Source organism: Acomys russatus, chromosome 22 (genome assembly GCF_903995435.1).
Source record: "Acomys russatus chromosome 22, mAcoRus1.1, whole genome shotgun sequence".
Lineage (NCBI taxonomy): Eukaryota > Metazoa > Chordata > Mammalia > Rodentia > Muridae > Acomys > Acomys russatus.
In genome coordinates this window covers 24,942,940-25,007,172 of record NC_067158.1, presented here as the reverse complement: position 1 = coordinate 25,007,172, position 64,233 = coordinate 24,942,940, and the positions used below count along the sequence as shown (strand labels likewise).

Genomic DNA, 64,233 nt, shown 5'->3' with positions numbered 1-64,233 from the left:
TACCTAATGCCACAGCAGACTTTTAAATCCTATGTTAGCATTCTATGTGGCATTCTACGATCACATAACAGTGATCCATTTCTCAGAACCTACCCCTCCCATCAAGAGAACCCCTAAAGTAACAAAATGAATTAGACACAGCAAGGCTGGGAGTTTGGCTTACTGACCAAGCATTTACTCAGTATGTATGAGGCCCTAGATTTGATTCCATGGGGGGAAAAAAAGTGGGGCATGACTCAAGTCTGCAAAGACAAGATGGAATTATTAAACAAAATGGATACAGGTGGCATGGAAAAGAGAACAAAGCTCTGAGGAGACAAAGCCCATGTTATACGAGGGGCTTCATTAGCCCCCAAGCCAACAAGTCACAGGGAGGTGGCACTGAGATTCTTCCTGGCTCTGAGATTTTCTCTCAATAACCTGTTTGTTCTTGGACTAGCTGACACAACCTTCATTCAAAGTCTTTAAAAGCTGCTTTTGCTCTTCTTCCAGATGCTTTGCCAAACTTGAAAGACATTTTGAGGCTAGTGGTACATAATGGGACCTTTATACAAAGGGCGGGCAGGATCTCTGAAGGTTCGCTGCCTTCCACTCAAAGCAAGTGAGAATTGTTCTTGGGGCTATGAGGAAACCAAACAAGCCAACAAGGTCTAATATAATACTAATAATAGTCATCATCATCATCATCATCATCATTATATGAATGCTGATGCGAGATCCCATCATCTGTCCCTCCATGATCCATCTAGCCTCTTCAATCACACTTTCATGTCAAAAGGCCTAGGGGAGGGGGATGGCTGGAGAGACCGCTGAGCAGTTAAGCGCATTTGCTTCTCTTATGGAGAACCTGGCTTCAATTTGAACCCAACACCCACATGGGAGTTTCGCTCACAAGTGTCTAACTCCAGTTCCAAGGGATCTGATCCTCTCCCCAACCCCCGCCTCATCCTCTGTGGCCACTGTATACATGCGGCACACACACATCTATATACACATATATAGGCAAACGCTCATATACATTTTTTTTTTCTAAAAAGGTCTTGGGGTGACACAGTAATCTACCAACTTTATAAGCTCCAATTTACCCAAGCATCCCTCACGTATAATTCTCCAAATGTTGTATGTATGGTGTATTCCAGCAGTACACCCCTCCCTGTTTTAAAAAAATTTTAAAATATCTATGCATCTTGTTACATGCAAGTATGTATAATGTTCATGTGTTAGAAGGCATCGAATTCCCTGGAACTGGTATCACGGATGGTTATAAATGATCATGTGGGTGCTGGGAATCAAACTTGGGTGCTCTGCAGGAAGTGCTCTTAATCACCGAGCCATCTCTTCAGCCCCCAACCCCACATTATATTTTCTTATAGGGAGAAATATACAGTGTACTAATGGAGGTGTGTGTGTGTGGGGGTGACTCACCCATAGAATAAGCTGTCTTTTGCTGGCACTGCTCTACCTGCATGCCCATCTGCTGCTGACCCCCGTCCCTGGTGCTTTGGGGTGTTACCATGAACTAAAAGTACAGTTGGCCACATATTTACTTAAGCCCAAGCTTTGCTTATTAGAAGGGAGTGACAAACATGTAAGTCAGTGTGGAGCCTCTGAGTGCCCTGTGAAGTCCTCAGTTGCAGGCACCACACTACGGATGCAGGTGAGATTTCCATCTCAAGAGAGCTCCCACCTCCACAGTAGTGGGAATACACCTGAGGAGTGATGCCCAAAGTTAGCCTGTAACCTCCCTGAGTGTGCACACACCCATACAGACACAAAACTAGTGGTCCGAATGAGAACGGCCCTCATGTGCTCATGCTTGAATGCTTGGTCCCCACTCGGTGGAACTGTTTAGGAAAGATGAAGAGGTGTGGTGTACCGGACAGGTGTGGTACCTGCCCTTAATCCCAGCACTGGGGAGGCAGAGGTAGGCGGATCGCTGTGAGTTCGAGGCCAGCCTGGTCTACAAAGTGAGTCCAGGACAGCCAAGGCTACACACACACACACACACACACACACACACAAACACTGCCTGGTGGTGGTGGAGTGAAGGGGGCTGGGAAAGAGGTGTGGCTTTCCTGGAAGGGGTGTATCACTTGGGGGTGGGATTTGTTTTAAAAGCCCACATCATCCTGGTTCCCTCTCTTCTCCCTCTCCCCCTCAGTTGTTACCTCAATGCCATGCCTTCCACCATGATAGTTATGGACTCTAATGCTCTGGATCCGTGAGCCCTCAGATTAAATGCTTTCTTCTATAGGTTACATCTTATCGTGGCAATAAAAAGGCAACCAAGACTAAAGCCTTCCAAGACAGTGTCTTATCTATTTCTTGCTAAATCAGAAGCGACTCTGGAAAAATGGCACCTGCATGTCCTTTCTGCCACTTGTGCAGGCAGCTTCCCTCAAGGCAGAGCTCAACTCCAGCTGTATGTTTTATCACCCAAAGCAGAAACCCTGCAAGTGCTACTGCAGCAGAGGGGCATGCCAGCTCACACCATAGAGCCAAAGCACCAGCAGACCAGAGAAAGGGTTCCATTCAAGTCCAGCTTGATGAACCCATGAGTGTATTTGGATTACTTACAGGAGCACAGGAGAATTGAAGGCAGCTACAGTACTAAGAAGTTCCCCTGTAATCTTTTTTGTTGTTTTGTTTTTTGCTGTTTGAGACAGGGTTTCTCTGTGTCGCCTTGGATGTCCTGGACTCACTTTGCAGGCAAGACTGGCCTCAAATTCACAAAGATCTGCTTGCCTCTGCCTCCCAAGTGCTGGCATTAATGGCATATACTACTACCGCTTGGCCCCATGTAATTTATAAACAGCTACAACACTCCCATTCCCTTATCTGTTTACCTTGTATAGTCTCGGTGAGCAGAGAAGCCTCCTGGCCCTTCCCTAGCCCCAAGAGAACACGAATCTCCTTAATCACATGAGGCTCACGCGCAGGCGATTGCAGCTACTGACTTGAGATGGTAATAGTCATATCCAACCAAAGGACAGCCACACTGCGAGAAGGCCAGCAAAGAAGTTGCGATCACTCTGCTGCCCCCCTCTCACTGGTACCATGGGTAGAAGAGGAAGGACCCAGAGAGGCTGTGGCTACAGCAGTGTCAACTGGTGCTAGGCCAGAGTCCCCAAAATAGAGCATAAGGTGGCTCCAGAGAGCCTGGGAAGCAGGGGGTACCATAGGCAAAGGCTACCCCCACCAGCTTAAACTGTGGAACAAGTACTTGGTTTCACTGGCAGAACTGGGTGGTGTGGCCAATGCAGCTGCCACAGAGCAAGAGTCAGACCACAGAGTCCAACAACAGAAGAGCAGAGAGTGAGCGAGTGGGTGTGATGAAGTGAACATCTGCTTGCCAGTGTCTACAGCTTGAGTCCTGGCTCCTGAGAGTGGCTCCTCAGATCCCAAGAGCAGCTATCAACATCCATTTGGTCCTCCAACAAACCTGCAATGTTCCAGCTCCAAGTGGGCACTGGCTAGCCAGCAGGAGCCAAGTGCCACCTTAGGATTCTATATACTTATGTCCTCTTCCTTCAGAAGAGCGCCTTGGAGGTGAGCAGGCTATGCTGTGTATACCGGGCCAAAACAGGTGGGCTGAGTCCCCTTCACTGTAGTGACAGGACAAACCCAGGTCCCATGTAGGTGCTGCATGGCCTACTGGTTGGCAGGGTGAACAGAAGAGACCTGATGAGGTCTTAGAAAACACCTCACACAAAAATGAGAAATAGAAAGCTATTTTATTAACACGCTTTACATTTACAGTTCATTAGCTAATCAACATCAACATGCAAAAATAAGCGCTAAATACAAACCTCTACAATATGGTCTTGTGTGAATTACAATGGTTCATTTGCTTTGAAAACCCGTCAGTACTTATTTTAGCTGAACTATCAGTTTCTGTAATGAAAAGCATTTACACTCTAGACTACGGAACCACCTGGCAAGGCCTCTGCACAAACTCAGTCCAGTGGCTTTCCCGTGAATACATTCTCAAAGCAGGAGATAAGGCGGTGCTGGAAGGTGAGATACGGAACCTGTGCACAGACACAGCCCCAGACACCCTGGCCACATGGGCAGAGCCTCCTCAAGCAGCAGCCCAGGCGCGGCGGTGCATGGTGCTTTGGCAGCAGCTAGACAGTGAAGTCAGGAAAGGCCTCGGCACCACGTCACAAGTCACTGCAGCCAACCTGGTGTGGCCAGCACCTTGCCCAGGCTGTGGCCAACAGGAGTTGGCAAAGGACCAGCCTGCTCCTCAAGCTCCCCTGAGTCCCATCACTAGCAAAAGGAAGGAAACGGAGAAACACAGGGACATAACCGATGAACCAATTCCTACTTCTGAGATGCTCTGGATTTCCTTGGTGTTCAGGTCACACTGTAGAGAAAGTTTCCTTTGAGAGGTGCAAGAACTTGCAGAGGCATCAGTCGACTTATGTTACAAAACCCTACCAATCAAACGCTGTTCTCAAGCACAGACTTGTTAAATCTCACTTCCTCTTTTCTAAGAGTGTTGTTGCTCACTGATCTTTGGTCGCAAGAAACAAATGCCGAGGCAGGCTGGGGTCTGGGGCAGGGGTCAGGGCAGGAGGGTACGGCTCCCACCCAGCACACAGCCTCTGGCCGAGGGCATGCTCACGGCAACGCAGGGCCTACATGATGTATACTTTCTCAGCTTGGGAGAAGTGGAAGACTTCTTTGGTTCTTGGGCAAACAACTTTATCATCTTGACGAATAGAAAGCAGAGACTGAAAAACAAGACCAGAGTTATGCATTAAACGAGAAAATCCCACAAAGCAAAGATCTGAATTAAGGTTCATTCCACAAAACATGCTATCATAGAATACACTATCCAATATTATTTTTTACATTTTTTAGATTTATGTGTATGTGCATTTCACCTGTATGTATGTACGTATGTGTGCCTGATACATGTGAGAGTCAGAAGATGATGTTAGATCCCATGGAACTCAAGTTACAGATGGTTGTGAGCCACAATGTAGACGTTTGAAACCAAACCCAGGTGCTCTGCAAGAGCAACAAATGCTCTTAACTATGGAGCCATCTCTTCAGTCCCAAGGCATTTAAGCTTATGAAGTCACTCCCTGAAGGCACACCTAGCAAAGAAGCCTGAGGTTGTCCAAATGTGGCACTACCCCGCCTGGTACCCCTTTACCCTCCTGCAGCTGCCCTGCCCAGCCCACAGCCCTGAGCGTCTGGGCCCTCACATTGTAGCCGTAGACGTAGCCATTAGGCAGCATCATGGGTGGGTTGTTCTCATTCATCACGTCACCAGAGATCTTGCAGACCAGGCGGGAGTTGGCACAGTGAGCCATGGGCAGGGGCTGCGCCAGTTTGTTCAGAGAGCGGCTGCACACAGGGCAGTCAGGGCTCTTGGAGCTGCCATCCTCCTTGTAGCACTGTCTGTACACAGGATTAAGGAAAGGCTGTGCCAACAGGATCAGCAACAAGGCAGGCACGCTGTGACCATTATAGTCTAGACACAGGGCATCCTTATGGCCACAACGATGACACGCAGAAAACAAACAGGGCTAACATGCAAGGTTAAAAGAATGCTACAGCTGTTCAGTAACAATGGCCACAGCGGCCTGACTCTAGACCAGCATTGCCACCCAGTGGGACAACAGCACCCCTGCAGGCACCTTCAACTCAAATGTCTAGGTAGAACAGGCAAAAGTGTGAGACAGGGGTGTTCTGGCGGACTGTCAGAAGACAGGGGGCCAGCACATGCTTACTCTGCCATGTCCACTAGAGATGGTGACGAGGGTGGGCCTTGAGTCCCAGCTTAGAGGACAGCACAACAGGTGCCAGTTGTGATCCCAGAACAGTCACTACCTTGTAGGGCAGCCAGTCCCACACAGAATGGGGCTGGCTACACACAGCAATCAAGGCCAGGCACAGACGGGACAGGTTCAGCCAGAGAGGTAGGGTTTAGCCACACAGTGGATATAATGGATACACACGGGAGAGACATCCACGGGAAGGGGGGGGGTGTGTCAGACCCACAAGAGATGAGGTCAGCCTGACTTCTCACTATAGGAACTACACAAGGGATGAGAGTCAAACATGGGAGGGAAGAGCAACCACAGAAGGAACAAGATCAGCCACACCAAAGATGAAAATCTACCATGGGGGAAGAGGGTGTCCATCACAGGAAGGAACAGGTCAGCCATCCAAGGGGGATGGGTCAGTTATCTTCAGGATGCCAAATATAAACAAGAAAGGATCAGCCTTTCTTGTCTTTCCTGAGAAGGGAGGCTGCCTTCTTGCTAGAGCCATGACCATTATGAGTCAAGCTGAGAAGTCAAACTGGCTAGACAGTTAGGGCTCAAGTCTCAAGGACTCTTCAGAAGGTAGTATTATCAGATGCATGACAACGTTTGAAATGGGAAAGCCACACAGACCAAGGAACGCCCAAGCTGCTGGTCCCAGGCCCTCTCAGCCTTCACTTGGAGGGCAACGTAGAGCAAGGAGGATACGGTGTCTTTATTGCCGAAAGCCCAGCCTGCAGGGTAAGGGTAAAGACGGAGCTGTTTCCCAGCTGGTGCAGTCGGTAGTTGTCATATCGGAACTGTTGGATCAGCATTCGCCACCGGGCTGGGTCCAGGAGGTCCTGAAAGACAGTGCAGAGGAGCTGGGACCCTCCCCTGGTAGTTACCGCAAGGCCCAGCCAGTAGAGATGTCCCAGCAGCCATTACAAGACACGTGCTGCCTTAATGTTCCAGAACACTCCCTGCTGTGTATCCTATGTTCTTGCAACAATGAAACAATTGCAGAGAATTAAAGCTGAAAGGGAGGACACTCCAGAGAAGAATGCGACAGCCAGTAACAGATGACCTCAGCTCAGAGCTATCCTGGTTATGTTGTGACTTAGAGGTAAGGAATGCACAGGTACAAGAGCAAAAGAGGCGGAACCTCAGCATCATTAGGGCAGCAACACACTTCGCCCCACCTCTGTATAAACACACTCTTCAGTATGACTTCTACAGAAGCAGTCTTAGGAGGACTGCCCAGTCTGGGAGGCTCACATAGAAGGGGCAGCACCAGTCTTCAGGGTCCTTCCTCTGAGGCCAGGCCTCTTTCCTCTGAAGGAAGCTTCCTCTCTGCCTTCCTCACCAGTGCCCGGGTTCTTTCCTCCTTATTTACAAAAGCCATTCTTTCAGTTCTCCTTTTTAGCTCTTTGGACCCTAAATTGCATGTTTGCCCCTAAAAGGGTTTCTGTGCAATCCTGGTCTTTCTCTTTCAGGTCATCAAATATCCATCACTGACAGGACTTGACAGATATGCCTGTTACCCTGCTGACCTTGACCCCATGAGTAGGCTTCTCCCTGTGCTAACTAACTGGTTTGTCCCATTTCTCTCTGTACTAATGAGACCTTGCAACTGAGAGATGATTCATCTTCTAACTCAATGCCTCAGGCCCAAACCAAACCTTCTCAAACGCAGTGAAGAGGAATTTAAGACATTAGTTTAAAATATAAATTTAGACATTCCTGACACTCTCTGGCTTGATGGCATTTCAATACAAGATGTCCCACACTTCAAAGTTGTATGGGTTTACTAGGGCCCAGTAAATCCAGGAGCTTTAAAAAGGTACTAACTGGCTCTACTCAGGCATGCTGGCACTGTGGATGGGGCCACAGGGCAGACACAAAAGCTTTTCAGAGACCAGTCTCAGGGCTCAGGGAACAAAGTATATAACTCTATGAGCAAAGCCTGTACCTAATGCCTCTGAGGTTTTGGCTTGGTGAGGCTATACTGGGCAAGGGCTAAAAGCTTTTGGCTGCTCATTCAGGGCCAGGAACAGATACTGCAAAGTGGGCCTGAGGTTTGTACAAAGTTGTCTGAGCAGTGGAGCATGACCACATCCTTTCCCAGAATCTCTCCCACCACAGGCCAGAGAACAGGGAGCTGAAAGCAATAAGCCTAAACCAAGGAAAGAGACCAGGAACAGCCAAAGAAGGGCAAGATCACCACCATGACCATACAGTGCCCTTTAGAGCGCAAACTCTGGCCTTATAAAAAAAGCAAGGAGGCCAGGGAAAGTGGTGAAGGGGACCAACTGCTGACATGACAAGAGAATGCCAGGGAGGGAGGGCAGGGTGTGGAGACCCAGAGCCTTCCAGGTTGAAGTCTCCTGACCTTTGCCTCAATCTTCTCATCAGCTAGATGGGAATCCAGCAGCTAAGCACAGCTGAGTAGAACAAGCTGGGAGGGTTGAGGAAGTGTCAGCACAAGGGCCCTCAGGAGCTGGCAGCACCCTCTAACTCCACCCCACAAGACCCCTGACTCCAAGGACCAGCAGGCACCTAGGTAAATAGCAACATGAACATTACCTTGTATGGGGAGATGTGTGTGTCTGGCGGGAAGGCCAGCATACCCATGACCTGGCGGACCTCATCCAGCTGGCTCCCCTCAGCCTGACTGAAGTGCTTTCTTGCATGTCTGAAAAATGACATTTTGGCACATTTAAATCTGTATGCCCAACTTTTCAGTAACTGATTACTTAAACAATTCAGAGATCAGAAGATGACTTAGATCTCTCTTCTTACCATGTGGGCCCCAAAGGTTAAATTTAGGTTGCCAGGCCCGAATCTCCAATTTTAAGGACTAACACCTTCAGAATCTGGCACAAAGGAATTCCATCCCAGAAGATACACTGGGTGGGGCCTGAGGGGTCAAGATACCAGCAAATGGGTTCAGCCAGGGCTAGAAGAACTACTGCCCAAGCCCTTGAGAAACTCCAACTGCCCTGGGTGCTTACCCTTCAGGCTCATCAGGGACTTTTAGTCCTGCATTTTCAACAGAAAGCTGTTGGGTGCAACTCAGGCCCACAGATGGACTCCAGGGCTTGTCTGACCCACCATGCGTGCGCTCTCTCTCTCTCTCTCTCTCTCTCTCTCTCTCTCTCTCTCTCTCTCTCTCTCTCTCTCTCTCTCTCTCTCTCTAAGTCTTTCACGCAATACATACAGCTAGCTCCCGGCCAGTTCCCAAGCAGTTCCTTACCGAGAAGGGCTGGGCAGCTGGAAGGAGGAACACGGAACTCTCTGCTGGCCACTAGCCATGAGTTCCTTAGGCTTCACAGCTTCCCACAGGCCTCATCCACTATCATGCTCTAAACCAGTCCACTTAACCAGCTCCCAGGGACGCAGCAGAGCTCACAGAACCAACTCTCAGTGTAGTTCAGCTCTGTGCTGGCTAAGTCAGGAAAAAAGAGCTAAAAGGTCCTAGAAGCCTGAGGCTGCTGTGAGGTAAGTAATGGGTATGTATGCTTTGATAGAGAATAAGGCTGGTGGTAGAAGATATTCCCCAGGGAATAGCAAGATGGGCACAAAGCCAGAGGAAGTGGGAGGTGGCAGTGAGAATTCTGGAATTTTGATTTCTTGAAAAATATAGAACTAGGCTGGGTGTGGTGGCACACGTCTTTAATCCCAGCACTCAGGCGGTATAAGCAGGCAGATCACTGTGAGTTCGAGGCCAGCCTGGTCTACAAAGAGAGTCCAGGACAGCCAAAGCAACACAGAGAAACCCTGTCTCGGGGAAAACAAAACAAAACCCAGAACTATTATAAGAATATGCTTTCGTTTTAACACCAGGTGTGGCGACATAGAGCTGCTTTGAGGAGCTATGATTTGCCTCATGCTCTAGCAGAGGTGTGGTTTTGTCAGGGGCAGATAGTTTCTGTGATTCTGTGACATCTGGAATTCTGGGAATTTTTCAGACGGTCTATAAAAGATAGAGCACCAATAGGTGGGTGGGTAGTTGTTGGTTGTTCAGGGGAGGTTGGCTGCAGTTTGTTAGTAGTTGTGCTCAAAGAAGAAATAGGAAGAAAGAAATTAGAATCAGAGATCCCCTCCATCCTCCTAGTGTTAGGGGGTGAAACCAGGGGGGGGGGGGAAAGAACCCACAAGTAGTAAAGACAAGCTACCAGGTAAATTCTGGCTTAGGACACACCAGCTGGTTTACACAGCTTCCCACCCAACAGAAAGAGCAAGCAGAGACTCGTACCAGGCCTTGGACTCTGATATCATAGTTCAAGGGTAAAAGAACTGATCTTGTTTTAAGGATCATCACAGACAGTATAAAATAAAAACAAAAGAAAACATACTGTTTGGCTCTTCACTGTCTCTCAGGGGCTATAGGTTGAAGGCCTGGTTGCCCACCTATGGCATGATTCAAGGTAGCAGAAAGTTTAGTAGGCAGAGCCTACTGCAGTTAAGTTAGGCCACTTGGGTGTGCTCTTGAAGGGATGGTGGTACCCTGGCCTCTTCCCCTCTGTTTCCTGCCCACTGTGAACTGAGCAGCTGTGCTTCACATGTGCTTCTGCCTTCATGTTCTTTCTCATCATAGGTGCCATGCAATGGGACCAAGAGGCCATGGACAGAACACACAAACCAAAATGAGCCTGTTTGCCTATGAAGTTGTGTGCCTCAGGTAAGCACCACAGTGGTAAAACTGACAACTGACATACAGTGATGTCAAACTTTTCTTTGAAATCCAAAGTGTGAGACACCCAGAGACTGATATGCCTGAACCAACTAGCCAGGCAGCCCCCATAGCTCTGAGGAGAGTGGTGATTCCCTCTAAGACTGTAGAGCCATGGTCAGGTCTCAGGCATCACGCACAGTGCCCCTTCCAAAACTCCTTGTTGTTCAGGAGACTGAGGAAAGGGCAGCTCAGGAGTTTGAAGACTGGGCACAACAATGTGACTCCCACCCCTTTTTTTGGAGGACTGGAACTTGCTATGTAGCCCAGGCTGTCCCCAAATTCACAATGATCCACTTGCCTCTGCCGTCTAAGTGCTGGGATTAGAGGCATATACCACCACTCCAGGTATAACCAAGTCTCTTAAAAAAAGAAATGAGAGAGTAGAAATCAACTCAGTGCTGGAGCCCTTGTGTGCCATGTGCAAAGCCTAGAGAGAAGGGTGGTCAAGGGAGGACATACGCTTGCACAGGCAGCTCATGCTCTTCCATTCACAAATGCATGAGGCTCGGTGAAGTGATGGCAGCCAGTGAGGCCCACACACAGCTCTAGCATGTCCTCCCCTCCCCTCCCATGTTCCTAGGAAAGAGCAGTACTGGGGTCACTAAAAGCTATGTCTGGGCCGGGTCTGCTCTGCTCCCCTCCTAGGCTCCTCTGGTGGGACATGTCACTGCTGAGTCTCAGCCATCGCAGACAGACACCATCTGGAAGATACATTCCTTCAGTGCCTGTGCTGGGCGATGCCACCAGCTCAGCACATGTGCAGAGAGCAGCAGGTCATGTTTTCACTGGTCTACCACATGACCCTGGCCACAATGCTCTTTACCACTCACACTCCAGGACTAACGGCAGGAGCCCTGGCCAAGCTGGAAGTGGAGAACCCCCTACAGAAGCCACTGCTCCAGCTTTGGCCTGCAGACCAGACCATAGCAGGCAGACGTCATACAGCTGACTGTAGGCAAGCGGTCAGGTGAAGGAGTGGAAGCTAATGCATGGTACCCTGGGACATTCCAGAAAACAAGGGTGAGCGGGTATGATAGCTGGCCTTTCTACTCTTATGCTTGACGGCTAGAGGCCCCCTGTCAGGAAGAGGCCACATGGCCAGTCAGTTCCTTGGATCCTTAGGGCAAAAACAGACCTTAGAAGCCCAGCTAAGCCTGCAGAAAGCCCTCAAGTATTCTTCCTCAAGTAAGCATGATCTCAGATGTCATGAAAAAAACGTTAGACCAAGAAACTTTGAACTGATCAGTTCAGTTTCCCGTGGAGCATACCTGTTACTTAAAGCTGATGACTATTTCCCAAGTGGCAAAGATGGCGCCCAGAGCCCTAATCACAGGCTTACTTGGGTGGCTGGAATGCCAGCCTAGCTCACCTGACAGCTATGAGGGTCTGGACTGCCATATCAAACTGTCCAATGAGCAGGGGACCTCCATCTCTGGCCTGGGAGCGCAGAGAGACAGTGGGCATGTAGGATTGAGGCCATCAGACCGGAAGCACCCCATGCACCCTGTCATGTGTGTTTTCCTCTCCAGCACTCCAACCACAAGGAGGCAAAGGGCAATGGCAGCCAAGTGTCCTACCTTAACATAGAGAAACCTCGTATATGGCACAACCTACCTCACAGCATCCAGGCGTTTGTTCTGCCGGACAAGTTCAATGAACTCCTGAATCCTGAGGCTGAACTCCAAGCAGCTCTGAGGACAAAGACAGACAAGAGTTAGAAGGTGCCACCTGTCAGCAGTGCCATGGTCTAGGCACCTGGGCATCAGGATCCACAGGACCCACAAATTTGACCAGGGACTGTCTGCTCCTAGAGTGCATGGGGTAAGGTAAGTGACTGTATGAGGAAACCCTGGCAACTCCCAGAGGGCAGAGAGTCCAAGGTCCTATAGACCACAATGCTATAAACATGTTTCCTCTAGCCAAGCATAGTGGCACACACCTTTAATCACAGCACTCAGGAGACAGAGTCAGGCAGATCTTGTGAGTCCAAGGCCAGTCTGTATACATAGTGAGTAGTTCTAGGGCAGCCAGGGCTGTGTAAAAAGGCCTTGTCTCAAAAAAAAAAAAAAAAAAAAAAAAAAAGACTCCTCCCTAGCACCCATACCAGGCTTCAACTCAGCACATTTCTTGTCTGTCCTGTAACTGCCTGAGCTGGTGACTGCTCTGGAAAAATTTCCACAAGCTGTTTATTCAAGACTCTGATGCCCAACGGAAGGAGAGAGTACCCCAAGTGGGTATGAGGTAGGCTAGAAGGGGTTACCTCAAAGACAGAGAACACTTAGAACACAACAGAGGTGGAACGCTGACATCAAAGAGAACTCGTAAAAACTGTGATAAGGATGATGAAGTCTAGCTCTCCACAGCTGATGGCTTCTTGCAGGGGTGTAGGTGGGGAAGGACTCAGTTTTTTTAAGGGACTAGCCTAGCCATGTTCCAGCGAATATATGAGCAACATAAAATGGACTTCTTTTTGTTGGGGGGAGGGGTCACAGAGGTGGGGAGGTGGGCTTAGGAGAACCGGCAAGTGAGTGTGATGGGGATTCAGGATGTAAAATTCCCAAATAACCAATAAAAATATTACGTTAAAAAAGAAAGAAGAAGAAGAAGGAGGAAGTGGAGGAGGAGAAGGAGGAGGGCTGAAAAGAAGATGAGGAATGTTCCAGTCCGAAACAGAGATAGTATAAAGGCCCTGGGAAGGAAGGAACCAGGTACCTAGAGCAGTAAGTGTAAGAAAGCTAATGTTCCTGTCAAGATTCTAAGGTCTAGGCTGGTGGGGATCAGATGAGAAAATGAGTGGGTCCCATGAATGGCAGAAGCTCTGAGGTTTGCAGTTGTGAGGGAGATCTGAGTGCAGGGTGTGCTGGTAGTTGGAATCTACATAGAAGGCCAGAGCCAACTCTGAAACCAGAGCCTCAATCAAATGCAGACAGACAGTGCTGGACCAGAAGCTAGGCAGCAGAAGAGTAGCCGCTACCACCTCACACAGAAAGCCCCTTTCTGTGCAAATGATAATCTAAAGACCCCGAGACACAAGGCAGTGGAGCATATACAAAACCGTCTATAAATCCGGTACCTAGGACACTGAAGCAAGGCCTCAGTAAACTTGAGGTTAGCCTAGGCAATGTTCCCTAAAAGCTCCTCGAAATCTTTAGCACACATAAAATGCTTTCTGCTAGAAACAGGAATGAGAACATGAAAAACTAGTCGGAGCCTACTTATCACGTCACTGATGCCAGTGCATCCCTCTTACAACAGCAAAACCAGACTTAACAGAGAGAGTAAATCATTTACAAACACGTAAGGCTTAAACTCAACTCCTCAGCGCTGCATCTTTTCCTACCTAGCTGCCTGTGTACCCAACTCCCACAGCCCATCTCAACGTAACCCAGCAGAACACAGTACACACAGCTACGTGAGCCATCACTTTGAGCCTAGTCCACCAATACAGCGTAACCTGCAAAGCTCTGTGTGGAAACAGGAAGATGGAGGAAAATGTCCACTCTTGATCCCTGCATTGTGCCCTCTACATCCAGGCTGAGGGCAAAGTAGGCTGGAAGGACAGTACATTCCAAGCCAAAGCAGGAACTGTCCTGAGTGGTGGGTGGCAAGCTTAATATGATCAAGAAAAGACAGGGTACCCCAAGGCTCCCCAGGAGCAGTCTGAGCCCACTGATGAGTGGAGAGGTGTTTTGTGATGCTCTGCTTCAAACCAGACAAGTGAGAACTGAAGGTGAGTCTGCAACTTAAGAATCCTGTAAGTTTCTGAGTAACACTGTTCCTACTATAGTTGCTGGGCACCAGTGGAATGTTTATAAGCAGGACAAAGCCACTGCATAAGAAGTACTGAAGGAAAAGCACTATTTTTTTGCTTTTTAAAACACAAACCTTAAACTAGACTTTATTATTATTTAAGAGCAATACTAGCTCTAACAGTCACCTTTCCTTTAATCCCAGCATTCGGGAGGCAGAGAGAGATGGATCGCTGTGAGCTCCAGGCCAGCCTGGTCTACAAAGCAAGTCCAAGACAGCCAGGGCTAATACAGAGACCCTGTCTCGAAAAAACAAACCACCACCACCAACAACAACCAACAAAACAAAACAAAAAAACCAACACCCCCCCCCCAAAAAACCCCAAATACCTCACCCATATACAGAAGTGCCTTTTGTCATACAAATAAACTCTGCAGACCCAACTCTAAGACCTAAACCTACCACATGATGTAGTGGGATGACTGGCACCAAGTCCACTCTGCAGCAGCTGAGCCTCCACGTTTCCCACTGTGTGTGACCTCTAGACACAAGGCCTCCAGGCTGCTCTTTCAGTGTCCTGCTGAGTCTAGGGTCCTAAGCTAAACTACAGGCCTTAACTTGGTGGCCTGCTATATGGTATTCCCAATTTAGTGAACTGGGTCTGAGACGCTTTTCTTCCCATTCAATCAGTGTCTGGTCTGTGAGGTGTTGGTGTAGTGCGGCCCCACTTCCCTGATGGGAGAGGAGAGCATTTGTGCAGTGCACATTGTGAACATACAGGCAGCTGTAATGGGCCAGTCTGTCGCCAGGCACCATCATGGAGGGTTTTTGGACAACCTTCCTTTCTCTCTCACTTTTTAGACACCAAAGCTATGCTCACCCTCTCAGCATTCATCCAGCACCTTAACTTCTTGAGCTCTGCCTACCCAGAGTGCCTACCCCCAGCCCACATGAATACCCCAGTAAGTTCAGGAAGCCTGCAGACACGCTGTCTGGAGAGGTCAAAGCTTGGGAGATCTCCTAATAGAAGAGAAAAAATACCCAGTGTTCCTTCTCAGGGAGGGAGGAAGGGCGGGCGGGCTGAACTGAGTAGGCCAGACTATTACACACCAGTTCCGGCTTTCCTTTTAGGAGTTCTACAGCAAGCTCCTTTCTTTAAGGAGAGTGAGTACTGTGCTCTACTCATTTGCCCCATCTTCATCTTGTCCTCACTTGGTAGCCCTGAGTGGCAGAGCGACATTCATGGTCAGTGACTACATGTACCCTAACAAGCTCAACCAGCCGGGTTAAAGCAACACTGTTTTGACAAAAACCATAGCCTCTCTGGTGGAGGCGGGACTGCTAATGAAGCTAGTATGTCTCTGCAAAAAAGCAGAGAGCAGCTTTAAGATCTGTGGTCTGTGTTACTTTTAAGAAGCTCTGTAAAAAGTGCTGACGGGGTGGGGACCCACAGGCTGCCTCAACTCTAAGTGCTGGGGGCGTGAATGCTGCACGAGCAATGGGGCTCCACAAGAGGCTACTCCTCAGAATTTTTACCTGAATGTGAAGCACTATCACCCAAACGCCCTGAACCCCACCCACCCCAAGCCCCAAAACTCCACCTCATAAACCAAAACCAACCCAAAAGTCAGCCAGCAGGTGAGGGCATGGTGGTCCTGAGTAGGTGGCACAGGTTCCACCCCACCTTGGCCCCTCCTCCCACCAGGAGCCCAGCCCAGGAAGCTCACCCACCTTCATCTTCCGGAGCCGAGACTTGTTGTCATGACACCAGGCAAGGCAGGTGGCTGTCTCGCGCCTCTCCAAGGACTCCTCCACTTCTTTGGCTGTCAGGAACATCTCGATATTCACAAGGTCCTTAGAGGAAGGGGCAGCTCAGGTCACAACATGCCTGTGGCCTATAAGCAGGGGCAACTGGTTTCTACCCTCTTTACCCCAGCCTCCCAGCTAGAGTTTAGGCTTGGCCCTAGTGCACCCCTGTCTCCACTCCAACCTGTCTAGAGCACTGCGCATAGACAAGTACCAGGGAGTAAGATTCCAGGGAACAAAAATTCCCCAAGGACTGGGAAGCTGACATGTGTCAGATGCACTACACACACTTGGACTGGCTCCCTGCACGGGAGATTTAGAATCACCATGGAAATTAATCTCTGAGTACAGCTGTAAGGGATTACCTAGATTGGGTAAACTGAGGTGGGACAACTCATTTTAAAATGTGGGTTGCACCATTCCAAGGGCCGGGGGTGTGGGGGTGTGGGGGAGTAGGGGAGAACCAAGCACCAGTGGTCATCTCCTATTTCCTGACCGTGTATACACATAAGCAGCTGTGCCCTGCTTCTGCAGCCATGCCTCTCTGGCACTCACAACAAATGAGACCTTCCTTCGTTAAGCTGCTTTTTGTCAGGCATTTTGCTGCAGCAACAACAAAGTAAATAACATCCCCACCAAATCCCCAGCAGAGGGCAAACCCCTCCCAAGCTCTCAGCACAGGGCCAACGCCCCACACCTACATCCTAAAGTTCTGCTTTGTCTGTTTTGAGCACATTTGGAAGTGTGTGTGTGTGTGTGTGTGTGTGTGTGTGTGTGTGTGTGTGTGTGTGTGTGTGTGTGTGTTTGTGCGCGCGCGCATGCGTGATACAACACTCTCCCCAGTGCCTGTTGAAAAGGGCCAAAGACAGATCATCTGCTGAGCTCTAGAAGGTTCACACAGGTTAGGGCCCTTCCACATCCAAGGGCTGAGCACGATTAGCAAGAATGAGTAGCTAGGACAATGAGATATATGCCATTATGAGAAAAGCAGGGCAGCTACCGAAAAAAATGAAAATGCCTTCAGATTTTTAAAAATCACACTGATTTAAATATTAGTAAGTAAATACATGGAGGTCAGAGGACAATTTGCAGGAGTCCGTTTTCTCTTCCCACCAGGTATTCACCGGGACCAAAAATCAGGAAACTTTTGGCAACAAGTGTCTTTACCTGCTGAACCATCTCACCAGCCTGAAAACATAATTTCAAAAGCAAAATTTCTTTCCTTTGTGAGATGTACTTCAACAAAAGCACATTTATTAAAACAGTTTCTCAACTAACAAGGAGAACACCAGCACAAAACTATCTTCCTAGGTGAGCTTCTCGCACCGTACGCTCTGGCCAGGGTCTACAGCTCTTCCTGTCATCAGCCAGGGTCCTCGTTAGCACCACATGCCAAGCACAGGGCACTACACATGCAGGCCATGGCCAGCGGAGGGAAGGGAACTGATACCAATGCACTGAAACCCAATGGCTGGGATGGTGTGAGATAGCTCAGTTGGGTACCAAGCCTGACAACCTGAGCTCATGCTCCACGACTCACATGGTAGAAGGAGACAACTAATTCCCAGAAGTTGTCCTCTGACTTCCACATATGTGACACTATAAGCCATGCGTGCTCCCCCATGATAAACTTAAAAAAAAATTAAAAAAAAAAAAAAAATGGCTTACAAGAAAAAAAAAAGGGGTAACCTATGGGTTCAGTGATACACTCCTGGTGGCCAAGCACAGAGTGGATATTCAGTGTCTAGCGGCAGTGGCCATAACCAGTGGTTACTGGTCAGGGGCAGGAAGGCAGCAATACCCTTCCCGGGCTATATGGCCATGTTGGTGACTCCAGGGAGCTCCTGTCAAGAACAACAAGCTTCTGACCTCCTTAGGCACAAGGCTAACAAGTTCAAGTGCAAATATAAGCTCAAGTTGGCTAAAAGCAAGTTACTTGTATCCTGTGATCATCAGCAGCTGCTGAGGCACAACAGGTGAGGACAGAAGGAAATGCAATGGTGCTCACGCCCAGGCAGGGGACCAAGAGCTCAGACAGCTCACCTCAATGCCACTCTGGCGAGCCAGCTTCACGGCCGTGTTGTAGTAGCCGCAGCGCAGCAGATGCTCCACCATCATGCGGTCCATGCGCTTCCGCTTCCACATGCTGGCCGCGGCTGGCTGGTCACTGCTGTGCTCCTTGAGGTGCTCGATCCTACGTTTGCAGAGCTTGGCGCTCTCATCCTCAGCCTGGATGGACTCTACCGCCTAAGTCACAGCAGACACACTTGAGATGGTCTGTCCCATGACCCTCACCACCAGCCATGAAAATATATGTAAGTGCTTCTCTTCTGAACATTCACGAAAAGACAAGCAACAAAAAGCAAAAGCTCGGGATGCTAAACGACAGAAGCAAAAGGAATTGGGTTCTACACTTGTTTGGGGTGAGTTTGTGTGAGACAGTGATTACTGAGGCAAGCATGCACACTACTACCCGCCACCTGACCTGCGTGCTGAGCACACCTGAGGCCTACGTCCCTCAAGAAGGCCTACCATGCATGTGTATTTTGTTCAAACTGCATGGTTAGATGCTTAAAATCTGAAATCTGCTGTACTTTCTTTGTCTTACTACAAAGTGACTATTCGTTTATTTGTTCATTTTGAGATAGGGTCTAACTGTGTAGCCCTAGCTGGCCTAGAACTTGCTATGTAAACCAGGCTGTCCACAAACCCACAAAAATCCTTCTGGCTCTGTCTCTTGAATGCTAAGATTAAGATTAAAAGCATGTGCCAACATGCCTGGTTTTTAAATCTCTTTCTCACACACATCAATTTTGTTCAAAGTTAAATCCTAGGTAGAAATGTTCTCAACCTGAACTGCCCAATATGGCTGCCACAACCCTGAGTTTAACTGAATTCCTGGAAGGCCAGTGCCATGGAGGAGCCAGATTTCATGTCTTTTCATAGTCATGGAGCTAACAGCTAAAAACAAGATACCAGAAGTCAGGCCCCTGCTGGCTTTTTTTTCTCAAGCACCAGCATCACTTTCTGTCACTGCTATCAGCATGGCTGCCAGGCAGTTCTATTGGGAGTGGGCTTTTCCCTGGCTGCTGTTAGGGTTGATCTCAGTCTGAGCTCTTCAGTCTCACTGTGTAATGCACTAAGTAAGTGAGTCAATGACTTCAGTAGCTACTGTCCTGTCTCTACCTTTCTGTGGGCCCTGGGCAACCATGTCACAAGTCCATGATCTCTAATGCACTTGCCCTTCTGTTTACACTGCATTCTGGACAATCTCTTTAGAACCACTTTCTAGTCTTAGTACTCTACCATTGAGCAAAGCGCCAGCCTGGTTATTATTTGTTTGTGACAGATTCTCACTATGTGGCCCTCTCCAGCCTGGAGCTGGGTATATAACCAGGGCAGCCTTGAACTCAAATGGATTGTCTGTCTCTTCTCCCCAAGTGCTGGGGTTAAAGGTATATGCCACCAGTGTTCAGCCTGGTGTTTTGTTTCTTTTTAAACCTGTTATTTTCTCTGATTATTTTATTTTTAAAACTCTAAATAAAATTTTATACATTCTGTTCCCTACAGGTTTTCTTTCTCTCTCTCTTTTTTTTTTTTTCAAGACAAAGTTTCTCTGTGAAGCCTTGGCTGGTCTTGACTCAATTTCTAGACAAGGCTGGCCTTGAACTCACAACTACTGCCTGCCTCTGCTTCCCTGAGTGCTGGGATTAAAGGCGTCCACCATTACTCCCGGCCCCTACAGGTTTTCAAGTTGTTTTCTAGCCCCAGAGTCATCTGGCATGTGACCTCTCATGCTTAGACAACATTCCAGGACAGCTGCAGTCCTCTGGCCTTTTCTTCTACCTGACCCTATCTGTGACCGGGACTGATTCTTTTCTGCTGCCTGAAGATGTTTTAAAGGACTAGTCAAGTCTTTAAAGGGTCATCCTCGGTGGTTAGGTCATTCTGACAGTCCCAGAAGTTCTGGGTGAAACATCAGTCTCTGCGAGGCCTAGCTTCCTCATAGTCAGGCTTAGGACACTTTCTGTTCTCTTTCTAGCAGCATGAGGCCTGGACATCCTATGCACAGTTTGCCTCTTTCTCAATCTCCCAGCCAGGGCCCACTCCAGGGGACAAACCTTCCTCTTGAGGACACTCAGCTTCTCCACCACCCCATCCAGGAGGCTGACCACAGAGTCCACGGCCGGGCAACTGCTCAAGGTCTTCTCAAGCTCCGCCACCACCATGGTGACGTGGCTGGTCTCCCGGTCAATGTTTTTCTGAGCAGCTCGGAAGCGTTTATTCAGGGTCTCATATGGCACCTAGACAGGAAAAGGCAGAAAAAAATCTCAGCCCTGACCTTCAATGCACAATAAAGCTCAGACACAGCACATGGGCCTCTTTCATACTTGGCACAGCCACCCTAAGGCTCTCAGCCCTCAAAAACCATCTCCCAGTACCAGGGGCCCGCAGAGTTATGATCACTAGAAGTGGTCCAGTGCCTGAAAGGGAAACTGACACTAAGACACATGCTGCCCTAGTCTCTGAACAGCGCCGAGCCACAATCTCTTCACTAAAACAAACAAATAAGTCAGTGTATGTGGACAAAATAGCACAAAGTTCATCTATAAAAACAAACAGTGACCAAAAAGGAGATGAGGGAAGGGACTTCCCCATGTAGCCTGTAGGAAACTGGAGGTGAGGACCACCCTGGTCAGGGCAGTCAAAACGGGTCCGAAAAGCTTCACGTTATGCAGGCATCATATTTCATGTGGAATTACAAATGTACACTAACATTTCTGTTTCATGAAAAAATATTTTATCTCAATTGTAAAAAACAAAACAAAAATCACACACACACACACACACAAAAACCAACCAGCCAACAAACAAGAAATCCAAAAACTATTTTCCATTGAAAAGTTAGAAAGTAAAGAATATGTAAAGAATTGTCAAGTCATTGTGATTTTCTGCTTGTCCTGAGAATCACTGTCACACTTCTCTCTCTCACTAGCGGCCCCTGACTGTGAGCACAAGATGTAAGCTGTGCCTGAGCACCGTGCCCCACCTCCTATCTCTACTGTCAAGTACTGCCAGTATCAACTGTGCTGTCTCACAGAGTTCCACAGGTTCTGCCTCCATAGGGATGGGATGAAAGGTATGCACCACCACACTCAAGCTCACCTGTGACCTGAAACCCACTCAGCAACATGTGCAGACCCACGGGGGCTCTGTACCCCGCAGCAGGAGGCAGGCACAGACCTGCACCAGGCACAAATGCAGACAGACAGACCTCGACCTTGAATCCAAGGCTTCTTGAGAGTAGGGACTGTAAAGACAATGACAGGCAGGAGAAAAGGACTAGCTTTACTTCCCCAGACCCTAAACCTGCTTTCTCCAGCGCTGTGCTGGCTGTTCCTATCCGGTCAGCTTTGGGCAGTGACAGCAGCATGCAATGTGTCTAGTTCTAAGACTTCACTGGTATGAGAGGCAAAATGCTGCTAAACGAGCCATGTTTGTTGTGAGGAGGTGCAGCAAAATGGCAGCATGTGACAAAATGCACTGAGCTCTTGGCTGCTGGTAAGCAAGTAAATCTTGCCGTACTGGGAATGAAGACGAGGAAGTTGGCAAATAGCAGCAACTTAATATACCTCAGCAGGGTAATGAGAAACGAGAGTCTAGTGTGGCCAGTGTAGGTCCTGGGCCAGGCAAGCATGGTGGGATCCTCTCTGGGGGCTCTGTGATGCTTTTAAGTGGTCAGCCTGCCTGAAGCAGCATGCTGGCCAAGGCAACCTACATTTCCCTGTTGAGCCACCACCGTCTGCCTTCATGGATATGTTCTCCTGGGGACTCAGCACTTCTTTTTCTAAGGGGGAAAAATAGGGTACGTGCATGAGTGGGCACAAAAGAGATTCTTCCTTTCCTGTCTATCCAATGAATAAAGATGTATCCAAAACAGCTTTTGCCCCATGCCTTCATCTGGATCTTATGGGAGAGGAAATATAAGACATAAGACAACGAGACTCTGGCAGACACTGAGTCCCTGAGGTACCATAGCCCCTGGCACTTTTCTCAGGTCCAACTCTCCCATACACTACCCAATAAGGTACCCAAATCCTGCTAGGAGGTAGAATGCTGGAAGGCAGATCAAACATATATTCTTCAACCACAATGCAACCCAGCCACCAAACAGTTCAAACTTAGCAAATAAACAGTATGCAAAGGTCTCTAATAATGCTACGCAAGTATATAAGGGATGTGGTGTGTATGGAGAGATGACTCACTCCATTGCCAGAACCCACATCAAGCAGCTCAGAACAGCTTCTGCTCCAGCTCCAGGAGACCCAACACCCTCTTCTGGCCTCCAGGGGTACTATATTCAACAAGCACACGTGCACACAAGAATTAAAAAGAAAACAAAATTTAAAAAAGAAACTGTGAAAGATGTTCCGTATCATGAGTTAGTGGAGAAATGCAAATAAAAGATACAATGAAGCATCACCTTACATCTGTTAGGATGGCTCTTACCAAATCAAAATATAACCAGGCATGGTGGCACACGCCGTTAGTCCCAGCACTCAGAAGAGAGTGCAAGGCCAATCTGGTCTACACAAGACGTTCCAGACACTGACCCTGTCTCAAAACAGCAATAACAAAATCACACCCAAACCACAAAATGTATCAGTGAAGTGTCTTGCTGGTGAGGATGGAACAGCATTGCTGCTGTGAACTATCAGAGTGGATTGCTATGAACAGACAAGCACATTTGGTAGCAGGCCTATGTCTAGGCATGCACCTGAAAGAGCAGGATCTCTGTAAGATGTGTGCATACGTGTTTACTGCAGCATCCCCAACAGCAGCCACCTGCGTGTTCATCAACAAACCAATGCAGCATGCACATATTAATTCAGCTTTGCAATGGAAACCTTGCCATATACCATAACACAGATGAAACCCGAGGACATGTTATATAAGATGAGCTGACCACGAAAGAACAAACTGTTTCCGTCTACTGAACAAGACTCTTAGAAAGATCAAACTCTCAGAGAACAAAAGTAGGATGCATGGTGAATCTCTAATGGCAGAGGCAGGCAGATCTCCAAGTTCGAGGCCAGCCTGGTCTACAAAACGAGTCCAGAACAGCCAGGGCTACACAGAGAAACCCTGTCTCAAAAACAAAACAAACAAATAATAATAAAACCCCAGGCAGGCTGGAATGTGGTTCAGTTGGTACAGGCAGTGTTTGCCAGTACATCTGAAGTCCTGACTCTCATCTCATCACTACATAGAGAGAATGTGCACAGTGGTAATCCTAGCACTTGGGTTATGGAGGCAGGAGGATCAAAAGTTAAGATCAGAACCTCTTTGATTACGTAGTCAGTCTGAGACAAAAGAAACCAACTAATAAGTGGATGAGCAATGGTACCTGACATCAAGACTGACTGCCACAGCTGAGTATGGTGGCATGGCTGTGAGGCCAACACTCAGGAATCCAAGGCAGGAGCATAGTGAGTTTGAGCTTGGGCTGCACAAAAAGATCCCACTGTAACACCATCACCGCCCCAAACCAAACCACAACAGAAAGAAGTAATTAACCCGTGTGATCCCCTTAGCAAGGTGGTGGTCTGAGATTAGCTGGGGATCAAATGAAGGTGAAGAACCCCCAAACAGCCCCACACCCACCCTTGTATGTCCAGCTACAAGGCCAAGGGAAATGGTAGTCAAGCTGTCAAGACTACAAACTCACCTGAAAGCAGTGAAAATCAAGCCATGCCTCACACACCTACCAAGAAAACCCTGAAACAGAATACACACCCAAACACAAATGCTGACACTCCCTGTAAGTCATCTGAGGAGGAAACAAGACATTGTCATGACTTGAAGAGGACACAGCTTTGTAAATGGCACTGTATACACAGACTATGAAAGGAAACTCGTCATTGACTCTCTACCAAAGCCAAACTTGTGCCCGGCAGACAACCACCTAAGCAAAGAGAACAGATGCCAGACTGGAAGGAGCCACTGGAAATGGACACACCCTGTATGACCCCTGCAGGGAAAATCGGACTGCCTACAAACATTTAAATTAATGAGAGCAACAATCCCGTTCTCAAAACAGGTCAGAGAGCTCAGCAGAAATGCCATCCAAAATGACACAGGGAGGACCTGCGATGTTGCTTGTCATCAGCAAATAGAAATGAAAATGGAAAGTGGTTATTCTTAGGCAGCACCTTGATCTGGCCACACGGTCTCAGACTTTCTGTCAAAGATGGAGTGTCTGTGAGCACATTTTTCAATCCTCAGTAAAGCTAATGGCCTCTTTGTCCAACCAGTTGAAGAGCTGAACGGAACACACATCTGCATCCAGCTGGGATGCGGCTGCCTCTGTCTTCTGTCTTCTGTAGGCAATAGCAGGTCTCAGATCTGCTCGTCTCTGCATTAGAACTCTACCATGGACCATCTTTGCCCTGAGAATGAGGCACACCCTGGTTTGCTTGGTGTCCTGGGATATCCCTGCCTTCAGACTTCCAGGCAATTCCCTATTTTGAGTATTTCTATAAACACATCCTATCGATTCTGTTTCTCTAGAGAACTCTGGTGAAAAGAACAATTCAAGATAGGCTGATAAAGCTGAGGAACAGTTGACCCCTCTTGGTATTTGAACAATTCTCTGGAAAGTTGGAGAGTTTCTCCTGGAAAGAGACTCCCAGCAGATGCAATAATCCCATCCTTCGAGAAAGGAAGAGACTGCCCAATTCAATGCTCACCACAGGGATGAGACGCAAAGAAGCCACGATGTCCTTCCACAGGAGTCAAGGGCATAGCCTACTGTTGTGTAAAGGGCACCGCACACCCAGCCGCACCTGGCAATGTGTAAGGCATTCATTTCTCTCAACGTGGGTGTGGCTATCAACTGCAGTTTCTGTAAGGGGGAAAATCCTACCAACCTACCAAAAGGGAAGAAATGAAGGGAAAATAAAAAGCAAAGAAAGTCACAGGAAACATACGATAGGAAGACAGGAAGGCAAGTCCATGCCATCACATTATAAACCCACAGGAAAAGAGGAACTTCAGAACAAGTGCCTACTTGCTCTTTTTTTGAGACAGGATTTCATGTAGCCCAACCTGCCCTTAAACTCACAATCCTGTGCCTCGGCATCTTAAGTGCTAGAATTATAGGATATACTATCGCAACTGGCAGAACAACCACTTTCTTTTTATAACAACTCAGAAAAACAGAAGTGAGAAAACAGCTCAGTAGTTAGTTACCATGCTCTGAGCCATCATACACTAAGCTCCAGGTCTGACTCCCAGTATCATCAAGTACAAAGTCAATAAGGGGCAAAGCAGCAGGAGACCACACTACGTCACCCTTCCAGGTTGTCACAGTAAAACGTTAATCGAAGCCAGGCACGGCAATAGATGATCCCAGCTACTCACAGCACTCACGCAGGAAGACCCTCAAGTCTGAGGCTACTCTGGGCCACACAACAAGGCTCTTACTGCAGAAAGGAAAGTGAACCATGCTCTCACCCCTTTTCCAGACAGGGTTTTTCTGTGTGGATCTGCCTGCCCCAGAACTTGCTCTGTAGACCTCCAACTCAGAGATCAGCCTAACTCTGCCTCCCCAGCACGGGGATTAAAGGTGAACACCACCAACTGGTGGGGAAGTGAAATTTGTTCTTAATATATTTTAACTCAATGCAACCCAGATATTTTAATTCAGATATACAATCAAATTGTGTTTCCCCCCTCTTTGCACTAAATCTTTAAAAGCGGAGTCCTCTTAACTCAGAGCACATAGCATGACATTCCCAGCTATGCACTCAACAGCTGCCCTGACATATGTATATGTGATAAGGAACTCCTCAGAGTCTGGGATTCACATCACTGACGTGCAAGGGCCATAGGTGGAGCTGATGTGATGTGAGCCACAGACCATGCCTGGCTTCTAGACCCAGTCACTCTACAGACCTATCCTGAAAACAACTGCTCATGTACGCAGAGCTGTGCATCCCCGCCAAACAACAGACCCGGCCATGCTGTGCCCTTTACAGTTGTCAGTCAAGCAAGCTAACCCTTATGGGGAAAAGGGAGGGGTGTGTGTTTATATAATTCACAAACTCTAAGCCCCCCTTTAAAAGGTACTACTTAAGATGTTTTAGTACAATTTAGTATAATGCAAGGTTGTGAAACCATTACCACCATCTATTTGGAGAGTTTTCATAATCATGCCATGGCCATCCCTCAAGACACAGGCACCCAGCATGGCTCCCTGTCTCCGTTCCTAAAGTTTCACACAAATGAAACCATAGGTTATAGGAACTTTTCCCCGACCTTTTGGCTTAATGTTGTTTCTGAAACCCATCCATGCTGTACTGTGTACCAGTGCTCTGCTCTCTTTCTGGATGAGTAGCCCTGTGCTAATAACTCAGTTTATGCACACAAATTGAGACCACATGTACTTTGGGGCCATTTTGAGTAAGGCTGTCAAGGTTTCTGGACCTTGTAAGGACAGCAACTACCTAACAAATGCCATGCTGTCTCTGTGTTTCGTTCCCATCACATCTCCTGAGGTTTACCATCTTTCCCGCAGCCATTCTAGCAGAGGGGAGCAGTGTGTCCCAGCGGCTTTGGTTTGCATTTCCTTGATGACTAAAGATGCTGAGCACTGTCTGTGTGCTCTTACTGGCTATCTGTGTATCTTCTCTGGAGAAAGCCTTCAAACTGTTCTGCGTTTTGGAATGCTTGTAAGTACACAAAGGTTAGCGTGTATACAGACGTGATGCTGACATTAATGGTGTTGTCTTCTTAATCACTCTCTACTTTATTTATCGGGCAGGGTCTATTGCCCAATCTAGACTTTGTCAATTTGGCTAGTCTACATAGCCAGCTACCTTGAGATATCCTTTCTCAGCCTCCCAATGTCAGGATTATAGGTGTGCTACAGGTAAGCTACCATGTCATGGCTTTATGTGGGAGCTGGGGATCTGAACTCAGGTCCTGATGCTTGCACGGTGAGAACTTTGCTTTATCCACTGTTTGCTTGTTTTAACATTCTAAATTATTACTCAACAGTAAGACTTCCTCAGACTGTAAGCAACCGCTCTATCAGAGAGGTGATTTGCAAATGTTTCTTCCTTTTTGTGAGCAGCTGTCTTGGCCACGTCAGGAAGCTTACACAAACAATCTTTACCTCATAAAGTTAAAAGGGCTGCATGTCTCAAAGCAAGGTACTGACAGAGCCGAGTCTGGCAAAGACCCCCTTACTGGTTATGGCCTCACATTTTCTTTTGGTAGACTTCTTTTGGAAGACGGCTCTGTAGTAAAAAGGACTTTCCCAAGCCTGATCACCTGAGTTCAATGCCTGGAAACCATATTATAGAAAGAGAACTGAGTCCAGCAAGCTGTTCTGATCTCTCCTCATGCATGCCCACACATGTGCACGCAAAATAAATAAATGCAAACAAAACCCCACATTAATCCAGGCTGGGCTCCTGTGCTCAGGTGTTGAGAAACCACAGGCTAATCCAAGGCCAGAGTTTCCTTTTGTATTGTTCTCAATTTCTAGAAGCTTTATAATTTTAGATCTTTCATTTAGTACTCTGATTTATCTTTAGTTTTTGTGTATGATGGGATATAAGGAGGCAACTTCATTTTGTATGTGAAATCCAGTTGGCTCAGTACTTGTGGAAGCACTACTCGAGCTAATTCCCCTTGAGTTAATTACTATAGACGTACGGGTTCAACACTGGGTACAGTACAGAAGCAGTACAGTGTATGGCTTGCGCGTGTAAGGTGTTGGGTTCAGTCTTCAGCAATGCAAAATCAAGTAAATAAATGCCCACCCTCAATTTTGGTAGATATGTCTATTCTTCCACCAATAACAGGTGTGTTTTGAAATCTAAAACTCCAAGTTCCATAATTGCTGTTCATCATGTTGTCTTGGCTAGTCTGGGTTCCTGACTTACTCTGGGATTTACAATCAACTTGCCAATTTTTGCACAAAAAAGCCAACTGAAATGTTGATGCAGCTCCCACTACCCCTGCCCATTAGTGCAGGAGTAATGCTAGACTAACAGTCCTGTCTTAGTCCTACATGTTGTATTATTTGTGCTATAGTAAATAAAAATTTCTCAACTTCCTCTTAGGCTGTTCATCTCTATGGTACAGAAATACAATTTATTTTTATATACTGCTTTTGTATTCTGCAACACCGGTGAACTAACTTATTAAGTCTAATAGTTTGTATATTGATGTGCATTCAGCTCACAGGATCATGTCATCTGCAAATAATTTCACTTCTTCTTTTCTAATCTGGAAGCTTTGGCTTTCTTGTCTGTCTGTGATGGCTACAACTTCCAGGCCAAGGGGAAATCTAAGCAGTGAGGAGTGGTGTCTGTGTTGTTGCTGATCAGTCTCTGACCACTAGCTAGTATGTTTATATGCTTTTTTTTTTAGAAGCCTGGCTGGTTGAGGAAGTTGGTACTTTTTATGTTGAAGAGGTGCTTGTTACTTTGTCAAACACTTTATTCCAATAATATGTGCATTACACTCATTTCCACAAGTTGAACTTTACATTTCCAGGGTAACTCTCATTTGGTCATGATGTGTGTGATTCTATTGTATTGAGGAGTGTCAGCCCAAACTAAGTGCAGACTCTCCCTGATCTGATTTTCCTGCTTCTACTTCCCAAGTGCTGGGATTTCCAGCCTGCCTCGCTTAGGTTCAGATGCTGCGGAGGGCTTCAGGGTGTGGTTATTCATAAAGAACACTGGTCTGTATTTTTCATGTGTTACTTTCTGGTTTTGCTATGGATAATACTGAGTTCACAAAAATGAGGTGAAAAGTGGCTTTTCTTCCTTGTTTCTTGGAAGAGTTTGTGGAGAGTTGGTATATAAGAGTTCACCAGGACAGCCATCTAGTGCCGGGCCTTTTCAGGCATCTGGGAAGCTTTTAACAACCGTCTTTGCATGCTGCAAGACCATTAAGTTATTTTTTTTACCCTATAAAAACACACTTTGTATATAGTTCAACTCAATACACCTTCCCTTTGACACACTGTTTGTGCCCCATCAGCTCTCTACAGAAAGAAATGATCGTACTCTTTCTTATTACTCACTGAACCAACTCTCCTTAGTTTGTATTTGGGGGATTTTTTAGAAGACTATATTTGATTTCAATTTAGTCTTATTTTATCTGGTTGTACTAAATATTTAAAAGTTTACACTTAATAGACCTATCTGATATCTTCTCATGTGTCTGGCTAGCAGCAGGAGTCAGTGACAGGTTTTTGTTTTGTTTTTAAGATTTATTTATTCTGCTAGGCGTGGTGGCACAGGCCTTTAATTCCAGCACTTGGGAGGCAGAGGCAGGCAGATCTCTGTGAGTTCGAGGCCAGCCTAGTCTAAAGAGTGATTCCAAGACAGCCAAGGCTACATAGAGAGAAACTCTGTCTCCAAGAACTCCCCCCCCCAAAAAAAAATCTAAGCCAGGTATGGGAAGCAGCACTCAGGAAACAAAGGCAGATGGATCTCTGAGTTTGAGCTTGCATGGTCTACAGAGCAAGTTCCAGGGCAGCCAGGGTTACACTGAGAAACCCTGTCTTGAAAACACAAAACCAGTCAAACAAACAAACAAAAGATTTATATGTGTGTATTAGTGTTCTGCCTGCATAAATGTACACACACCACATACATGCCTACTGATGGTATGAGCCAACATGTGGGTGCTGGAAACGAACTCTGGAAACAACTGTTCTTAACCTCTGAGCTGTCACTCCAGCCCTAGTGTGACAGTTCTTAAAGTCAGGCTCTCTCTAGTTAGCTGTTGTGGGTGTTTTCTTCAGCACATCTCTCCCCAGCAGTGACTCACCAAAATACTTGTTTCCATCAGTGAAACCCAGTCAGGTGCACATGATTTGCTGAGACCTGAAAGAAACAGCTGCACTTCGACCTGCGGCAGCACTCACATGGTGCCATCTACTCAGGACCTCTTTCCTCAAGCTTTCTCTCATACTAGCTTTGAGTATTAACAGGATTTCCTGGCCCCCTCCCCAAAGAGTGCTTTAGTTTGTCACTGTGTGTCTAGCTATTTCCACCAGTACAGGAAGGTTTGTTGTTGTTGTTGTTGAGGAGGAGGCGGCAAGAACTGACACCTCTTCCAGAGGACCTAAGTTCAGTTCCCAGCACTCATCTGGTGGCTCACAACCATCTCTAACACCAGTTCCATGGGACCCCATACCCTTTTCTGACCTCCACGGCATATATATGCATGAAAACACTCATTCACATAAAATTAATAAATTACTTTTTTAAAAAGCCTCAAGAGTAGGCATCTTAGTGCTAAGAAGCCAATCATACCTTCTGAAGAGGGGACTGTGCCCTAGAGAAGCAAACCACAGCATCTCTAGCAAATCATGGAGGCTAGTGCTGCCCAGAGCTTACGCCCCAGGGATGGCTGCATAGCAGCCTAGGACCATACTTTAAGTGTGCTTTAAAAAACAAGCAAACAAACAACGATAACAAAAACATTTTTCTGGTTCTAGGAAGCTGTAAGAGGTGACTGATGAAGATCGAGATAGAAGGAGAGCCATTAGCATCACTGATCCTTTTACTTTACCTAGGTCCTTCCAAGGTCCACCATCATATCCTACTTTAACCCACGTCCCCTGCAGAACCTGTTTTATGCCAGCAGTCCATTTGAGAAAACCCAAGCAAAGCAAGACACAGACAGTACACAATGCAATATGCCACCTTCTGCTAAAGCTGGCACTGCATGGCATGGCACCAAAAAGCACCACAGCCAGTCTCATGCAATCAAGTCTTTATCCTTGACACAGCTCAGTGACCCAACCCAAGCCTTAATGGCAGTGCACACCTCCTCACAAGAGGCTCATCCTCACTCTGTTGGTAACACAAACCCCGCAGCAGTTCTGAGTGCCTAGACTTGGGTCAGTAGGGTCCTGTTCTTCTTGGTGCTCCGCAAAGAGCACTGTGCAACGCACAGAACGTACCAGGCATCATTACCATCAGCACACAGAGGCAAGTGAGTCACTCACTGCTAGTGCCTGTCTCCCAGCAGCTGTGCCCTTCTCAGGCCCCTTCAGTGCAGCACTGCCAGCCAAGCTTCACCTGGCTACTTCTTCCCATTGGCAAGCATTGGACAGACTTGCCTCAGGGTTTGACACAACTGGCCAGTGGCTGTACAGAGGGCAGTGGCTAATCTTGGTGCATATTACATGGCCAGCAGCCCACTAAACCCTATTTTTAAAGTTTTTTTTCTTTCCTTTTTAAATGTGTATGGGTGTTTGCCTACCTGTATGTGTTCCTGGTGTCTACCCTTAGAGGTCAGAGGAGAGCATCGGACTGCCTGGAACTGGAGCACAGATGGATTTTAGCGGCCATGTGGGTGCCGCGAATCCAATCCAGTCCTCTACAAGAGCAAGCACCCCTGTTAAACCATCTCTCCGTCTCCCCACTGAACTTTCTTAACAGCTGTACCTAATTTCTACTTCATATTCTTTTGCGTTCAACTTTACTGAGGTGTTTATTATTCATGCTTCAAAGTTCATTCATCTATTTGCTTCTTCAGCCTTTTGTGTTTACAGATTGCTGCATGTATTACACACACCACAATCTCTCTTAAAACACGCTCTTAATCTCGCAAAGACACCACTGCATTTCTACCTGTTCTAGTCTGGCCAATCACTGATGCACTTTCTGTCTTTATAACTACTGGTTGCTTTCCTCATTTGCATAAAAGGTCTGTAAAGCCTGATATCCTAGCAGGACTTTGAGAATTATACCTTTGGAGGCCCTGGCCCTGGAAATGAGACTGTGATGGAAGTTTTGGTTTCTTTGTAAGCTCAGTTATGTTATGTAAATTTGTTTTTGTTTTAATCCCAAGTATGGGGTTTTTAGTTTGTTCACAGCTGAAAACTGTCTCGTGTGGGTGTGGTCTTTGCCAGCTCCTGCAGCATGGAGAGGGGCGTGGTCTAGGATTCTAAGGAAGATAAATAGGAGAGACCAGAGAGAAGTGTGTCATGTGGTGGTGGCCGCTGGAGAGAGACAGAGAGAAACGTTTCAACCCAGTGGCTTGGAGGAGACCGCTTGCTGCATTTGCTGTTGACAGAGATTGGCACTGCCCCAAAAGAACTCAACTGACCCTAAACAGCCGGGAGAAGTAAAGGGGTCTGCGTCCCTCTGCCTCCTAACATTCTTTCTCACATCCAGGATTAAGGGGTCGGTGGAAGGGAGGTAGAGGCTTCAATACCACAAATAAAATTAGAGTTTTAAAACAAGCATCCAGATAAGACCTGACTCCAAGTTCCAGCACACTGGCCAGAAACTGACACAGGGCCCCGCCCGGCTATGAGTCAAGGAGATTTGTCTTATCTGGAGAGAGGATGAGGACTGGAAGTACTGATGGGCATCTGCATGTCTGAGGCTATGGGCTCCTATATGGAATGTAGCACCTAGGCGGCGCATCCCTGAAGGGCCCCTCACAGCTGTTTACCTCACTAGCTTTCTTGCCTTCCTCTTCTCCAGTTGCTTTTTGTTCAACTCATATTGAACATATTTCAAAAGACCACATACACTCATCTTTCAGCATATGCTCATACTTTGCCTGGAATACTTTTTTAAAATTATTCTTACAGAATTTCTTACATGTATATATGAAATATGATATTTACCTTCCATTTTCTTCTTCAAACTTACCCCAAATCTCAACACATTCCTCCCAATGTTATCATTTTTCCTTCTTTTCTCCCTCATAACCCAAAGTCCAATTAGTGCACCCGCATGTGCATGGGTGTGGGGCCATCCAACGGAGTGTGGGGAACCTACTAAGGGAGTGATTCAACTTCCCCACCAGTTAGGACTCAAGAGTTTCTCCCGTATCCAGGCTGGAAGTTTGGATCTGGACAGGTAAGCATGGCTGTTGTGAGCTCATGTCATAGCCTCTTTCCTGATATTCCCTGAGCACTGTGCCAGGGCTTCTCCTTCAACTCTTACTGCACTGCAGGAACGGCCAGAATAACACCTAAAATTACCTTTACCCTTCAGCACAGCCTCCCTGCTCAACACAGTGCAGTGTACGAAGTGCTGGCTGTAGAAGGAAAAGGCAGGAGGAAGTAGAACTGCCTATGTCATTAAGTAGCATGAGTGAGAAGCCAGGGGATAGGGTGAGGGACATCTAAAGAAAAGAGGCTGTTGTGGCAACAGAGGAAGGGGATCAAGAAGAGCGGGACTGATTCCTCGTAACGCTCTTGACCTTTACCTAAGAAACCACCAGAAAAGCTGGATGTGGTGGTGAACGCCTGTATTCCCAGCACTCAGAGAGGCAGAGGCAGGCAGATCTATGTGAGTTCGAGGCCAGCCAAGAATACACAGAGAAACTCTGTGGGGAGAGGGAGAGAAAAAGGAAGAAAAGAAAGAGAAAGAAAAGAAACCACCAGGCAGAACCATGGCCTATGAACTGTTAACTATCTGCAAATGGGTAGAGACAGACCGGGCCACCTGGGAGGCCACAGGCACTGGCAGAAGTGAAGCCACACCCATCCATGGCAGCAGCAAGAGAAAGGGTAGGAGGCTCCCACTCAGTGACAAACAGGTATGGGGTAGGATGTAAATTTAGGGTTAGGGTCAATGCTTCCTCCAAATGTCTGGCCTTAGTAGCTGTCTTTTACTGTAGGAGGAAGGTGAGAGTTGATTTTGGAGAAAGCAATTAAGTTAAAGCTTAAACCAAGGTGAAAACTTGCTAAAACCCCAGCACTCAGACAGTCAAGGCAGTAAGACTGACAGTTCAGGGCCAGGCTCGGGTACCAGTGACCACACCTACAAAGAAGACCGATTCTTCCTCCCTAGCAGCTGTCAGCTGCCAATAGCTCCTCAGTAAGGGATTGGCTCTCAAGAGTTTTTCCCCTGCTGATGCTGCAAGACCCTGTTCCAAAAGTAACAACACAAAGAGATTAGAAAGTTCCGCTTTAACATGCTAACAAGCACCTTACAGAGATGAATGGCATGCTTTTTAGGCTCCTGGAGCAGGGTTCTAGGGCACATCAGCAGTGTAGACAGAGAATCCTCTAAGTCCGCAAGACTCATGTGATCACCAAGATCCCAACTACCAGCGTCAAGCTTGGGTGCTGTTCCAGTATTCTGCAAATAGCTCAATAAAAAAGAATGAGAGTTGGCTGTGAGCTTGGCAAAGCCATGCAAATGGCTACTGTGGAAGCCAAACAGGACTATACCTCAAGACTATAGAGGAGTCAGTAGCTTTGAAAGGTCAGGTTGTTATGGATGGACACAAGGGCAAAGGGTCTGAGCAGCACTATAAAGCTGCCTAGGAGCCCTGGCCATGCAGGCCTATGGGCAATATGGGCAAAAGCAGAGGGTAGGCTACTCCAGAAAAAGTAAACAAGACAAGCTCAGAGAGAATGTGACACTTTGCTCACTCACAGGCTAACCAGAAGGCAGCCATTATCTGCACATCTTTTAATTGTGAGGGATGGAGAGGGGCAGACATAGGGAACAGGTGACTTACTTCCAGTCACAGAACAAAACAACCAGTATAGGCAGGCAGGTCACAAAGGGACACAAGCCATGAGCACAACCCATGGGGTATGGCACAAATGTAGGAATTTAAGGTGAAAAGAACAACATATAAAACAGCATTTGGGTGCAAGAGGCCCTCCAAGTGAGCTGCCAGGGCCCTCAGAAGTGGGAGCAACTACTGGGCCAATGCAGAATCCACACAGATGGCTGACTCTAGGCTGGAATTTATCAGGAAGAATGCTGGACATCTATGGGTAGGAGGCTGATGTTGCAACTCCAGGGTCTGAGTAGGTTAGAGGATGGATGCACAAGGAAACAAAGAGCGATGTGCCTGCATAGGAAAGCATCCTGGAATTCAAAAGGCAAACACAAGTGACACAAAGTTTTAAGGAATTTTCCAACCAGACAGCAGAGAAATTCACTTGGCCAATGGTTGTTTGCCGTGACTCTGTGCCAGGTACTCTTGGATGTGCTAGGCTACGGCAGTGACCAAGACATATTCTAAAGGAGATGCCGAACAGAAAGAGAGGGGGTGGTCATAGATGTAGATAATTCTGTTGAACTGTGATTAATATTATAAAGAAACCAAAACAGGGAACAGGGTTGGGGACTGAAAAGATGCCTCAAGAGTTTATTTAAAAAAAAAAAGAAAGAAAGAAAGAAAGAAAAAAAAAGAAAAAAAGCACTTGATGCCCCAGAGGACCTGTGGTTTGGTTCCCAGCATCCACCCTCGCCAGGCAGCTGGAAGGGGCAACTCCAGAGGAGGACACCTCTGGCGTTCCCAGGGAACCTGAGCTCACTTGTACATACCCACATGCACACACCTAACATAATTAAAAATAAGTCTTTAAAAATAAATAAGACAAGTATGGTGGTGTTTGCCCTTAATACTGGTACTCAGGAGGCAGAGATAGCCGGATCTGAGTTTGAAGCCATCCTGGTTTAAACAGTGACTTCCATCCAGCACAGCTACACAGAGAAACTGACTCAAAACTTAACAACAAAACCCACAAAAACAAAGATGAATTAAAAACAAAAACAGGATAGGACACAACCACAACCTTTATTTTACTTAGGCAACAATAAGCTACAAATGGGCTATATATTTCTAGGTTCTGTAAGTCTGGATGTGGCCAATCTATGTTTATAAATGTTCCACAGAGATTCTGGAAAGGCCCCTGCAGGAAGCCAGTCCACGTGGGGCAGCAGTGTTCTCCTCAACCTTCCCAGCTAGACATGAAACATGTCTCCCAACAGCTTCTATTACCTAAGGATCCTAAAGATAAAGGGGGCAGGAGACTTGGAGCTGTAACTCCAAATGTTTAGAGGGTGGGGAGACAGCTTAGGGGTTGTAGCCTGCCATGGAAAAGTCAGGAAGATATGGTCTTCAGGTGGGGTGGTAAGGAGCAGGTATGCGGTGTCAAGGCCAGGATCTATTGTTCTATTTTGCAAGGTCTTGACCCACCCCACAGACAACCAAAGAAGCACACTGGTTTCCTACTGCACTAGTGGGAGCTTGAGATGCCTACAGGGAGGTCAACACCTGAGGTACAAGCATCAAGGCCACCTCCCAGGGTTAGCTGGTGACACCAAAAAGCTAACAAAGGACTCAAGGTTGTGGAGAAACAGTGAGGGTACCTCTAGACTGCCCAGAAAAAAATGAAGAAAGGTATGGCAGGACAGTATAACAGGAAGGGAGGAGGCAGTGAGAGCTGCCTTAGCTGCTGTCTGCATGCTGACAGACCAACCAGTGAGGGAGAGCTGGGCAAGCGCAAGAGGAAACAGAAGAACACAAGCAGATGCCCTAAAGAGTTTAAGTGGGGCATGTGGGACCCACAACTGCCACGGCAGGCATGAGCAACTGAGCTGGGGAAGGTCTGAGAGGACAGCTGGGTAGGAAGGAGTATCTAAAGGACAGGAGGAAGAGGCTGGGCCCGGTGGTGCACGCTTTTAATGCCACCACTTGGAAGGCACAAGTAGGTAGATCTCTTAAAGCCAAGGCCAGCCTGGTCTACATAGCAAGTTGCAGGACAGCTAGGACCACAGAGACCCTGCCTCAAAACAAAGAGGACAGGAGGGAGGCTAACCTGGGATAGAGGGAGGTGCTGGGTAGGTAGCACCAAGAGGTTTACAGTCAGAAAGTAAAGCCAGACCCAGGGCTTCAACAAATCAGTGGTTTGGTTTTCCCATTCAGCCACATTCTAACAGTTGCTAGTTATTACAACAGTAAATAACTCTTTTCAAATGGTTCCTATGTCTAAAGATTCTACAACAGTGCACACTAGCTCTGGCAGAGCCTGAACTCTGTGACACTGAACCCTATGAGACTAGTGTTAGTCATGGGATTTCCACAGACGGATACATACACTGACTATACACGCTGGTCAGTCTCCTTTCTTCTAGACCTGCAGGCCTCACACTACTGACGAGGTCATTCCCAGCCATATCATCCTGCCTTCAGGGACAACATCAGCCAAGACTTTACACAGTCCACATAGCTTCACGGCATCAGCTATTATTTCCATAATCACTAGCGGAGGCTGTCAGTCACAGCAGCCCAGTCCCCTTCCACTACTCAACATCACTTTGGCTTCATTAATATCTTTTTAAGCCGGGCAGTGGTGGCGCAAGCCTTTAATCCCAGCACTCAGGAGGCAGAGGCAGGTGGATCTCTATAAGTTTGAGGCTAGCCTGGTCTACAGGGTGAGTCCAGGACAGCCAAGGCTACACAGAGAAACCCTGTCTCGGAAAAAAAAATCTTTTTAAAAATTATTCTTAGCCGGGCGTGGTGGCGCACGCCTTTAATCCCAGCACTCGGGAGGCAGAGGCAGGCGGATCGCTGTGAGTTCGAGGCCAGCCTGGTCTACAAAGTGAGTCCAGGATGACCAAGGCTACACAGAGAAACCCTGTCTCAAAAAACCAAAAAAATAAAAAATAAAAAAAATAAAAAAATAAAAATTATTCTTTATGTGTGTACATGTATGTGAAGACATGAGTGCCACAGAGTGTATGCAGAGTCACATTACAACTTTTGGGGATCAGGTTTCTTCTACCACAGGGGTTCCAAACCTATGAACCACATCGCCTGCCCTGGTTATCCTCAACAGATGTATACAGCAGACACCCACTGGTTACCTGCTTGCCTGGGGCAGGGTACGGTTACCAGAGGACATGCACAAGTGTTTCTCATAACACCTGAGGGTCCTCACGGGGCCTAACAAGAAATTCATCAACAGGCGCTATCACAGCAAGGGCAGAGGCCTTAGCTCTAAGGCCTGGGCTGCACGATGGTGGTGCAGCCTCCTGGATATGCCCTGCTCATATCCCTTGCCACTCTGAGCCCCTAGTTAGAAGTGCCTCTATCGCGGTCCTCAACCACAGAGAACCAGTACTTTTTCTAACTCAAAGTCTATTTGATGATTAATAATGAAAAAAAAAAAAAAAAAAAAAAACAGAACTCAGCAGCTCTGTAGGAACTCAAGCCTGCACTGTCTAATCTCAGTAGGCATTCACCTTTCAGAAAGATAAGACGTACACCAATCGGACACACATCTGAAACTCAAATGTCCAACAAATGAAAGACAAGGTGACTGAGAGGGGGTAGGACATGAACATCAGGGCACAGCTCTTCAAGAACAGAAGGAATTCAGGTGGCCACCCATGAATGGCAGACCCTAAAGGGAGAAGAGAGGAGGCTGTTTCAGACTACAACAGACAGCGTGCTGAAAACTGGCAGGCTTTGGTAAAGGAGTAAGGTACAATCTACTGAGTACCCAAGAGGGCAGAGTGGACCGAGTATCCCTAGCATCACACAGCCAACCCACTGAGAACAGCAGGCTCAAATTTGCATATCAAAAGATCTGGCCCATTGTAGGACTATTCAGCCTTAGCCACCCCCTAGTACAGTGTGTGCTTGTCTCAAGTCAAGCTTTTATGGTGGTCATGCTATCATACGTACAGCTGCCACCTGACTTAGGAAGTGAGCAGACAAGGTGGCACAACACTAGGCTACCACTATCTGAATGGGACAAAGGGTAGAAATATTAATGGAATGATCTCATCAGTAGACTAATTTGAAGAAAAAAAAATTCTTTTGTTTTAAAAAGAAAAAGCTTAAAAAATAATTCAAACAAAGGATCTGAGTTTAAGATCTCGGGCCACGAATCCCAGTTACCCCTTGCTTCAAAGGGCTGTCGCTTTCAATCTAGCACCAAACAAACAGACTCCAGCAGTCAGAATATAAGAGGATGTCTAATGAACCACATCCCCAGAGCTTTTGAAGACACAGAAACTAGTCCCCAAAAGCAACGCTCAGTCCAGAGGTCTTCATGCTGGTCACTTTGTACCCAGGGCATCCCGGCAATGTCTGGAGGCACTCCGGAGATGCTCCTGCACCTGACAGACAGAGGCCAGGGCTGCTTCTGGGATAATGAAGCTGCAAGGTTCCAAGTACTATAAAGAAGCCTGTGCCAGTCCACCACGATGGAGGAAATTCAGGATCAGAAAAGAGCCATACCCAGAGTCAGGGGATGCCAGCAATGGGCCCTCACAGGAAAATGAAGAGAAAAAGAAGTGCTTGCCAGGTGCCTGAGACCGCAAAAAAAGACATCTTGGTGCACTGCTTAGGTCCACCTGCTGGTTCCCAAGCCTGCACAGCTGAGGGGGCCTTGGCTGGTAGGTAAAGAATCTGCCAATAATCAAAATATGTAAGTTATAACTTTTTAATGCATAGGTAAAATTTAATGGTCTTTCCAGTATACACTCCAGATCCCACCACTTTTGAGGAGCCCTTCAGCTCCCTGGGGAGACCCCAACCCACATGCCAAACCTGCATCTGGACGCTCTTAAGGACTGGCCACTCATACATCTCTCCTGGTGTTCAGATTGATTCTGTGTCAACAAACACTTCTGACTCAAAACTACGAAGCTTCCCAGTGCCCATCATTAATGGCTCTTGAAAGTATACAGGAAATGGAGCTAAGCATGCAGCTCAAGGGTGGCAGAATGCTTGCCAACCATGCAGAAAGTCCTGGATTTGATATCCACCACTGCATAAAGTGGGTGTGGTAACACATGCCTGAAATCCCAGCACAGGAGATGGAGGTAGGAGGATCAAAAAGTCAAGGTCATCCTTAGCTATCCAGCTGCAGGCCAGCCAAGGCTACACATGAGACCCTGTCTCAAAAAAACAAAGAACAAAACCAAACAAGTAACAGTAACTTATAGGAGAAACATCAACAAAGCAAAGGCACACTGTCAACAAAACAGAAAAACTGTAAGACTAGGATCAGAAGGAAGGACCTGGAGGGAGTAGCATTTCTACTCATGAAAACTTTGCTTACCGTTCTTTTAAAAGACCATTCTTTAAAAAGAAAAAGAAGTCGGGCTTGGTGGCCCATGCCTTTAATACCAGCACTTGGGAGGCAGAGGCAGAGGCAGAGGCAGAGGCAGCGGGATCTCTGTGAGTTGGAAGCCAGTCTGCTCCTCAAATCAAGTCCAGGACACTCAAGGCTACACAGAGAAATCCTGTCTCAAGGGGGGAGGGAGGTGAAGAGAGATGGCAGTCCTGCTTAAATGACACCACACCTCTTGTACTTACACGAAGACCCAAATCATTTCATCAGACGCTGTGCAATAGCTTTGGAATGCAAAGTACACTCACGGTCACCTGAAGAAGGACTCCGGAGCAACCTTTTCCTGACCATTCAGACCATCCATTTCACTGCCTAAAGCATTCAGTAAGCCAAGGACGGAGCTCTGGGAACCCCTCCTGTCAGTGGGTCCCCAATTCACCAGGCAGACCAAAAACCCATGCTCTCCCACAGCAACTTCCTTCTAACAGGCCTGGAGGTCCTGGGTAGGCCCAAAAGTCAGTGATTACATGTCCACTGATAGCAGTTCCCGGGGATAGACCACTGTGAGCTGTAGGGTTTCCATCTGTCAATCAACAGAAATCCAACAACATCAGGAAACTACAGGAATGGTAAGCGTCACCTGGAGTCCCAGCACTCCGGAGGAAGTAGAAAAGGAATTCAGAATTCGTGGCCAACAGAAGCCTGTCTTTAAAAAAAACAAGGCCCGAGGGTGTTGCTCAGTAGCAGAGCATTAGACTAACACGCACAAGACCAAGGTTTGTCACAAGTACCTCCCCCCAAAAGCCCTACATTTTGAAGGTGTGGCAAGGAGACTGGTGATGCCAGCATTCTTTGCTTCGTTCCCTGGTCAAATAAAGCACGGGATACAAAACAGCCATCAAATATGGCTGCTCACCTATTACCAAAGAGGAGCAGCAGGCCTTGCTCTGGCCTCCTGTGAAGACAAACTTACACCAGAGCAGTCAGATGTCACAGGGACAATGACAAGAGATAAGGGAATGCCAAGGCTTTCATGTACAATATGCCATCACTCACTTGAACCTAGGGAAAAAGAACTGCTCCCTAGGGCTTACATCTGACGAGGGCACGGCAGCAGTCAGGTGCCTCTCATACACAAACCGGGTCTCCCTCCCTAAGCACAGAAAGAGGCAGCCTAGCTTAGAACCTGTACTCTTCAACCTTGATTAAACTACCCACCCACTAAGCCACGCAGCAATCACTCAGTCACCACAGAGATGGACGAGGTGCCAAGCGCTCCGGAAGAAAAGCTACCCAGCTCTCAGGAAAGGAATGTAGAACCCCAAGGCTCAGCTTGGCCTTCCTCGGAACGACCGAATTTGTTTCTCTGTAGGATTTCCTCCCAGGTGCTTTACCGCAGTCTACCCGGCACCATCAAACCCTCTTGTAATTGAGGAGCCAGTCTTCTGTCGGGGATGAACACTTGTCCTAAAGGAACGCACTGGCGCGGCGACCACCCAAGGTCACGCCCCGGAAACCAAGGGCAGGGAGCCGCGCTTGAGTTATGGGGACGCCCAGCGAGGCAGGGTGCCACCGGGTCGCCGGTGCTCCCCACTGGCCCCCTAATTAGCACCAGAGGCATGCCCGCCACGCCCCAGGCCGGGCTTCCGGAAGGACGCCCGGTGCCGCCGCGACCCACGCCCGCGACCAGGGTCCCCAACTCTCTAGTGCCCGCAACCTGGACCGTGGCCTCGCTAGCCACCCGCACTCGGACGGCCCGCAGCCTCTGGGCTGGGAGGGCTGGGCAGAAGGCGGGGCTCAGCCCCCGCCGCCCGGACCTCGGAGGACCTCGGAGCCTGCAACCCCGCGCCATCCAGGCCCCAGTACGCCGAGAGTCCCCCATGGACCCCACCGAGAGACCCCCGGTCCAAGCCCACCGCCCTGGAGAGCAGCAGCCCCACCGCCCCCGACCCCGCCCCCATCCGTGCAGCCCCTTCCAGAAGCGGCTCTGGCCCCGACCCAGCCCCCGCGCCCCGCCACGACCCCTCCGAAGGTGCAGTGGCGGCCCCAGCCGCGCCCAGAACGCACCTTGAGGGTCGGGTACTCCTGCACCTTCAGGGTCATGGACAGCTGGGCCGCCGACTCCTGCACCGCCATCTTGGGCCGGCCGAGCGGAGGAGGCGGGTACGCGACACGCCGGATAGTGACGTGCGACGCGCGGGAGCAGGCGGAGCGGCTGTGCGTCTGCACCAATCGCATCACCAGGTCGCCCGAGCGAAAGAAGTCCTAGGCTAATCATCTTCCACCGACTCGACCAATCGCCGACAGCTCTAAGAGCGGCTTCCTCATTGAATTGTCTGCCGGCGTAGGCCACAGATGCAGAGTTAAAGAGTAGAGCCAAAACGCCGACGCCATATACATACCTGGGGTTGGGGTTGGGGTACGCGCGTTGGGTTGCTCGCTTTGGGATCGCACGCCGCCCCCTCTTCCAAGTGGTCACAGGCCCTGCCTCAGTGCTCGGTGGCCGTCATCTCTGGTTGATCACTTAGGGGTGCGGTTTTTGCCATCCGGGAACTATTTTCCTTCGTCTCCATTCGCTTGAGTCCTAGCACTGGCTTCCTAATGAAAGATAAGGGTGGATGTTTACATTAGTGTAGGACAGAAGCCGTAGAGCAGGTAATACAGTAAGGAACACTTAGGAACTGCTTTTGCGAAAAAGCGATAGCCCTTGATTTGGGTACAAAAGGTACCTGGCGGTGCCCAGTACCTCACCTACACTTGTAGTCAAGTTGTATTCCTGGAGCTCTGGTACTGATCAGTTAACATCTTTCCAACAAGGAACTGAAACTAAGCAATGTTGACCTTCCAGGGCCCCAAGTGATGTAGGCTGCGCCCTAAAGCACAAGTAACGTGGACCTGAGAATCAGCTTGTCCCCTCAAGCGATAAGGCTTCTTTGAACCACCTCTCAGAAACAACTGAAATAATGATCAACCAGACCACATCTTGACTAAGATGGCTGAGTTGTCATACCTCTTACTTCTGCTCCAGTTCTTCCTTTATTTTAAACTAAAGTTGGTAGTCGATAGACAGACTTGAAGGTCACTGAACCCCTTTAACTGGACTGAAGGTGGCCAAGGGCGTTTTGTTTTGTTTTGTTTTGTTTTTGGTGAATTGAAGCTACTTCATATTTGCTTGATTTCTGCAGAAGCCACAAGAGAGCATTAGATCCCCTGGAACTGGAGTTAACAGATTGTTGTGAGCCAAGCACATGGGTGCCAAGAACGGAACAATGGGGTCCTGGACAAGACCAGCAAGTGCTCTTAACCCAGGAGCCATCCTTCCAGCTCCCTCACCTGCTTTTACAATTAAAAATGAAGTTGGGGGGGGTCCTAGAAACTTATAAGAAGAACATTATGATAGGCAGATTTGGGCCCAGGGGTCCTGCTCAAACTATGGCACCAGCCAAGGACAATACATGCAGTAAACTTCAAACCCCTACCCAGATCTAACCAATGGACAGGACATTCTCCACAGTTGAGTGGACAGTGGGGTCTGACTTTCACATGAACTCTGGTGCCCGATATTTGACCATGTCCCCTGCATTGGGGAGACCTGGTGGCACTCAGAGGAAGGATAGCAGGCCACCAAGAAGAGATTTGATACCCTATGAGCATACACAGGGGGAGGAGGTCCCCCTCAGTCATAGTCATAGGGGAGGGGAGTAAGGAGAAAATGGGAGGGAGGGAGGAATGGGAGGATAGAAGGGATGGGATAACAATTTAGATGTAATATGAATAAACTGATAAAATAAAATTTTTAAATGAAATTGGGTTTCACTCACTAGAAGATGACTTCTGCATTAAATTGTCTTGTATTTTACAGAACTCAATTCTTTGTTTTGTTTTTGTTCTTTTGAGACACAGTCTCTCCGTGTAGTCCTGGCGATCTTGGAACTCACTGTGTAGACCAGGCTGGCCTCAAACTCAACAGAGATCCTCCTGCTTCTGAGATCCTCTGTGTTTCTTTCCAGATGGTATCATCTCCCCTTTGGGTGCCATGTGCGGCTCTCCCCTCCCACCTACCACCCATCCACAATTGATCTTTAGTCTTAGAATTACATATTCTCTTCTGTAGCCCTCCTGTCTGACTCTTCTGTAGTCACATTTATGCTCAGTGCTGTAATATTTGTTGGCTTCAGGCATTCAAAACCAACCCAAAGAGAGAACCATACAGCTGTTCTATGATGCTGTCAGGATGATGTGTCTAGAGTTGTAGAAATGAATTTTTATTCTGTTGATTTAAAGAATAAAAAGACCGGAAAAGCAAGGCCTCAGCACTCAACTAAGTTTTGTTCAAAGTGGAAGCACATACCCCAAAACATGGTAAAATAATAAAAGACAAAACTCTCCACAGAAGGGAGAGAACCAAAAGATGGCGCCAGAGTCTGCTCAGCTGCTAGGGGGACTTTATATTTGGGGATGGGCCCAGTCCCCTTTCGCCTTTGGCTGCTTTGGGCTATGGCAGGGGGGGTGTATGATCTGAACACAGGGAAGCTAATTGGTTCCCACCATAGGAGCCCATCGGTTGGGGATTAGAAAATCTCACCCAAGAGTTCCTCCTGTGGGAGTCTCTTCATGGTGCCAAGCCCCAACTTCACTCTATTACTCCTTTAATCCTGGGACTTCAACACCTCCTGAGGGTACACCTTTTTCAGTGGTCTCCCCTGGCCTCTCCCAGGGCCATGACTCAGCTGCTTTTCATGACTCTTCATGTGTTCAAAACCAGCACCATCTGGGTGACTCTTATACATGATCAAGTTCGGCTCACAGTGTGAGGTACAACCTTAACCACCTATGCAACACACGGCTCCTGTGTGCTGACTCTGAGGAAACACTGCCCAGAAAATTTCACCTCTGTGATGCTGGTCTCTTCTTAATCACTGCTAATTTCTTACAGCCAGCCAACTAGCATCCATTGTCCCAGCAAAGCAAGGTTTTACTTCAATGTTCCTGGACTCTTTGTTAATCACAGCCAAGTCTTCGGCTCTGCCTAACCAGAACCTTGGATCCCAGACACGGATGCCCTTACAGGCTTTGCTTTCCTCTGAAACATCACAAGCCAGGCCTCCATGGTATGTGCTGCTCTCTGCATTTCATCTTCCAAGCTCCCACAAAACAGCCTACTGAGCTCTCAGCACTCAATGGCTTTTCCAGTTCCAAAGTCCTTCCTCAGTCCTCCCCAAAACAATATGGTGAGATCTGTCACAGAAATACCCCTTTCCTGGTATCAGTTTGTCCTAGGGTTACTACTGCTGTGATGAAACTCCATGTCCAAAAGCAACTTCAGGAGAAGAGGGTTTATATCACTCATAGATCCATATAACAGCTCATCATCAAAAACAGTGAGGGCAGTAACTCAAACAGGGCAGGAACCTGGAGGCAGGAGCTGATGCAGAGGCCATGGAGGGGTGCTGCTTACTGGCTTGCTCTTCATGGCTTGTTCTGCCTGCTTTATCACAGAGTTCAGGACCACTAGCACAGGGATGACACCACCCACAATGGGCTTGGCCCTCCTCCATTAATCACCAATTAAGAAAATATCCTGACAACAGGATGTCTGAGAAGAGTCCCAGGGAAGATACAGTACTAATAGTGTGGCAGAAGCCAAGGTCTTGAACCAGACCAATGAACATTTACAAGTTAAGCTGTATGGGCAAAAGGGTATACTGTAGGACACACTGTGACACATTACAGATTCCACAGTGATATTCATTTGTTTGTTTGTTTTCTTTGTGGGGGAGGTTACTAGGGGGACAGAGAGATGAGTAGGATTAGGATGCATGACATGAAATTCACACATACACACAAAATTTTTTTTTAAAAGGAAATGCCCTGGTGTAGGTGTCTTTATTTTTCTCTGTTTTATTTGGGGTTCCTTAATGCCTCTACCTCCCTTCCAACTGCCCCCCCCCCCCGCCAGGTAGGAGAAAAAGAAGATTAGAAGGGACAGAGGATGTAGACCTCTTTAGACTTAGTTCCAGCTGGTTAGGATCATTGGGTTCTTTGGGAAAATATCAAACTCAGTCATCAGAATGTCCAGCAATCCAGCAACAGTAAATGGCAAACACAGCAAGACAAACAGCCTTCCTCTTCCTCCATTCTTCCTCTCTCTGGGCTATGGTACTTACACTCTCCCAGACTCCTCAGAATTCCACTAACTTCATCTGACAAAAACCATACTCCTTGCCATGTCCCATGAGCTTGTCACCAGCTGGCACAGGCCACGCCCCTCACAAGGCAATTATCAGCTGGGGACAAACTAAAGGCAACTCCATATAACACATTTGGTATTAAAACAATTGTTTACGTAACATAATTGAGGTTTTTGTTTTGTTTTTTAAAAGCTTTATTTTTTAGACAGTATCTGCCTGCATGTGTGCCTACACTCCAGAAGGGGGCACCAGATCTCATTATAGATGGTTGTGAGCTACCATATGATTGTTGGGAATTGAACTCAGGACCTTTGGAAGAACAGCCATTGCTCTTAACCTCAGATCCATCTCTCCAGCCCCTATAACTGAGTTTTTAAAGAAAGAAAAACTTCCACTACACCCTGGGGCTGGAGAGATGGCTCAGTGGTTAAGAGGGCTGCTCTTCCAGAAGACCCAAGTTCAATCCCCAGTGCCACTGGGCAGCTCACAACCATCTGTAACTCTAGTTCTAGCAACCCTCTCACAGATACACTTGCAAGTAAAAACACTGGGTGCATGTAAAAGAATAAATCATTCATACATACATACACACACAAAACACACACACACACACACACACACACACACACACACACACACACACACACTCCAGAGGCTTGCTTATAGGCCAATCTCATGGAGGTTCTTTTTTCCCCCACCCTGGGCCCCATGAGACAGGGTTTCTCTCTATAGCTCTGGCCATCTTGGAACTCTCTCTGTAGACCAGGCTGACCTCAGTCTCGGAGATCTGACTGTTTCTGTCCCCCGAGTGCTGGGATTACCAACTATTGAGGTATTTTCTTTCTTTCTTTCTTTCTTTCTTTCTTTCTTTCTTTCTTTCTTTCTCTCTCTCTCTCTCTCTCTCTCTCTCTCTCTCTCTCTCTCTCTCTCTCTTCTTTTCTTTTTTAGTTTTCGAGACGGGGTTTCTCTGTGTAGCCTTGGCTGTCCTGGACTCGCTTTGTAGACCAGGCTGGCCTTGAACTCACAGCGATCCACCTGTCTCTGCCTCCTGAGTGCTGGGATTAAAGGCGTGCACCACCACGCCCGGCCTCTCTTTCTTTCAAGACAAAGTTTCTCTGTTTAACATCCCTGGCTGTCCTGGACCTCACTCTGTACAACAGGCTAGCCTCGAAGTCACATAGATCCTCCTGCCTCTGCCTCCCTTAGTGCTGGGATTAAAGGTGTGCACCACCAAAGCAGCTTGTGTCAAATTGACATAAAACTGCCCCACACTTCAGAATGCACCATCTCTCATGATGTACATTTTCCAGCACCCACAGCCTCCACCGACACTGTAATTGCTTCTGTGTTTCTCCCTATCCAAGAATTTTTACATCTCAGTTTCCTAGCCTAGCCCTCTTTGAGGGAGAAGCCCAGGTGGGAAGGGACAAGAACTCTCCCACTAGCCAAGGACTTTCCCAACAGCCAGTTAGCGTCTCTTGGTGTCTACCTGAAGCCGCCTTGAGCCCCATTTGGCTTAAACTCAGGTGGAGTGGGAAGGTCACTGCTGTCACTTCTGAGATTCCTGTCCCTCCAAGGATTTCAGGGCCTGCTGGGGGTGAGGGATAATCTCAGAGTCACACAAAGGAATACAGTGACAGTAACTCAGCAGGGCAATTTCTCTTTTGTAAAAAGGACAAGCCAAAATCCAAATGGGATGCGTGTGCTTGCGTGGGTAGTTTGACCTTCGTCTTTTTTCCCTAAGGTACCTGTGGAAAAGGGAGGCTAGGAAATGTGGGCCCTTATCAGGCTAACTACCTGTTATTTAAAACAAAATAACAAAACAAAACAACAACAACAAACAAGCAAAAAATCATCACATTGAAAACAAACGCCATTTTTTAAAAAATCTAGCTCAGCACCTGGAATGACACAACTTCTCTGGCTCTAGGTCCAAACTTCCAAAACCTTAAGCACTAAGCTCTAAATGACCCAGCATGGAGTAACTGTCTATTCTTACTGATGGCCTGGCCAGGAGATGAGCTGTAGGGCGCACAAGCCTTCTGGAAGCTCCTTCTGAAGGCAGGTCAGGAAGCCAGAGAAGAGGGCCAGGGCACTCGCTGTCCCACAGTGCTTGGAATCTGCACACTCAGCAGGCTCTTGTTTGTTTCAAAGTGCCTGGGAGCAGCTCACTGCCAGCACACAAAGAAGTAAATTTGATGGCATCGGATTTCGCAGAAAGGAAAGGCACTACGGTGTGTTTTTTGTTTCCTTCTTGAAGCAGTGTCTTGCTGCATTACCCAGGAGGGTTCAGATTCTTCATCCTCCTCCTTGGAAAGACTTTATTGCAAGGTGACTGTAGATGTACGAACTGCCTTCTGTGCATGTCTTTGCTTGTTTTCAAAGTGTTCCTGAGTGGATTCTGCAAAACCAACTTAAGCATTTTGTTATGCCCAGGCCCCTGCAGATGTTTTCTAGATCTGACCTAATGCAGCTGTGGGTCAGCTGCTTCCTCTCACCCACCTGGCCCTGAAACTAATGACAATGGATTTACTTCTTGGTGAGTGCACAGACAAAGAAAGCTCAGCCAAGACATAAAAGAATGGAGAAGGATCTATCACAAGGGAAGCAATGCTCTTCTTCAGAAGAGAAAACAAACAAACAAACAAAAACCCGCATGGGACTGTATTTAGCATACTCATATGGGGATTGGACTATTCCTAAGCATACCTTAACTGAGCATGCTCAGTTAAGGAGCTATTCCTAAGAGTCCTGGAGGAGTATGGGGAAGGGATATAAGTGAGATATATTGCATACATGTGTGACATCTCAAAGAGTAAATAAAAACATATTTCAAAAATGAAATAAAGAGCTGGAGAGATGGCTTAGTGGTTAAGAGCTCCTATTCGCTCTTCCAGAGGACCCAGGTTCAATTCTCAACACCCAGATGGTAACTCACGATTGTCTGTAACTCCAGTTCCAGGAATCTGACTCCCTTTTCTGGCCTCTTTGGGGACTGGACTGCATGCACATGGTGCAAAGACATGTTTTGGCAATACACAAACCTAAAATAAAAGTTTCAAAAATACGCTTAACCACAACAACCAAAAAAGAAGTATACCCCTGAGCATTCTATGTTTAAGAGAAATTAAGAAAAGATAGACTTGTTGGGCTGCAGAGATGGCTCCACAGTTAAGAGCACTGACTGCTCTTCCAAAAGGACCCAGGTTCAATTCCCAGTACCCATATGGCAGCTCAGAACTCTGTTCTCTAAGATCTGACACTCTCATACAGACATACATGCACAGACACCAATGCACATTTAAAAAAAAAACGATAGACCATGGATCAATAGTTGTGCATCACAGCAGCACATGCCTTTAGACCAGGTGGTCCAGAGGCAGAGGCAGGCATTGTCTCTGTAAGCTGGAGATGACAACCATTACGGTCTAAGTTTAAGTGACTGTGCTTAAGGTATATATAAAATGAGAAGTGATGTGCATGCCTTTCATTCCAGCACTCGGGAGGCAGAGGCAGTCAGCTCTCTGTGAGTTCAAGGCCAGCATGGTCTACAGCCAGGACAGCCAGGGCTACACACACACACACACACACACACACACACACACACACACACACACACAAAACCTGTCTCAATGAGAGAGAGAGAGAGAGAGAGAGAGAGAGAGAGAGAGAGAGCGAGAGAGAGAGAGAGAGAACTGGCTGGAGAGCTGGCTTAGCAGTTAAGAACACTCACTAGTTGCTCTTCCAGAGGACAAGGGTTCAATTCCCAGCACCCACATGCCAACTCACAACTGTCCATAACTCCAGTTCTAGGGAATCTGAAACCCTCACACAGACATACATGCAGGCAAAACACCAATGCATATAAAATTTAAAAAACATTCTATTAAAGAGAGAGAATGACAAAACTGGGCAATAGTGGCTCACACCTTTAGAGCCAGAACTTAGGAGGCAAAGGACAGCCAGGGCTACACAGAGAAACCTTGTCTCAAAAACAAAACAATCCAACCAACAAAAACCCCAAGAGATCTATAAAACAAAAATGCCTCTAACCTGTAAGTCCCACTTGTCCAAGGACGGATAACTTCCTGGAATGCTGAGAGCTGTTCTTGTAATTGTCTGGTTTTGTATATTCTTAACAAAACTATTGTCCATGTAAGATAGCAAACTGAGTGTTTTCCCATCTGTAAACAAGCTTGCTTGCCCCTGATTGCACATACACAGGATGTGCACTTGATCACAAATAAGCAGAAAGCATATCAAGATGTGTGCTTGACCCTAATTGTATGAAGGCAGGAAGTGTGTAGCCTCTTGAATCTTGCCTTTATAAACCTTTGGCTAACATAATTTGGTGCTACACCTTGAGAATCTCAAATCTCAGGTATAGACCCGGTGCCAGTATCTGAATAAAGCCTCTTTAAAATGTATCATGGTCAGAGCCTGGCGTGGTGGCGCACGCCTTTAATCCCAGCACTCAGGAGCCAGAGGCAGGTGGATTGCTGTGAGTTCGAGGCCAGCCTGGTCTACAAAGCGAGTCCAAGACAGTCAAGGCTACACAGAGAGAGACCCTGTCTTGAAAAAAGCAAAAACAAACAAACAAAAAAATGTATTATGGTCAGACTGGTGAATCTCTTAAGGACCACCGTCCCCACAACAAGCTCAAGGCCAGCCTGGTCTATATTGTGAACTCCTGGCCAGCCAGGGAGCCATACTGAAACCTTGTCTCAAAAATATTTTTGTTAGCTGGGCGTTGTGGCACATGCCTGCAATCCCAGCACTCGGGAGGCAGAAGCAGGTGGACCTATGTGAATTCCAGGCCAGCCTGGAATACAAAGTGAGTCCAGGACAGCCAAGGCTACACAGGGTAACTCTGTCTCAAACAACAGCAACAACAACAACCAAAAAAAAAAAAAAACCAAGAAAATGTTTTTGTTGTTGTTTTGGGAAATGCCTCTGGGCATGCTCAGCTCACACTGTAATGTTCCAGCTCAAAATAAAGGCATTGCAAAGGTGAAATAATAGAGAACTCTGCCTTGTTTAGCAGCTCACAGGATTTCTTTTCTTTTATCATTTGTGAAGAGTATGATGTGGGGGGGCGAGGAGCACAGCATACATGTGGAGGTCAGAGGATAACTTTTTGGACTTGGTTTTCTCCTTCTACCTTTATGTGGGTTCTGGGGATCGAACTCAAATTGCCAGGCATGTTTGGCAAGCACCTTCACCCAGCGAGTCATTTTGCTAGCTTCAGATTGGTTTCTACGTTCTAAACTGACATTGCTCCTGTGGTTATTTTGAACTACATGTCTTCTCACAGGCAGCGGACACCTGCCAATTCTGTTTTAAAACTTAATTCTTGCATAAATCACACACTTCACATCAAATGGTAAGACTACAGAGCTGGGTGACTCATTGGCAAGAAAATGACATGGCTTGATTTTTTTCCCCTTGAAATTATTTAGTAATACAACCTATAATTAGCTTCTATGATTAGCTAGAGATTGGATCGGGCCAAACCACATAATTGTTATTTTCTTTCTTATAAATATCTCCCAGGAAATGGCTTCTGGTTGCCTCCAGACTGGAGGTCCAGTGGCCCTTCCTAGGACAGCCATGTCCAGAGGTAGGAGGGGAGGGGGGCTCGGTGGATTCCACCAGGGGTGGGTGCTTAGATATGAACTTGCTTGACTGCAGCTGAGATGGTAGTAGGTATCAGCCCTAAGTTACAAGGCTAGGTAAAGACAAAGTTCAGTGTCTTGGATCCAGAGAGAGCCATCTTATGTTCAGTGTCTCTAGCAGAGGTCAGCCCAGGTAGCTCTGGTGACCAAGAAGAGCTACAGTGAGTTGCCCCCCATGATGTGTTTCTGTAGCCTAGCTACAGGTTAGTAGAACAAATTCAGTTTCCTTCACTCTGAGCATTTAAGCCAAGCAGGTCATTAAAGGGCATGCTCCTGATAGTCACTAAAATTGCTTATCTATGCAGCCACAATGAAAATGGTACAAGATAGTGTGGGTGTCCTTGGTTGCAATGTCTCAAAGAAGATGCTAAGAGAGGTGGTCCTTTAACCATCCTGGCAGAAATGAAGATATTCTAAAAAGAGACTATAGCTCTGTGTCCTTCCCTTTGGCTATCACACTTCTGAAAACATGGTCTCCCAGGAACTGGAGTTTCCCCAGGAATCTCAAGCTTGAGGAAGAGAAAGCTGAAACACTTACACTAGCCAGGAGAGGAACTTGTCCCCTGGAAAGATGTTTCACAAAGTTCTGACGATTGATTTAACCGCTTTTCAGGACAAGTTAATGATGGGTCAGTGATGGGTAGGACAACACTGGACCAGGACGGCTTAGTTATGCATAGCTAACTTTTTTTGTTTTTGTTTTTCGAGACAGGGTTTCTCTGTGTAGCCTTGGCTGTCCAGGACCCGCTTTGTAGACCAGGCTGGCCTTGAACTCACAGCGATCCACCTGCCTCTGCCTCCCGAGTGCTGGGATTATAGGCGTGCGCCACCACAGCCCGGCTGCATTTGTCCTATTTAAACCTACTCGTCATGCTAGGGCACTGAAGACGTCATGCTAGGGCACTGAAGACGTCATGCTAGGGCACTGAAGACGGGACTTGGAGATCACTGACCTCTTCTGTTATTCCTCTTCCCGCTGCAGCTGCAGTAAATAAATCTGCTTTCTCTTTTTTTCACGATTGCTTGTCTCTTTAATTGACTTTATGAAAATGGGTGGTTGAGTCTAGATTAATTGAGCTCTGGAGTGCAGGCTTTGATCCTAAAGCCTCCAGTAAAACTCCCACCAGAAACACCAAGTCCTCTCCAGCACCACGGAGGAGGCAGGCATTGACGACAGTTGCTGGAAGAAGCAATCAAAGAATTGCACTTTGCCGAACCACAGGGAAAGCCACAGCTTTTAAGACCTGTGTTAGTTACAAAGCAAGAAATAAAAATGTAGCGTGCATGATACTAAGAGACATGGGCTAGTATGTGACAACATGGTACAGCATTTGCGTAGCACAGGCAAGACCCTGGGTTCAGGCCTCAGCACCACTTAAAAACAGTAGAGGCTGGAAAAATGTCTCAGTGCCTGAGAGCACTTGCTGTTCTCAAGGACCCAAGATCAGATCCCAGCACCTATATCAGGTGGCTTGAAACTGCCTGTAACTTCAGCTCCAGGGGATCTGACACCCTCTTCTGACTTCAATGAGTACCAAGATACACACACACACACACACACACACACACACACACACACACACACACACACACACACACACAACCAAATCTTTAAGAAGAAAAAGCAAGCAGTAATAAAAGCAAAAACAAAATTAGAAACGAGACTAAACATTTTAAAGATGATAGAATCCCATAGAAAATGTGTAATATAATTGTTTAAAAATTAGTAGACAGGTTGGGCATGGTTGAGAATGCCTTTAATCCCAGCACTCAGGAGGCAGTGGCAGGTAGATCACTGTGAGTTCAAGGCCAGTCTGGTCTACAAAGCAAGTCAAGTACAGCTAAAGCTACACAGAGAAACCCTGTCTCAAAAACACCAAAACCAAAACAAAAGAAAAGAAAAAAACAAAAATTAGTAGACAACCAGGCACAGTGGCCCACACCTGTAATCCCAGCACTCAGGGAGGCAGAGGCAGGCAGATCTCTGTTACAATAAAATGTATCTGTTCAGCCTAGGAAGGCAATAACTGACACAAAGAGACTGAAACGTAATTCAAAGCTGCAAGCACTACACCTGGCAGAATCTAAACTGCTACTAACCTAACAATAAACTACTCTAATCCTCATAACCTACATATATCCCAAGCACTTGCCAATCTGATCCTTCTCCCAGCTTCTCTCCTCCGATTCTCCGTCAACTGTCAACTGTCAACAGTCAACTCTGTCAACTGTTGGCTCCTACCCTTCTCCAGGAAGTCCCACTTTCCACTTCCTGTCCTTCTGCCCAACTGATTGGCTAAACAGCGCTTTATTGACCGTTGTTACACCTACTCAAGACATTCCTCCACAATTCCCCTTTTTAGTCTAATAAAAAAAAACCCTTTTACCTATACATTTATATTATTACACCAATATACATACATAGGAACCACAGAACAATTGTTATATTCATGTTATACTTATAATGTTTTGTTGTATTCAGCTCCATCAGAGACTTGAGTAAACAGGAAGTGCAGGTTAACAGCTTCCAAAATGAAAAAATGACAGGAACACTTTGCTGCCTAAACAGTCACTCAAAACTCTTTAACACGTTGGAGCATCATCTTCAGCCTTCTGGTCCACTATATCTGACAGACATATTTGTAAGGCAGGGACTACAGAGGACTTGCCTACCCTGTCTGGGCAGAGTTTGGCTGTCAACTCCACCTGCATCCCAGCCTGCCCATTTCAGGCAGAATTCTGTCTGTGGCAGAAAACAAGGATATTTTTGCCCAGTGGCTGGTTTGCCACACCTGAAGCCATCTCCATAAGGAGGTTCCTCAATTCTCATTTACCTTATTTGATGTAGGCTGGGTGTTGCCAGGAGTCAACCTGTCTCATTTTCAAAGAATCCTCAAAACAAAACAAAACAAAAAATCTTTAAATGCCACGTTCTGTAAGTCTCTGAGGTTTTTGAAGACCTTATCTAAATATTTTACCTTACCTATCTATTGAACCTAGGATGTATATTCTTGTGATAAAATTGAATAATACAATGAATTAAAATAAACTTATTTTACATCAACATATAATATTCTATACCAATGTATTAAAAATAGCCTTGTGAGTAACAATTAAGGCCTTAAGTTGAAGAGTATATTCAATAATCTACTTTTTGTCCTATCATCCCTATATATAGAATATAGAAATATTCTCAGAGAATTCTCAGAGAAAAATCCCTGAGTTCAACCTTGTTTTCTCTCTGAATAAGACCAATAATAACATAACCAATTCCCAATGAAAATAAACATCCATAGCCCAAAACCTTACCCAATCCCCCTTAAGGGAAATGGAACGATAGAACATATGTCTCTCTTTCTCCCCCCCCCCCCCGCCCTTTATTTTTGGTTTTTTGAGACAGGGTTTCTCTGTGTAGCCTTGGCTGTCCTACACTCACTTTGTAGACCAGGCTGGCCTCGAACTCACAGTGATCCACCTGCCTCTGCCTCCCGAATGCTGAGATTAAAGGCGTGCACCACCACGCCTGGCGTCTTTCTCTTTTTAAGGCTACTTCTGGCTGATTTGGGGTGAATAATACCTATGTAGGGGCCCAAATAAAAATGGAAAAATGGTTAAACAAACTAGAGATAGCATTTGTGGTCCAGTCTCTAAATATTGAAAAATTCCAGGCTTAATCAGGAGCTATCTGCGAAGCTGTCCTGAGAGCCGTTGTGTTCTGATGACGAACACAGGATGTCAGCATCTCAGCCTGCTGGAGGACCTGAATCCTGTCAGGTCTGATCCAGCATCAGTGTCTGGTTCTTTTGTTCTGAAAATATATTACATCCACTCAAGACACTCCTCCACAGATCTTTGTCAGTTAGAGGCCAGCCTCGTCCAAAGAAACTGTCTTAAATCCCACCCCCCCCCCAAATTGATAGACAGTCCCACTATCTGAGTTGCTTAAAAACAAGATGTCATGAATATGGAAAGTCAAAAATAACAAAGGGAACCTGTCACAGGCATGAAAAGAATGAAAGGCATCCAGAGCGCTCTGTTGCAATGCACGCCTGAAGAAAGCCCCTGGGATTCATGCCCCCTCATGGCTGCTGGCTAGGGTGACTGAAGTGTGCAGTGAGCTCTGCAAGCTGTGACTCAGGACCAGGCTTTTCTGGAAAGTAGATGAGGGATAGAGTGGTATTGATCTGTGGCTCGCCAGAGTAGCAGCACCACCTGGTTTCTGTGTTTCTCTGCTTAAAGCACTGCATTGAGCTGACCATAGTGGTGTATGCGTGCGCCTGTGCTCCCAGCACAGTGCAGGCTGAGGCAGGAAAATCGCTTGAGTCTAGAAGGATGGACTCCAGCTTAGACCAGTGGGCTGAGAAGGGGTAATAGTTAGGGGCCCAAGGGAGACCACAGAGTTTTGAGGTAAGGCCTCCAGAGAGCACACACAAACACTTCAAGCTGAATAGAAAGTGTGTATTGCATGCTGGGTGTGGTGGCGCACACCTTTAATCCTAGCACTTGGGAGGCAGAGGCAGGCAGATAACTGTGAGTTCGAGGCCAGCCTGGTCTACAAAATGAGTCCAGGACAGCCAAGGCTACACAGAGAAACCTTGTCTTGAAGAAAGAAAGAAAGAAAGAAAGAAAGAAAGAAAGAAAGAAAGAAAGAAAGAAAGAAAGAAAGAGTGTATTGCCAGGCAGGGGGAAACTTGGCCAAATCATGCAGTCTCAAATCTCACCATTTTTTTCATTTCATGCACAAAACCCACATACTAGGTGTCACACTTCAGTTAGTAAAAACAATTGGTGAAAAGCAAAAGTACAGAAGCCAAAAAGCAAGAATCCTAGGATCCTGGGACTATGGAACTAAACTTTGATAGATTAAGTCTTTGCTCCTGTTTTGATAGGTGTTGGCTTCTAAGGTGAGACTGGCACCTCTACCATGGTGTCTGTTGTGCTAAGGTCTCGGGCCTGTTACAGTGGGAGATTCTTGGGGTTGGCTCCTGGAGGCTGTAGTTCGTAAGCCAGTTCTCTTTTACTTGGCAGGACTGGTCAACATCAGCTTTCGGCAAGTCCAGGGATCAGTGGCCCCCACAGGACCACTGTGCTAGCAGCAAGCTGAGCCATTTTGGAGCAGTTGCAGGGCCACTGTTGCTTCCTGGGTGATGTCTGCCAGCTGGATGGCTAGCTGCTGAGATAGATACAGACTAGGGACAGAAGGCAAAGGCAAGGAACTTTGGGGGGGGGGTCTTTACTTGTTACTTCCAGGTCTTTCTCTTTGCCTAGGAGGACGAGAAGACAAAGAGAGCATGCACCCAACAGGAGGGGGAATGAAGGGTCCATTTGACCCGTGACAGATGAATACAAGTCACTGTATCTGCTCTCTGGACTAGCCATAAACTCCTATACAGAATGTGTCCCTGACCTAAAGGTTATGGGAACCACTGCTGGCTCGCTGCTCTGTAAACAACACTTTGCTTGCTGCAGATGTCTAGAACTGCCTTTCTGAAAATGTCACAGTTGCAATTTTTGCCTCTATAAACTCAAACAAATTCGAAGTTGGGGGTGTTTCCCATTACTCTGCCTGGGCCAGGCCCTCGTCGGTAAATAAAGACTTCATATGACTCATTCAGGCATCTCCGGAGTTTTTCTCTTCAGGTATCCCATACAGTCTCGGCTCCCTAAAGGTTGGCATGAGTCCTTTAAAGTTGACAAAGGGGCTAAAAGTTTTAGATATATTAGCATGCGCACTGTCTGTTCTGCACCAAAATCCTCACTGTAGAGAAAGCAGCTCAAAAGTGGCTATAAACAGCTGGAGCAGATTGAGGCCTTTGATCCACAGCCAGACAAAGCTGGAAACGTTATCAACACAACAGAAGCAGAAGTATCCATTTGCGACAAGGCAGACACTTCTTGGCAAGAAAGAGTAGAAAGGGGAAGAAGAGCTTGAGGACCCAGAAAAGATGGTTATAAAAGCAAGCATTCTTTCCTCTGTCCAGAGGGCAGGACCTACATAGATTGGACGGAGATATTTTCAGTACAGTCAGAAGCAGTTTTAAATCTGTACTTAGAAAATAACCAAAGGCAATTTAAAAATTGAATCTGTAACTATGGCAATATAACTATTACCAAGGCTAGTTTAGTAATATATCAAAATTCTATTGAGCTTTGAAGTCTTTTTGTTTTTTTAAACTTTTATTTATTATTATGTATACAGTGCTCTGCTTGCATGTATACCTGCAGGGCAGAAGGGGGCATCAGATCACAGTAATAGATGCTTGTGAGCCACCATGTGGTTGCTGGGAATTGAACTCAGGACCTCTGGAAGAGCAGCCAGTGCTCTTAACCTCTGAGCCATCTCTCCAGCCCGAGCTTAGAAGTCTTAGCTTTAAAGTTGTTTTTTTTTTTTTGTTTTTTTTTTTTTTGAAGCATTTGTCATTCACCATGAGACATAGGTGTTTGGTAACTGAGAACAGTCACTGAAAAGCAAGCTTTTTTAAATAAAGGAATAGTAAAAAAGTATATTTTAGTCAATAACAGCAGCATAGTAGCTTGAGTTTGTCTTTGCATTGAAATCTGTCTATGGGTCTGTCTTTCTCAGTAGGAGACCCAGTAGCTCTAGGAAGAGCAAGGCCATAGGTTTATATACGAAACTAATTGAGGCTAGCAGGTCATGGCCTCAACCTCAAAAACCTTCTCATTTAAGACAGTTAGGCAATTTAAACTTTAAAAGGTTTTTTGTTTGTTTGTTTTTTTTTTTGTTTTGTTTTTTTTTTTTTTGAGGCAGAGTTTCTCTGTATCTTTGGCTGTCCTGAAATTTGATCTGTAGCCTAGGCTGGCCTTGAAATCACAGAGATCCACCTGCCTCTGCCTTCTAAGTGCTGGGATTAAAGGCGTGCACCACCACCACCACCACCACCACCTTTTTTTTTTTTTTTTTTTTTTTGAGACAGGGTTTCTCTGTTTAGCCGTGGCTATCCTGGACTCACTGTGCCACCACGCCTGGCTTCAAGCCAACTGTTTTAAGGTGAAAACTATGAATGAGCTGACTGGCAGCTGCAGCCTGAGAGGGGCAGCTGGCTGAGTTTGGCTTGCTGCTGCTAAACTGCCCGATGAAGCTAGGGCCTGCCATTAATACCATCACAGGGAACTGAAGAGGATAAATTTGATCAGGAAGTATGAACCAACTGGCCTTTGTATCAGTTAAAGTGACAGAGACTGTGACCAACCTCCCAGACCTTAGCACAGCTGGCTGTGTTGGAAGGCACCATTCTGACATTATAACCTAGTACATAGATCCCTACAAGTGCCAAAAAAGGAGCAAAGACCCAATGTGTATGTCTCAGTTAGGGCTTCTATTGCTGTAAAGAGTCACCATGACCACAGAAACTCTATAAAGAAAGACATTTAATTGGGGCTGGCTTATAGTTTAATCCATTATCAGCATGGCAGGAGGCACAGTGGCGTGCAGGCTGGAGAGGTAGCTGAGAATTCTACATCAAGATTAACAGGCAGCAGGAAGAGATAGTTTACACTAGGTCTGGCTTGAACATCCGAGGCATCAAAGCCCGCCCCCAGTGCCACCTTTCCTCCAATAAGGCCACACCTAGTCCAGCAAGGCCACACCTCCCAACAGCCCAACAGTCCCAGTCCCTATGAACCTATGGGACCATTTTCATTCAAACAACCACACTACAGTTCCAGGATCCAGGAAACTCCCCTAAATGTCTAACCTTGATTTTTGGCTTCTGTAGCTTTGCTAAATGTTCTTACTAATTCAAGTGTGCTAACCAGGATGTGGTTTCCCCATCCCTATTTCATGGTCTCTTTTTCAACCGATGATGTGTATAATTGGAAAACTCAGAAGCCACAATTCTCCAAAAAACCCCTCAGGCTCTCTCTCTCATTAGTTTCCTTGAGTCTGTCTTCTACACCCCCCAGCTGACCTGGGATGACTGCCAACCATCCTTGGCCACCCCTTTCATGGCCAAGGAGCAGAACAGAATCTGGCTTGAGAATAGGAAAGCCACCTTGGGCCAGCACTCAGGAGTTGCTGCTGGGCAGTGTAAGCCAGATACAGTGGGTTCCCCCTGGCGGACTGGGACCCCAACACTGACCAAGGTAAGGAGGCTCTAGGCAATTTTTGCCAGGCCCTTTTAGAAAGATTGAAGATAGATGCTTGTAGTGAAAGAAGCCGACAAACTGACTTTGGGCCAGGATCTAACTGTCCCTAATCACCCTGTACTCTGTAGATGCCACCCTGAGTGGAACCGCAGAGACGTAGATGTCCAATGGCCAAATAAAGTATTATCAAGCACTTCTCCCAGACCACCCCATATCCAGTTCTGTAAAACTCCAGCCATCAACCCAGCCAGCCTTCCGCCAGATGACAACCTAGCATAGTCTCTCCATGATTGCCTGGAAGTGACTGATGTGGTCCAGACAGGACCTAACAGATGTCCCACTACAGGAAGTAGAAGAGGAACTGTACACTGATGGGAGAAGTGTTGTTTAAGATAGAATCAGGTCTGCTGGGCCCAGTCCATTAGCTGTGGGACTTCAACACAAAGGGCTTAGTTCCTGATGTTAACCCAGGCACTTCACTTTGGGAAGGGTAAAGCCATTACCATGTGCACGAACAGTCGGTGTGCATTTTGTATCTCCTGTACACGGGCCCTCTGTAGAGAAAGGGAGCTCCTCATTTTAGCTGAAAGACAAAAAAGCAATCCTGGCCCTCCTGGAGGCTTTTTTGATGCAAAGGGCATCAAAAAGGAGATTCCCTGGGTACCCAAACAACCAGGGCTGCATATTTGACCACTGTCTTTGGGTTACTACTGCTGTGATGAAACACCATGACCAAAAGCAGCTTGGAGAGGAAAGAATTTGTTTGGCTTCTACTTCCACATTGTGGTCCATCACTAAAGGAAACCAGGACAGGAACTCAAATAGGCCAGGAACCAGGAGGCAGGAACTAATGCAAACAGAGGTCGTGGAGGGGTGCTGCTTACTGGCTTGCTCCCTGTAGCTTGCTCAGACTGCTTTCTTATAGAACTCAGGACCACCAGCCCAGAGATGGCACTGCCCACAATGGGCTGGGCCCTCCTTCATCAATAACTAATTAAGAAATGACTGATAGACTTGCCTATCATCTGATCTTTTGGAATCATTTTTTTTTCCTACCTCTACCTCCGGAGTGCTGGGATTAAAGGTGTGTGCCACCACGCCCGGCTGCAATCATTTTCTTAATTGAGGTTCTCCCCTCTCAAATGGCTTTAGCTTGTGTCAAGTTGAGACAAAACTACCCAGTACATGCACCCAGGAGGCAGCCTGAGAGCCAGTGGGGCTCCTCCTTATCTCGGTTACCCTGCCCAAACTCAAAGTGTAACACAGGAAAGAACCAAGTGGGAAAAAGGGAAAATACCAAACAGGAGACAAATGTATGGTGGTTCTTGCTGCACAGGAGACCTGACTCCCTGCTGCTAGACAGTTTTACTAAAGACATTGTGTCCAGGTGTACCACTTGTGCACAAAGGAGGAAGAAAAGCCCTGGAAGGAATTCCTGCCCAAGGGAGCACTCCCAGGGGACACTGGGAAGTGGACTTTATGGAACCCCACTGCTCTTGGCTACAAGCATTTGTTAGTTTTCTTAGATGCCTTCTCTGGGTGAGTGGAAGCCTGTCCCACATGTCTTAGTCACTGTTCTGTTGCTGTGAATAGACACCACAAAGACAATTCTTTTTTTTTTTTTTTCTTTCAAGACAGGGTTTCTTTATGTTATCTTGGCTATCCTGGACTCTGTAGACCAGACTGGCCTCGAACTCATAGCGATCCACCTGCCTCTGCCTCCCAAGTGCTGGGTTTAAAGGTGTGCGCCACTGTGCCTAGCCTAGGAGGCAATTCTTATAAAGGAAAGCCTACAGGTCACAGAGCTCAGGTCAGGTAGGATGAATAGGACCTTAAAGGAGTCTTTAAATAAATGTGGTTTTGCCACTGGTAAAAACTGGCCTAACCTTCTTTTTGCCCTCCTAAGAGCTATGTGCACCCCATATCAAGAAAGTTTCACCCTATTTGAAATTACCCTCACCACGCATCCCTAAGCTCAGAGATGTTTATAAAGCAGAGATTCCTAACCACTCCCTCCTCAAGTCCCTACAGGCCCTCAGCAGACCCAGAGGACTGTTCACCAGATGGTTCGAGAGGCCGTGCTATTGCCTGAATCTGAGCTTATCCACAAGCTCCACCCTGGCAACTTTGTGCATGTAGAGAGGATCCCAACCCAGGCCCTGGAGTCAATGTGGAAAGGTCCATATCACCCTCCTCACAACAGTGAAAACTGCCGGTGCTCTTAACCTCTGTGCCATCTCTCCAGCCCCCAATATGTTCTCTCTCTCTCTCTCTCTCTCCCTTTTGTTTTTCTGTGTAGTTGTGGCTGACCCGGACTTACTTTGTAGACCAGGCTGGCCTTGAACTCACAAAGACCCACCTGCCTCTGCCTCCCAAGTGCTGGGATTAAAGGTGTGCACCACCATGCCTGGCCATATATTGTTTCTCATCTACAAAAAAAAATTTTTAGAAGCCTAGTGTTGAACACAGCAAAACCATAAATCGTTACACATACATCTCTAAGTCGTTTCTGTTAACCTGAGTAGACCATTACAAGCTTAAGAATTTATAATCCTTAATCATCAAACACATGCTGTTGCCAGTCCTATACTGCCGCCGTTCTCTCTCTCTCTCTCTCTCTCTTTTTTTTTTCCCTTGGTTTTTCGAGACAGAGTTTCTCTGTGTAGCCTTGGCCATCCTGGACTCACTTTGTAGACCAGGCTGGCCTCGAACTCACAGCGATCCGCCTGCCTCTGCCTCTCGAGTGCTGAGATTAAAGGCGTGTGCCACCATGCCCAGCTATATTGCCGCCGTTCTCATTCTCCTGATGGGGTGGGGGGCAGGCATGACTGCAGACTGGGACTCAGCTCTCAGTTGCTGCACCAGCACCGTGAATGCTGTTATGCTCTCAGCTATGATGATAACGGACTACACCTCTGAACCTGTAAGCCAGCCCCTAACTGAATGTGTTGGTCATGGTGTGCACAGCAATAGAACAGTGACTGAGGTAGGCAGGGCCCTGGCAGTGAGTGAGGCATGGGGCAGTTCTTTGCCCAGTGACCAGCATCACCACATTTGAAAGCAGGTCCAGGTGGAATCTGCTTTGTAGATAGCCACAGGGCTGCCAGAAGCTGGTATTTCTGTCTATCAGGGAAAGACTTTTTCATTAAACACTTTAAACGCCATGTTTCAAGCAGATATCTGAGGGGTTTGAGAGCCACTATCTAATCTGTAGTTTTCATTCCTGTTAAGTTTAAGCCTTAAAATTTGAAAGAAGATTTAATTAAGATCCTTTAGCATAGCTGGCCTTGATGCTGCACACCTTTAATCCCAGCACTCGGGAGGCAGAGGCAGGAGAATCTCTGTGAGTTTGACGCCAGTCTGGTCTACAAAGAGAGTTCCAGGACAGCCGAGGCTACCCAGAGAAACTCTATCTTGGAAAAAAAAGAAAAAAGAAAGAAGAAAAAATATCCCTTAGCATCAAAATAAAGCTTTAAATCATGAATGCAATCCACAGAGAGACTGGAAACACTATTTTCCTGACCCTCTCATGGTGTACTTTTATAGAATATCACATTTCTTATATGACTCATTGTATCCAAATAGCTAAAATATAACAAAATTGGCAAAGAAGAGGCTAGATATATGTCTTCAACTCAGTTTTGCTAGTCTAAATTGACCTTAGGAATTCATGAATCCTATTCGTCAAACATGTATTGTTTCATTAAAAAAAAGATTTATTTATTTATTATGTACATAGTGTATTGCATGTAATGCCTGCACACTGGAAGAGGGCACCAGATCTCATTGTAGATGGTTGTGAGACATCATGTGGTTTTTGGGAATTGAACTCAGGACCTTTGAAAGAGAGAGTAGACTGTGCTCTTAACCTCTGAGCCATCTCTCCAGCCACGCCCCCCATCTATTCTTCCTTCCTTCCTTCCTTCTTTTCCTTTCTTCCTTCCTTCCTTTCTTTCTTTTTTCCAAGACAGGGTTTCTCTGTGTAGTCGTGTCTGCCGTGGATTCACTTTGTAGACCAGGCTGGCCTTGAACTCACAGCGATCCACTTGCCTCTGCCTCCCAAGTGCTGGGATTAAAGGCGTGCGCCACCATGCCCAGCCATATATTATCTCTTATCTATAAAAAAGTTTTTAGAAGCCTAGTGTTGGACACAGCAGAGCCATTAATCGTTAGACATACATTTATCTCTAAGTCCGTTTCTGTTAACCTGAGTAGACCATTATAAGTTTAAGAATTTATAATCCTTAACCATCAAACATATGCTATTTTCAGTCCTATTTTCCACAAACTTTGCTCATGGTTTTGTAGTCAA

At 46.9% G+C, this 64,233-nt stretch overlaps 1 protein-coding gene across 1 annotated transcript; it reads right to left on the bottom strand.

The window, feature by feature from the left end:
- Window positions 1-3,717: 3,717 nt before the first annotated feature.
- Maea (macrophage erythroblast attacher, E3 ubiquitin ligase) lies at window positions 3,718-42,173 on the bottom strand. The gene is made up of 9 exons (XM_051165246.1): window positions 42,017-42,173; window positions 20,178-20,360; window positions 18,100-18,303; window positions 15,982-16,104; window positions 12,115-12,191; window positions 8,349-8,457; window positions 6,492-6,625; window positions 5,220-5,415; window positions 3,718-4,739 (listed from the first exon to the last, which is right to left on the bottom strand). Exons 1-9 carry the CDS (start codon window positions 42,083-42,085, stop codon window positions 4,644-4,646), a joined length of 1,191 nt encoding a protein of 396 aa, XP_051021203.1. The 5' UTR covers window positions 42,086-42,173; the 3' UTR covers window positions 3,718-4,643.
- Between the last annotated feature and the right edge of the window lie 22,060 nt (window positions 42,174-64,233).

Bases quoted from the DNA above. Each gene is read 5' to 3' on its own strand.
- Maea (XM_051165246.1), bottom strand. From the start codon at position 42,085: ATGGCGGTGCAGGAGTCGGCGGCCCAGCTGTCCATGACCCTGAAGGTG. The intron at 18,304-20,177 runs GTTTGTCCCCTG...GCTGTGACTTAG, and splicing joins TGAGTGTCCTCAAGAGGAAG to GCGGTAGAGTCCATCCAGGC. The intron at 12,192-15,981 runs GTGGGTGAGCTT...CTTTGTCCTCAG, and splicing joins CTCGGCTCCGGAAGATGAAG to AGCTGCTTGGAGTTCAGCCT.